This window comes from Thermobia domestica, chromosome 16 (assembly GCF_964235325.1).
Source record: "Thermobia domestica chromosome 16, izTheDome1.hap1.1, whole genome shotgun sequence".
Classification (NCBI taxonomy): Eukaryota; Metazoa; Arthropoda; class Insecta; order Zygentoma; family Lepismatidae; genus Thermobia; species Thermobia domestica.
The window spans coordinates 177076858-177148946 of NC_137469.1; the positions used below are offsets into that span (position 1 = coordinate 177076858).

At 36.1% G+C, this 72089-nt stretch overlaps 1 protein-coding gene across 2 annotated transcripts; it reads left to right on the forward strand.

Moving 5' to 3' along the window:
* Window positions 1–23367: 23367 nt before the first annotated feature.
* LOC145672842 (uncharacterized) lies at window positions 23368–56167 on the forward strand. Of its 2 annotated transcripts, none has more exons than XM_081741994.1 (3): window positions 23368–24212; window positions 51419–52327; window positions 55988–56167. In XM_081741994.1, the coding sequence occupies exons 1-2, from the start codon at window positions 23690–23692 to the stop codon at window positions 52306–52308; spliced, it is 1413 nt and encodes a 470-aa protein (XP_081598120.1). In that variant the 5' UTR covers window positions 23368–23689; the 3' UTR covers window positions 52309–52327; window positions 55988–56167. The 2 variants fall into 2 exon arrangements, with proteins under 2 accessions (XP_081598120.1, XP_081598119.1); XM_081741993.1 differs by having other exon boundaries at window positions 23369–24212; window positions 51419–52313.
* Window positions 56168–72089: the final 15922 nt, after the last annotated feature.

Genomic DNA, 72089 nt, shown 5'->3' on the forward strand with positions numbered 1-72089 from the left:
CTATTTTGATATCGTCCATTAATTGTAGTCTCCTTCGCCCGATGGAATGATCATCATCATAGGTATTCTGCCCTTATTAGAAGGTCATTTGCTGCAACTGAGAAGCTTCCATGCTCCACAGTCTTCCGCTAACCTCTTCGTCTTCACATACGATTTCTCTATTTTGATATCGTCCATTAATTGTAGTCTCCTTCGCCCGATGGAATGATCATCATCATAGGTATTCTGCCCTTATTAGAAGGTCACTTGCTGCAACTGAGAAGCTTCCATGCTCCACAGTCTTCCGCTAACCTCTTCGTCTTCACATACGATTTCTCTATTTTGATATCGTCCATTAACTGTAGTCTCCATCGCCCCTCCCACTCTTTCCTCCTACCATACCCTCTAGCACGTCACTCATGATACAATATTTCTTCTTAGCCAATATCCCAACCAGTTTCTCTCCTCTTCCTCTTCTTAATAATATCTAATATTCTTCTTTTCTCCCCCTACCATTTCCAACACCCTCTCATTCGTTTTCCGCTCGATCCAGCTAACTCACTCCATTCTTCTGCATACTCACATTTGGAAAGCCTCCAGTCGTTTTTCATTATTTCTGCGTAATGTCCATGTTTCTGACACGTACAGAACAATACTCCGCACAAAGTATTTTATGAGTCTTTTTCTCAACTCTTTATTCAAGGTCCCACAAAATAGTATTTTCTTTCAGTTAAAGGATTCTTTCGCCATTTCTATCCTTGCTTTTGTTCCACTTTCACAAATCATATCATCACTAATAATACTACCCAGGTATCGAAAACTAGTCACCTGTTCTATTATCTCCTATCTTACTTCTATATTTAACACCGACGCTTTATTCCAATAACCATAGCTTTTGTCTTTCTAGCATTTATTTTCATCTCATATTCTTCACAGCCCTTCCTCATGTTTTCTAACTTGTCATTGATTTTCTCTTCAGATTCTGTAATAAGTGCTATATCATCTGCAAACCGTATACACCTAATCATTCTACCTTCTACTGAAATGCTGTCTTCATTTTGTAGGCTCCTTTTTACTGTCTTTTCTAGATAGATATTAAATAATGTAGGCCAGAGACAGCATCCCTGTCGAATTCCCATTCTAATGTGTCATTTCCTCCCCTATTGTAACACTTACTTGTTGGTTCGTATATAAATTTCTTCTGAGTGTTCGATCTTTCCTTTCCAACCCAACTTTTCTTTTTCTTTTTCTTCTTCTTTTTCTAGAACTTCCAACATCAATTCCCAATTCACGCTGTCAAAAGCCTTTTCTAGATCAGTTTGACAATTAAAATAAATTGAAAAACCAAAAATTCTATCTGTCTGTTCGTGCATTAGAATCCTACAATTTCCGCAATGATTTTAATGAATGCAATGTATGGTAATGTGTTCAAATTACTAACTCTCGTTAAGCTTTATGTTAATAAATTTTCTCGTTGAAGATAAATAATACAGAAGAGTTTCGTCGTACAAACATTTCCTCAGTTATCTTCAGCTCAATGATAAAGAGGTAACTTAATAATAAATGCGACATTGGTTTCAAAGTTCGTCCCTAATGAGATTTAAAGCGACAAAGTTCTTCTACGTGTGTGGGGAAGTGACATTTTCCTCACAAAAGCAGACTATAACACCACTAATAAGAAAAGCCTATCAATATTACTTTGGTTGTAAAATTGGAGACTAAGATAAATCTTGGGCACCCCACATTGTGTGTAACACTTGTGCCAGCAATCTAAGAAATTGCATTAATGGGAAGGGGCGCTCAATGCCTTTTGCAGTGCCCATGATTTGGAGGGAGCCAAGCGACCACATCAGAGACTGTTATTTTTGTATGGTTCCTTCCGTCAAGAAGGGAATTTCCACGAAGAAGAAGCGGGCCTTGATCTATCCTAACATTCCTTCTGCAATGCGCCCTGTTCCACATGGAGAAGGACTACCTGTTCCTGACCCACCTAAAGAATACGATCTTTTTTCTGATGATGATCAAGAAGTTGAAGCTCCTGAATCAAGTACTTCGAAGGACCCTATGTTTGTTGTGGAAGAATCTCCATGTGAACCACATAGACTTACTCAAGAGGAACTAAGTGATCTAATCAGAGATTTGGGCCTCTCGAAAAGCAAAGCCGAAATTTTAGCGTCACGCTTAAAGCAATTGAATTTATTGCAGGAAAAAGTAAATATTTCAGTGTATTGGAATAGGGAGAAGATGTTCACTTCATTCTTTACTATGGAAGACACACTTGTGGCATATACAGATGTAAATGGTCTCATGAGGGCACTTAAAGTTAATTGAAGAAGCCTTGAAAAAGTGACAACTTTAAAACCAGCATTGATAATTTCGTAGGGAGGCTTTCCTCAACTTATATTATACAAAATCCCGAAACCATTTTAGGAATTTAAATACATTGAAACTATATATATATATATATATATATATATATATATATATATATATATATATATATATATATATATATATATATATATATATATATATATACAGTGGCGGATCCAAGGGGGGACTATAATGGCTATAGCCCCCCCTTGACGCTGAGGTATACACTGGATAAAATTAGGTTCAATCCTGTTTTACACTGGATAAAACGGCAAAATATGGTTTAGCCCCTCCCTTGATCATATCCTGGATCCGCCCCTATATATATATATATATATATATATATATATATATATATATATATATATATATATATATATATATATATATATATATATATAAACTACCTGTTTGGGTTCTCATTTACGCTTTTACGATCTGTACATTGCTTTAGCAAATGAAATCAATAATAATGTGTTTAAATAGCTTGATGAACCTCTACGTTAGCAAAATTACCCGTTCATTATTAGGTGAGGATAAGTAATAAAACACAATGGAGTATGGCTAAACAAAGCTTTCTTTCAGTTATCTTCAGTCGAATAATTTTGATGAGTTAACAGCAAATGCGAAATTGATTTTAAAGTTTGTTGCTAAGGTGAGAATAGGTGAGGTTGGGAATAGTGGTGGGCACAAAAAAACGGTTTTTCGGTTTTTAGAAAAGCCGAAACCGGGTTTTGAAAATGTTCAAAAATCGGTTCGGTTTTCATCGAAACCGGTTTCGGTTTTCTTTAAAACCGGTTCCAGTTTTTTTTCAAAATTTGTTATATTTCTGACCATAATAGTGTTTTGTTGTTCCTCGATTCCATTTCCATTTCGGTGGAAACCGAATCGGTTTTGGAGAAAACTGAAATGTCGATATTTCGGAATTTGGTTTTTCTAGAAACCTGTTTTCGATTTTTATAACAACGGGTTTTGCCCATCCCTAGTTGAGAGAATATGGAGGAGCTTGGAGAAATGGAGGACTTTAAAACCTATATAGATCATCCTATAGCGAAAAATGTTTATACTTAAATTATAGAAGCTTGCAAACCTATTTAAAACAATTAAAATACATTAAAAAACGGAAAATATTTTGTGTTGGTTCTAATTTAAACTTCTAAATTATGTGCACTGATTTTAACAAATGAAATGTAAATGATGTTTAAATTTAACTAGTTGAACCTCCGCTAGTTACACAGGCGTAGTTCTAATATGAGCGTGAATCTCCATCTCACTTCTCACTATATCTGTGCAAGTCCCTTTACGGACACAAGTAAAGGACTGGAAGACTCTCAAAGGAAGTTAATTGCTATAGACAAACATATAAATGTAGTATTTTAATATATTTCTATAGAAAGAGAGGGGTGGGTATTTGTGGGAAACTTGGATAAGTGACAGATGGTACCAAATGCAAATATTTTTTTTCTTTTAATTCCATATCCCAGTACATCTCATTCTGGGTCCACAAGCCAGCTTACAATAGGTTTTCTCGTTCAGATTAAAGCAAAGTGCCAGAAACATCCATCAACCCGCTACACGTAGCTGCTCTACTAGTTGTCTTTCCCAAGGGTATCAACCTAGTTGCAATATTAAACTAACAGAGCCGAAATGACGGCTAAAGTGTGGAATAAGGGTTTCGAAATTTGGATTCTGTGCAACAAAATGCACCTAATCCATACCCTGGGGTACACTGAACAGAACCTTTATTGTGTGTGTGTGTGTGTGTGTGTGTGTGTATGTATGTATGTATGTATGTGTGTGTGTGTGTGTGTGTGTGTGTGTGTGTGTGTGTGTGTGTGTGTGTGTGTGTGTGTGTGTGTGTGTGTGTGTGTGTGTGTGTGTGTGTGTGTGTGTGTGTGTGTGTGTGTGTGTGTGTGTGTGTGTGTGTGTGTGTGGATGTCTTGCAAATCTTACAAACTTATATGTATATGTCTTGAAGGAGTGAGGAAAGCGTAACTGGAAGAAAGTGCTGGAGTTTCACTTATTGTTTATCAACGTTACGATATAGAAAAGTTGATAACACATTGTACTGTTTTGTGTTCTGAGCAGATAATCTTCTTGTCATAAATGAAGTATGATCAAAGTAAGGGAAAACTCCTATCCAAAAGCAATCTCTGTTAGTCTTTTCTAATTTAACTGTCCATTTTTAAAAGCTGACAGTTTTTCATTAGTTTAATTGAAGTTCTCCACTTAGTAACGGAAATGAGAAATTATTTAAGGCATGTCATAATAAGTGTTATCTTGGGAGCAGTAATTTGAACATCGGGAGAACTATTTCTCTCACATTCTTGATGTTAAGATAAGCTACGTTTAACTGCAATTTTCTCACAGCCAAAGTGAGAAAAGTAAATGTGTTAGATTAAAATTATCGTTATTATTTTACCTTGAATTGTTCATTTATGTTATTATTTTTATTATGACCCTGATAGTATCATTACAGTTTAAATAAACTGCTCATATTATTACATTATAAGCTGTTCTTCTACACATATGTACACTACATTGTACAGGGTTGTCGTAATAATTTAGCTTACTGCTTTTATTCCAACATTGTCCTTTTTAAATCCTAAAGCTAATGAAGTGTATTGAAGTGCTTTATCAAATGCATGAGTTTATTAATTAAACCAGTTAAGAATGCTCCAAGAGCATTGGCAGAACGCACATAAAAAGAATTAATTTTCTTATTAACTTCTTTAGGCTTTATATCAATTGCTATACATACTTTATTATTATACTGATTACACAATTCTTGTAATATATCTATCCATTTATAATTTCCTTGAGTACTATTTTCCCCCCACATGTTTTGTTTAAGAGTTTTGTTAAAACGTTCTACGGTATCTTGTTTTACAACGACACATGCTCAAAATGAAGGGCTCAAAATTGAAAAATTCGCAAAATATCATCTCTCTGTGACTTACGGTTCCAAAGATACGGCTTCTTAAGGTTGGTGTAAAGGGACAAGTTTCGCCGATAGATGTCACTACAGTCTCAAGACGTCAAATAGATGTCAAATTTGTATCTCTCTCGTGTATTTTTTTTTAACCGTCGAAAATTTACAATTTCTCTTACAAATCTCAACCTAGAGACTTCCAATTTTTAAAGAAGGAACTTCATAACCTTTCGAAGGCAATAATCCGGGCCGCATTTTTATTTAGAATTTTCTTCATTGTTGAAACAGTTAAAGGTTTGGATATCCATTTCAACAATCAAGCCATTTCAACAATGAAGAAAATTATAAATAAAAATCGGCACGGATTGTTGCCTTCCATAGGTTATGAAGTTCCTTCTCTAAAACTTTGAAGTCTGTAGGTTGAAATTTGTAAGAGTGATCGTGAATTGTCGTGAAAGGTGAAAAATACATGAGAAAGGTACGCAGACTGTAGTGACATCTATCGGCAAAACTTGACCCTTTCAACCAACCTTAAATCTCCCGAAATTGGAACTTTTTTGGCCAGTATGTCGGGAACGGTGAGAGTGACGCAAAAAAAATCCCATCACTTTCTCAGATAGTGTTTGGTGCTCTATCGAATGGACGGCTCGAAATTGAAAAATTCGCAAATAACAGACAGACAGGCATACAGACATAGAGAATTCAGCAACTAAATTTTTAAGTTCGTTGAATATCATTCAAATATTTGCTGGTTATTAATTTTGAAGATGTGAAGAGTTGATGCTCGTAGTTCACCTGTGTAGTTGCCAACAATTCACGATATGCTAACAAGGTACGGACATGAACGTGACATCCAAATCAAACCTTGTCCATTCAATAAACATAACAAAGATGTTCATGCACAAAAAATTAGGTGCCATGGACAACGGAGTAAATCCCTGGGACCCATTGACCCTGTTAGTATAAAGAAAATCATAGACTCGCGGTGAAATAGCCATTGAATCAACACTATTTATTGGAAAGTCATGGTTTGTAGTTCATTCTCTCCAACATGAAACAAGCTTTCTAGAGGTGCTATGTATTGGGGCCAATAATTTACTTGAACAGGGATAATTGGGAGAATGTCGGGAAAATTCCCTCTAGAAATCCCTACCACCAACTTTGATCCCCTCTGGAGCGGACCTGGGTAGAAGTACACAATCCAGATGTATCTCGAAAAATACTATAGGGGACAAGAAATGAGTGTGCCAAGTTTTGTTTGATAGACAGAATAGGTATGAGGTGTAAGGTTGTATAACAATACGCTCTGTACATACAAAACCGAACCTATGACCTGGCCTATGAAAAGACAATAATATAAAAAAAATATGAACGCAGTACTATTCAAGAATACTCATTTCAACGCAGTACTATTCCTCATTTCAAGAATTGTATCACATTCTCTACAAGTTTTAGACGTTATCATTGCTTATACGGTTAATGAATAATGAATAGTACTTTTAACCTTGTGTTCTTCGAACTCAACCTGTAAGTAGATTGAGTTCACAATGGAAAACTGATAGTCTGTTACCTACAGATCGCTGGATGCTGAGAAGGTGTACCCGAAGTCACTTAATTTTGGGGAATCAATCACTTTGGAAAATAAACCTTATTTCCCTCTAACAGTTGATCTTTCTCTGCTTAAGAACTTTTTTTTTGTTCTGAAAGCAATATTTTCATATTGATTACTATAATCTTTACCATTTGCTATCAATAAAAGCAGAGCCACCCGAAGAAAATTTTCTAGGGATCCCATCTCCATGTTTTCTATATTATGTGTGGTATTACTGGTATCCATGGTTTGCTCTATTACGTATACATTTTTGTGAGACAGGGGGGGCGGGTACCCCTTCCGGCACCCATGAATGAAAGAGATAAGAAGGAATAAACTGATATGTAGTTTTTTTTTTTTTAAATCCATGTTTGGAATTATCAGACGATAACTTGTCCAGGTCCAACCGAATTAGTTTTCGTTTTCAACTGGCAAGCAATGTCTATATTCTTGGTTGAAACATATAATTTACTGACAATGTCTCCGACGCAGTTTAAATAAAATCCACTGAAAACGAGAAAAAAATATATGGATTCAGAATAGCTGACCGCCAGATTAAAATCAAAGACCTCTGGATAAAGGCGAGAGAATTGAACAATTTACAAACCATATTATTAATGAGTCAGTTAATACGGAATTATTTTTTAAAACTATTTGCCTTAATATCATTGTACATTCATTTTGATTTGTGAAAGTGTATGCGTCTATTTTCTTTAATATTATCTTTTATATGATTACCAGTAGCGTAGCGTGGTATTCCGAAGTGGGGATGCCAAAGTTAGTCACTTGTGCGATACAATACTGCTGCAATCAGCAATACGAGGGGAAATATAGGATTCCGAGGAAATATAGGATTATAAAAAATTAGGGGGGCCAGGCCACCCTAATTGGTGGCCCAGTGCGGCATACAGAAACAAATGCGGGGATTACGTTAGAAGCTAATAAGCAATTGTCTCAGCTCATTTTTGCCACTACCGTTGTGACGAGAAAACTTGTCCCACTGTTGAATGAACATTGTTTTCAGTATAGTTAGTTCCCTTTATTCTTTTTCGTGGGAAGCTTCTTTCTCTTTCTCCGCATACCATACTTCAATCTCGTTATATATATGTATGTTACCCCTAGAAATTTGTCATCTTGGGTCCGGAGTTCAGACGCCCGTTCGTGAATATGGCCTGAGTGTATACGTATATCATTTGAAGATGTAGAAAGCACTTAAAACAACTCAGGAGGCCTGTTTCTGTGTGCCTATTTTGCTGTCAGACATCCAGACACTGAAGGGCCCAAGCAATCTTTGCGAGGAGCAGGGAGTGCTGGCTCTCTTGGCCTACCAGATCGGTGACCGTGATTCTACATAATGCTTTACATTTATGCTTGTGTGTATGAGCTCCCTCAAAGAGTTTCTTGCTACGCCACTGGCCATACTATGTATTGTGATGAAGATTAAAAGTTTGCCTTTAATTACGATTACAATTACGATGCATTTAATTAGATTAAAGCATAACTCTTTTTATACTATTATTTACATAACCGACGTGCTTCAAAAAGGCATTGAACTAGCCATTTCTGTTTTGTTCTATTTCATTGCAGTTAGCACTCGTACGTTCCGTACTGACACTATAGCTTAGTTCAAAATAGATAGAATTGGAAATACTTGAGAATATGCCAGCTTATATCTAAAGCAAAATGTAGATTTGCGAGGGGGAAGAGGAGCGAGAAAGCAAATAGTTGGGCATGCGCATTCGACAGAAAGCAGACGAAAACCCCGATGCTTGTAGTAGGCCTGGATGCCCAAGCATACAAGAGGAAATAATGAATGTGCATCTGAGTGACGCGCATGCGTAGGTTCCGCTTGTCAAAGTAAGGCGAGAGAACGCACTGAGAAGATTGCAGTGGAAATATTTGTGATGATTGGAAGCAAACAATTTATATATAATGAAATACGTACTTTTTCTTATTAACAGGGGATGCCGGGCATACTGGCGTTCCCTTATGCTACGCCGCTGATGATTACAGCTTCATTAGTACCATTGAAATGTAATTCAAATCTCATACTCCATAAGCTTTTTCCTATTAATTTTGTTTCATATACCTTAGTAATTTTTGCAAAATTAGAATAATAGAAAAATACATTATAAACTTGCAGCTTTACTCTAGAACTATAATACATAAACCACAAGTACGAGGGTCATTATGAAAGTTTTGAGATACGCAATGTTGTGGCAACAATTGCGTTCGGTAGTGGTACCCAGAGCGAAGAAGCGAAGCAAGTTTCAACTCGCCTCGCTTATCGGCGTGGCAGTATTGCCTTCACTTGTTTGTTGATGTGAGCAGTATTCAGCTGTCTAGAATGATCCTTGAAAGGGAAAATTTTCGGGCAATGATCCTTTACGATTTCAAAAGTGGTTTGAACGAGACACAAAGACTTGACCGTTTGCACGGGGCATTTGAGGACCTTGCTCCTTCCCGTGCTACAATCTTTCGATGATTAGGTGAATTCAGAAGAGGCCGGATATCGCTTAAAGATGAAGAGAGAGCTGGACGTCCGGCAACAGCTGTGTCAGATGAAAACATTGCCGCTATGGAACAAATGATTCGAGAAAATCCTCGAACAACTTTCAAGGACATTGAATCAACAGTGAACATTGAATCGCCAACAGTAACAAAAATTCTTCATGATCATCTTCGGCTCAGGAAGGTTTCATCTTGTTGGGTGCCTCACACTTTGACTGAACAGCAGAAGCGCGTGCGTGTGGAATGGTGTGAAGTAATGCTTGCAAGATTTGATGGAGGCAATTCTTGACGCGTCTCTGACATTGTTACTGGGGATGAGACTTGGATCTATCAATTTGACCCTGAAAATAAACGCCAGTCTACAGTTTGGATCTTTCCAGACGAAAATCCACCCACGAAAGTAAAGTGACCGCGAAGTGTGGGGAAGAAGATGGTCGCAACTTTCTTCTCCAAATCTGGCCATGTTGTAACTGTTCCACTTGAAGAACAAAGGACTGTTACTGCTCAGTGGTACACCACTGTTTGCGTAACAAAAGTGTTCCAGAAGCTTCGGGAATGGCGTCCAAGAACTGGATTGCGTGGGATCCTGCTTCATCATGACAACGCGTCCGCACACACGGCCAACATCACAATTCAGTTTTATAATCTACGGAGGTCAAACTTATGACTCATCTGCCGTATAGCTCTGACCTGGCCCCGTGTGATTTTTTTTTTCTGTTCCCCAGGATCAAAGATCGCATGCGTGGAAAGAGATTTTGCAGCCTTGAAGAAGCTGTAGTGGCTTACGAGAATGAACTTTCAACACTTGAAAAAAAAAGACTGGCAACACTGCTTCCAAAAGTGGTTTTTCGAGTATGCAAAAGTGTGTACAGTGTAACGGTGAATACTTTGAGAAAATGTAAGTGTTAAATTGATTTTAAGTATGTAAGTTATTTCACATCTCGAAACCACTTTCTTTTCAAATTGTGTAACGGAAATATCCATCAGAACAAGGGGGTAAAATCAACCCCATATTGCAAGTTTTCACATGCTTATTATAAAGCGAGAACATCTCCAAAAGTTAGAATATTAGAATTATACATCCTGAACTTAATGCTAATTTGCAAAGTGCAAAACATTTAAGAGTTACGGAATTAATTAGACCAGTGGTTCTCAACCGTTTTGGAGTGACGGCACACTTGAATGAACGTTTAGGACGTTTTATATTTTATTATAAACAATATCTATTGTAATTAGATAACCTACAGGGTGAGTAATAAGTCTCCATACCAATGATGATAATACTACACTACAGTTATAAAATATGTTCCACATGTTTCCCTTGCATGTCGAGTCAAAATGTCGAATTTTCTTCTGGTAGACAATCGACTTCAGGTGGCCCCACAAATAAAAATCCATGGGAGTGAGGTCTGGTGACCTTGGTGGCCACTCCACCGGACCACGTCGACCGATCCAATGCCCAGGGAACCGATGATCCAGTCATCGGCGTACTTCAATGCCGTAGTGAGGTGGTGCTCCATCCTGCTGAAAAAATGCAGGGAAGTCACCACTGTCATCCAAGATTGACATGAAGATGTCATTTTTCAACATGTCAACATAACCTTTGGTGTTAAGGTTGACTTCAATGAAAAAAGGACCAACAATCCTGTTACATCGAGGTTCGTCGGCCACAGAACCTGTCCTCTTGAATTTCTGAATGAGTTTGGCCACTGTGTCATGGGTTATCTGCGTTGTGTGTGTTTCATTGAACGCACGTACTATATGACGCGTGGTACCACTACCAGCCAACAGAATGATGTCAGTACGTTCTTCCTTCGTAAGTGGCATTCTTTCGCTTCTTTCATTTTGGTTCAACTACCTGGAAAATAAAAAATAAACATTGGTCATCTTGTATGGAAACTTACTACCTCGAATATGAAAAATAAACATTAGTCATCTTGTATAGAGACTTACTATCTGGAAAATCAAAAATAAACATTAGTCATCTTGTATAGAGACTTATGACTCACTCTGTATTATTTTATATAATGACTCTATATAACACTGGGCATTATTGCTACTGCTTGAAGTGTTGACTGGTACAGTCTGTCTCGATTTTAACTAATTATTATTAAATTCTACATGATTTTTAAAGTCTAATATTTCACGACAGACCTTAGGGAACTGTGTGACACACCAGTGTGTTGCGACACATCGGTTGAGATCCACTTATCTAAACTATTATACTGTATAAAAGAGCAAATTAAGTGATTCCTCATTCCCCAGTCGATCTTACTATAGATCGTAAGTGAAATTCAGCCAGAATAGTCCTTATGTGACCAAAGCAAGTTATAAGCAAGAAGTTTTGGAAATATGTATCCTAAGAAGGGGAACACAGAAATTCAATTTGTTTCGGTAAGAATAGTGTTTACGAATTCCTAAAATTAAGAAGATAACACTCGCCATATAAGCATACCTTGGTTTAACTGACCTTGGTTTAAAACATTTCTGAAAATTGCGTTCCTACAGAAAGAGAGGGACAATTTCAAGAATATTGTGTTTTTTATGATTTTTTTAATGTTAGTCTATTTATTTATTTATGTTATCGTATTCAGAAAATGGCAAATGAAAGGATTCGCTTAAGGGTCTTCACTAGAGTGAAATTAAACTACTGCTAATTTTTTTTAGTTTTTCTGTAATATCTTCAAAACAAATAAAAATATTCGAAAAGAAGAAACGTAGTGAACTAGACAATACAATTTTGCATGTGATACCTTCACCACAATTCACCTATCTGCTTTTCGTATGCCGCTATTTACAGAATCCCCCCAAAATGCTAAATCTATCTACAGTTGCAAATCGAAAGCAGATAGATGAGTTGTGATAACGGTATCACATGCAAAATTGTGTTGTCTAGTTCACTACGTTTCTACTTTTCGAATATTTTTACTTGTTTTGAAGACATTACAGAAAAACTCTAAAATTAGCGGTAGTTTAATTTCGCTATAGTGAAGACCGTTAAGTTTGAGATTTGAAATTCGTTATATAATAGTAGGGTAAAATTAGAAGTTGACCCGGAACTAAATACTATTGAAATAATCTTTGGGATATGAGATCAGATAGCTATGAGTGAATTAACCAGTGAATGCTAAAATCTGGAAGTTTGCGAAATTCGAGAAATTCCAGGTTGAAGTTGTAACTCAAAATTGCGTTTTGAAACAAATGCTGCTATTGAAGTAATATCAGTTAGTACACACAAAAGTTGTTGTATGCATGCAGTGCAATATATATTTCGTTCGTAATAAAACAGTGGCAATTTATACTAAAAATGTATTGAAATTTCAATACTGGTACAGATGGTTATACACAGGGTGTCTCAAAAACCCGGCACGATAAGACAAATGGGTAAAATATGCATCTGAGGCGCGAGGTAAACATGGATGAGAATAAAAGTTCAATATTTTCAAACGTGGTTTGCAATTTTGTGAAAAGAAAGTTTTCCCAACGCTTTCAACGTATTGCCCCTGACTCAACTTTAAAAATTCGAATTGTTATTTTCTGACTCCTTACTATAAAAATAATTAAAATATATCTGTATGAATTTCCATTTTAGTGTAATGTATATTAAGTAGCCATTTTCTACGCTGCATGAATTCTTTATTATTTTATTTAAACACAAAATACTTCTTTGAATTCTCTTATAACTTTATGTTTCCTTAAATTCAATGTTTAATTTCTTGTTTCTGAGCCTTGTATGCAAATAACTGCAACCCAATGATCAGTTATAATTTATTTTGTTTGTGAAGTTATTTTCTATATGCTGTCTTGATTGCATTCCTTGCCAGTATTTATTTCTCCTTCACCTCTGTACATGCAAGTCGCAATGACGCGTTCTGTGTTCGGTTCACTAATAAAACAAATTTTGATCACTTTTCTTCCTAGAGGCTTCTAAGTTTGTGTATTTACTTTAATATAAGCACTGCTTTTTATGAATTCTTGTTGTTACACCACATACTTCTTTGCATTATATACGCATTCACACACGACCCCTGCGATCCTTGCGGATTCGTTAACGAATTCAGAGTTTACGGTACTCACACTTCAGTGCTCCGGTATACCGACGCACATTAGCACAATGTTTGATTGTGAATTTAAGAGCATTTTTTTATTTTTTTTTCTAATTAGAAGCTTTCTTCGCAATATGAATCGTCTACGGAAATTTTTATTCTTTCACGACCATTATTGCAGCCATCGCCGTAGCAGTATAGACATGCAGACATATACTTTAATCTGTTTTCCGCAGGAGCAGCTCGTGCTACTACATAATTTTCTTCCTAGTGTTTTTGACAGACAACGTACAATTTTTAAGATGGAACCAGGTGCTGAAGGTTCATCAGTAGTTTCCGTATAAAGCTGCTGACCTTTGAGTACCGTACCCCATTCAAGAGGATCTATTTCTGTCGTTGATAAAGTTTTTCATTGCTGTACTTGCATGTAAGTTCTTAACGAATGAAAATGCACGGCTCGGGGTGGGAGTTACTCGGAAATTGTCCCGATGCTATTGCTGTCATTCGCGTGTAGGTTGAGTAACGAACTAGAGGGATATCGTCAGTTTGTGTACCGCCATACAAAATGACGAGAAATTGCTTGCCTGCTTTTGAGACTGAATCCAGTGACGAATTATCTGAAAGAACATTCTTGAGAGGTTACGTTCTTTTGAATTGTCTTCAGAACTTTTGCCTTTCTTTGGTTGTGGAGTGCTGACATTGTTAGGCCCGCTAACTGCATGAATGAACAGGAAATGCCTGCAAACTAATGGTCCAATGTGACGCTGCATACTTCTGACATCATAGAGTGATTTCTGCTCATGTCTCTTTTTCTTTGGAAGTGATTTCATGAAAATTTATCACTGAATCATCAGCGTGAAACAGCACCATCGCCAGTACATCTGTGTCATAAGCCACACCTGTAACCTGTTCTTTCTACGAGCCATGCAAATTGCACTCTAAATAATTAACATGACATCATCATTCTGTGCTCTGTAGATGATGGGGCCATTTAATCTCAACTCTGTAGACAACAAACCTATTAGATGATTAATGTTCTTTTCATTTGAGAGGAACGAATGTTTGTTATCGTATGCTGGTGCGCTCAATAAAATTTTCCCATCGGGTGCTGCAGGATGAATCCTTCGGCGTTGATGCTCATGGTCTTTGATGGAGAGTAACAGTCAAATACTACTATGCATGAAACATGAAAATGCTGACAGAAAAATTTTGCAGTATGACTGAAGCACATCCATCCATAAATGGAGTTTAGATCATACTACGTGTCGAAGCAACATCCACCATCAATAACGAATGACTCTGAATAGCTCAGGTTCCTCAGATGCCTGTGGTATAAGGCTTTCAAATCCTTTCATAAGTGAATGAATTAGTGCAGTGTTTGATGGTGTGGGAGTGAGTTCATGTGCGAAATAATGGGATGGTGTATGCTTGAGCTCAACGAGCCCAGCAAGTCGCCAGAAGAGAGTTGACTTATCGAAATAGTGAATACTATTACCAATGTGAACTCCTTTTCCTACATGCGGTGATGCTTTTGCTTGGTCAGTCTTCAATCTAACGGCAATCCAAGGTTTGTCATCCAACGTCAGTTGTATTTCATTACCAACAACTTCTACCTCGTCACAGTTCACTTTGTCACCAACTCCTGCTATAACGCCAGTGGCTACATTACACAACGATGAGTCGTACGCTGAAAAAGGTTTATGTTTATTCAGCCCTTGTATTATAAGTCTTCGATTACTCCGGTCCCTCTTCATACGTGATGACAATAGCTCATAATGTTGTGGACTCTGTTGGCCGTCAGTTCCAGTTAAAGATCTCCAAATATATGTACACATTGAATCCATGTGTTCCACGATTTTGTGTCATTCCACGACCTTGGGTTAAACTTCCTTTATTCTTGATAACAGATATCGTACTCTGTTCAATTGCAAGTTCCGAGGAATTCCTTTCCAATTTTCTGATGTTCGACGGATGACCTGATTTCCATGGTTTTGAAACTGATCGTATAGACACGGATGTGTAAATTGTAACTGCTGCATCATTCGTTTACACTTAGCGTACATATTGTCCTGTCGCGGCAAACATAGGTAGCATGCATGCCACAGCAGGAAATATTTTATACAGAAGTAAAATAAATATATAAAATAAACATACAAAATAATTTTAACTATGTACGAATGTTCTATATATATATTACCTATTTGTCCTAGGGTGTCAGACATTTGAATCGCCCTGTATAAGGAAAATACAACAATGTAATTACTATTTTCAATTTAATCATTTAAAACATTATTAGAGACACAAAATAAATATATAAAATATATACATAAACAATAATTATAGTTGTATCGAATGTGTTATATAAATCCAAACAGCAAAATTTGTTGAAAACTGTGGTCCAAAATTCAAGCACTCATAGAACAATTTTCGCAAAGTGTCATGCTTTAGCATTTCGCCTATGAAGAGTACCAATACCCATCAAGGTTAGAGCAAAAAATCGTTTCAATAGTATTTAGTTCTGGGTTGTGAGAAATTTTCGGCTATTTTTACCCTACTATAAACTCTGAACGAAAAATAAAGGATAAGCTGACCATATAATGTTCAGCTGAAAATGGGGCAGATTTCGGCTTTTTAAAAATCACGAGAAATGAAGAAATAGGTCAGTGTTTGTAAATTAGTTCCTGTTTACCTTACCAATATCTAATACATTAATATTCTAATATAACATAATATATATAAGTTATAAAATATAAACAGAATTTAACTTACAATATGGTAGAACATGATGTTGCCTGCATTTACTCCTTTTTTGCCTTAGCTCGAATACTTCATATTACATTGGTATTATAACTATTATTGAATCGATATTATCCTTGATATTATAATTATTAATAGGGCCTACCCTTAATAGGGAAAACGATGCTGGGTTTATTATTTATTTATTTCACTTCCATAAAACGGGATAAATACTACCTTTTCTGCATCTACTGACGGGATGGGCGGGACACGCCGCTAAAACGAAACTGTCCGGTCAAAACAGGGCTTATGGTGGCCCTAATAATGAAATACCTGTTACAAAGTTTACCTTTTAAGAGTAGGAAGAGGAGATTTATTTATTTTTTCTCTATATTCAAATTGACTTTATCTGACACACCATCAATTGAACAGCTCAACCATTTGAAATCAATTATTGGATTTAGTTAGTACTTTTCTAAAAGAGTCGGATTTTTATCGTCACTTAATTAGAATGCGTATTCCGAGAAGGAGGTAGGTGGGCGTTTAAAGCATATGCCAAAAATACATTATGTCACTAGTCTCTAATATTAGGGAGATTAAACCTGATCAGGCCAGTATCCATGATGGGGGGCACGGGGAAGGGCGGGTGCCCCTAAATTTTTAATGCCCCCTAAAATTTTCACGGTAGACTTGCAAATGAACTATAATATGGTTGGATCAGCCCTCTTACTTTCTGCGCTGGCTACGGGCCTGAACCTGATATGTATTCTCCTTACTAAAAGCAAGTGGGCACATGTCCCAACCATTTCAAAAAATCCACTTCTAAGAAGGAAAGGTGGCAATTTATTATTATTGACATATGAAAGTTCATTTATGAAGTATGAATAAATTCGTCTCAGTTGTGTTTTCGATAAAAATCAACCAAAATATATCACCTCCAAGCGTAATCCAACTCGTGTGAGTTTTTCCAGAGAAATAATTTATTCCATAGTGTAGGGTTGTAAATTAAATAACTTTAATTAAATCGAGACGAGACAAAATTCTTCGAGAATCGAGACGACAAGAGACGTCTTCAAAATTACGAGAGCGAGAAGAGAAAATGTTATAATTTTTCCAGCATTTACCGCTCATAATAATCCAGACAGATTAAGAATATTTGTACTTTAAACGTTGAAGTTGACAACAATATTGGTCAGTTGGCAGCCCTAGTAGTAGAACAACTTAAAACGTTATAAAATCCCGTCTCGAAAAGCAGAAATTCCCATTTTGCTCTCGAATTTCCTACGCTATACTAATAACAAAATTTTCTAAACTTGAAAAACACGAACAGTGAAATTAGTGTATACCAGTCATTTTCTTCGATATATGAGTGAATTATTTAAAAATTCCGATCGTTTATGTTTATCAAATAGTTTATGAACAAGTACAGTGATACCTCTGAATAACGGACACCAATGGGACATGAATTTTTGTCCGTTACTGAGAGGTGTCCGTTACAGAGAGGTTACAGGAATTTAATTTCTCACAACGATAATTGTATGTAGTAATATACAGTAAATACATTATGTACGATCGTCAATACGTAAAATTCAATATGGAAATACTCTATTTAGTACGTATTTAAATTACTGGGAGGGATGAAGGAGAAATTCATTTCTGTTAAATAATACTACTGTTGAGGGATGTGATAATATATTCGTATATTGCAAAAGGTAATACGTGTACAGTAATTTTCTTAAGTACATATAATTACCCTGTAAAAAATATCCATTTATTCACTTGTTATCTATGAAATTGTCGAAAAGATGCAAGACCCAGAGGACAAAGGACTAAATTTGTTAGGGCAGAGAAGATCTTTCGCATACAAGTCTTGGCCATAAGACTGACCCTGCATGAGTGTTATTGCTTATTGAAGGTTTTCTAGGATTTCCACCAGAAAGCAGTCTATTGCGGGCAGAAAAAAGAGGAATTTGAAGTTCAGCTTGAAACTATTCTGTTTGATGGTTCACCAGGTCTAGACTTATGATAGATACACTTGCGGCGAAAACACTTTTTGCCTATTGTAATATATATCACAGAAGCGAGAATAATTCCTGTCCGTTATGAAGAGGTTATTGAAACGTTTGGTGGGAAAATAGACTGTCCGCGTCCGTATCTGAGAGTGTCCGTAAAAGGGAGGGTTTTGTTCCGTAAGAAAACATTTACTTTTGCGGGGACAAAAAAATCTGTCCGTATTATGGAGGTGTTCGTTATTGAGAGGTGTCCGTTAAGGGAGGTTTCACTGTATTTTCTTTAATTGAAAGACACACTTGAAAATGTTGATGTAAATGAGTATGTTTTGTTGTGAGTTGACTATTTCCATCACACTTTTGTATAATCTTCTACTGAACTATAACTAGATAAACTGCATTCTTCAGTCATTCCGTATGGAACAATTTGGAAGTTGGACCCTTTTTGTTTGATTTTCTTCCGTTAATTCTGTTCTTTTTTTTTTTTTTTTAAATATACCACAGTACAATTAAATGTTTCTTGGCACTTTTTTTTTTTTAAGATTTGCAAAGACACTACACAAATCACTCGCACACTAACGTGGATTTTATAGCAACACAATTTTACATTTAGCGTTGATTTCAAGTTTACACATTTATCTACTCTTTGTCCATAAACATTTTTTTTTGGGGGGGGGGCGTCAATGGAATATATATATATATGAATCTGGCCAATTTTTAGAAATATTCCCTTTATTCCATTCCGAGAAATCGTCAAAAAAATCCCACAATATGGGCTTTCCCAGAAGTTAGCATCACTGAGCCCCACGGCTTTCTGAGAAAGTTTCGAGAGAATTCACAGAAAAGTTGTCAGGGCCTACAAAATCTATCAGGGGCCCTGATTTCTCTGTAACTTTGGGTGGGTGGGGGGTATTTATAAAAGTCCATATAACAATAAAAAAATACATATTCATAAAAATACATGGGGCCCACTTGAGCATTGGGGGCATGGTCGTTGCGTGGGTTGTAAGCAACCCGGGGCGAGATTTCCCAAACGCCCCACTCCCCCCAGTATGTTATGAAAAGCAACCGGAGTTTATTCTGTGCTTCTTGATTTAAATTTGGAATGCAAGATCATAATGTAAGATAAAAGAAATTAGTATTATGTCAATTTTTTAAAGTGAATGTCTTCTGTAGTTAAAACATAAAAGTTAATAAAACATAGTTTTGAATTATTGATATTGAATGCTATTCTTGTTTATTTTGAACTTGATACACATCAACATAGTAATAGCATAGAATATACAAGTAACGATGCAAATACTAAATTCCAAGTTTAACAAAATCTTCTCACAGAGTGCTGGAGAGAGTTCCAGTTCAATAATCCTAGACGATATTTTACATTACCGGTAATTTTCAAGTTCGATACTCTATCGGGAGTCCCTCAAGGATCTAATCTAGGTCCCCTGTTGTTTCTTCTTGTTATTAATGATATTTCTCTTGTGTATTAAACCTTCCCAAGTTGTTCTTTCTGCCGATAGTCTCAAATTATACTCCAAAGTAAGTTCAATTGATGACTGCGTGAAACTTCAACAGGATCTACAGAGTTCAAATATGGTGTGATAAGAATAAATTAGTCCTGAATATGTCCAAATTTAAATCTATATTTTTCACGAGGAAAGAAAATCCAATTAACTTTACCTATACAATAAGTGGTACTTCCTTGCCTACCTCAAATACTATCAAAAGATCTAGGAGTTATATTTGAGAGCAAATTAACCTCTGCTCAACACGTTGACGCAATAACGAGTAGTGCATATAGAAACCTAGGTTTAATTTATAGGATAGGACAGGATTTCTACAAAAAATCAACATTTAAAACTTATATATTTTTCACATCTGAGGTCAAAATTACAATACTGTTGTACTGTTTGGACACCAAATAAAACTAAATACTCTGATGCAATACAAAATATACAGTTTAAGTTTTTAAAATTGCTTGCATACAAGAAAACGTTTTCCACCCGAAGGGTAACTTAACTATTAAGTAACATAGTAGTAACTTAAAGTATACACTTCCGAAGTGTAACACTCCGATTTTGATCAAATTTGGCAGGTAGATACTACACACAAAATAAACGAATACTTTTTTTTATTATTTTCTGCGGAAAAACTGTTTTAGAGGGCAAAAGCCCGCACCCAAAATTTTGAAAGTTGACGCCAGAAAGGCAAAAAGAAGTGAACCGAAGTGAATGAAATTGTACAAAAATATTGTAGACGTAAAATGAGGGAATATGGGTTTCGTATTTTCCTCGTATGTTTCTCCGCATAAACAAAAACACGTGTCGATTAATTTCCTGTTTGCTGTTCATGTGCCAAATTTGAAGCAAAACGGATAGGGACACTTGAGAAACACGAAAGGTCTTATTTTACATAGGGTCTATATAATATCTACACACAATTTTATTTCATTCGTTGCACTCCTTTCTGCGCTATTATGGTAGTATTTACTTTTTTTCGAAAGGTTCCTGGACCCCAACACTGTTTTTCCATACAAAATAAAACATGCTTTATTTATTGTTTTCCAAATTGTCATACGACGTTTCGTTGCAATTCTCCATACTCTTTAGGAACTTCTGACGTATACTTACTTGCACTTTTGATATTTCGTAATCAACAGTTTAAGACGTCCGTGCTCCATTCAACCGCTTTTTTTCCAGGAAAATACGAAACCCAATTACCTCAATTTACGTCTACAACATTTGTGCACAATTTCATTCAATTCGATGCACTTCTTCTTGCCTTTTGGGCCTCAAATTTTAAAATTTTGGGTGGGGGCTTTTGCCCCTAAAACAGTTTTTCCCCAGAAAATAAAAAAAAACCGTACTCGTTTATTTTTTCCGTACTGTCCCTACACAATGTCTCGTTCCAATTCTTCATGTCCTTTAAAGCACTTCTGACATACTGTTATTAGCACTTTTGATATTTCGTGATTAAAGGTTTGGAGTTGTCCGTGCCCCACCTAACCGTTTCTTCCAGGAAAATACGAAACACATATTCTCTCATATTGCGTCTACAATATGTGTGCACAATTTCGTTCAGTTCGTTTTTTTTTTTTTTTTCCTTTCTTGCGTCAACTTTCAAAATTTTGGGTGGGACTTTTATTCTTAAAACCTTTTTTCCGCAGAAAATAAAAAAAAATGTATTTGTTTATTTTTTGCATATTGTCCCAACACAAAGTTTATTTGCTATTCGTCATGTTCTTTACACACATCTGACATACTGTTACAAGTACTTTTGATATTTCATGATCAAAGGTTTGAAGGGGTCTGTGTCCCATCTAACCATTTTTTCCAGGAAAATACGAAACATGTATTTCCTCATTTTACGTCTGCAATATCTGTGCACAATTTCTTTCACTTCAGTCCACTTGTTTTTGCCTTTCTGGCGTCAACTTTCAAAATTTTGGGTAGGGGCGTTTGCCCCTAAAACCGTTTTTCCGCAGAAAAAAACACGTATCGTTTATTTTCTGTGTAGTATCAATCTGCCAAATTTTATCAAATTCGGAGTGTTACACTTGGGAAGTGTTACTTGTTAGTAACCAATTTGAAAACTAGAAATTTTAGTTTTCAAACACTAGGAAAAAGGATATGAGTTTTTGATTTGTTGTTCTTACATAAATTATTAAATGGTAAAATTGATTGTCAAGAATTAGTTTCAGAAATTATATATTTAAATTGTTGGTTGATATATTTATAATATTAGTTACTAACAATTAACTAGAATAAACAAATAAGTAACATAGAAAGAATTACAAAAAAAATTCGAAATTACATCTGAGATATTGAGTTTCGTCCTACATTGACTTATAAAATTAATTATTCAGAATTTAAAAGTACTACTGAAAAATATTATAGAGATGTTTCAGAAATATTATGTTTCCCAACAGGTAAGACTAGAACGGCAAGCACTGGGACGTTGTATTGTAGAAAAGCAAGAACTAATATATTATTTAAGACTCCTCTCTGGAGCTTGTATGCTTTATATAACAAAATGATTAATTTCATGTAGTAGTTATATTTAGTATGTCCAGAAACAAGTTCAAAACAATTCTCAGTTAATAACTTCTGAATAATTAAACGACGTATATTTGTGTATATATAATAATGTATGTATAATGGTGTTATGTTAGATAATTATGTATATACACGACACTATAACTGGGCATTAAGTCTGTTGTGTTGTTCTTATGAAACAAATAAATAAATAAATAAATAAATTTTACTTAGGCGTAGCCTGATCAGTATTAAAATATCTGAATTAACATTATTTAAAAAAAAAAATCCTTTACCATCATAATTTGAATTCCTTGAATTTCGTTGATTTGTCGTTCCGGCGCCCCCTAGTCGCGGCGCCCGGGTCGATCGGCCCGGTCGCCCCACCCACGCGACAGACCTGATTGGGAGACTCGGGATCCCTGGCCCCGCAAGATCAGCGCCCTTGTCGGCAGCAGTGATGCAAAATAAGTTCCAGCTCAGCAAAGGCTATTGAAGTCGAAGCCACGCGCACAGCAAGCACGTGTCTTGGCAACAAAGCGACAGAACATTTGTAACCTTTAATTTCTCCGTTATAGAAGTGGAGATTACTTCCATGGATCTCTCAAACTTGCCTGCGTACAATAATGTTAAGTATGAAAACTGAAGAATGGATTGAGCGAAAAGCGTGGAAGTAAAACTGCGTTGCTGAGCAGAAGAAATAGCATGATTAAAAATTAATAAATGGAAACGCAACGTTTCTCACTTCCTCTGTGGTTCGTTTGCGAAACTAAGTGACGTTCAGTATTGAAATCGATATAATTAAACGACAGTAATTTTGTCAATCGCTCATTGTATAGTTCATCAGAACAGAAAATATGTCAAGGAAACGCAAATGAAAAGCAACAAACAGGAATTTTAAAAAAAGTTAATTCCCCTAAAAAAAAAAAAAAAAAAAAAAAAAAAAAAAAAAAAGATATTTGCACGCAATCGCTTTCATAACGTGGACATGAAACGAAAAGAATAGTAAACGTCGAAGACACATGTAATGTACGTTCCATACTGCTGACATCTCCTTTGAAACGTGAAAGAATTTGACCGAGATAGAGTGACTTTTCATTAATAACAAGGTTACACATCGAAAAAGAGGGAAAAAACATTCTGGGAAAGCAAGCGGTGTGTCTGCTGCGTCTGAGTTCTTTTGTTCAAAAAAGAAAGAACTAATTAAAGTAGGGATAAAACTGAAAATATTTTTGGAAAGCTGCAATTCCTTCAGTAGGGGAAGGGAGGTGTTGCTCTGTCGCCTACTTGACCATACAACCAAACAATTGCGGAATAAAAAGATGTCTCTCATTACATGCTTATGGCATATGGCGATAGAGCTCTGTGAGTAAAGGACAGCTCAAGAGAATAAAGGAATAAAAGTGTGGAGCAGCGTAGTGTGGTGGCGGGTGTTCAGTGTCAGAACAATCAACCAAAGAAAAAACTTTTTTTGCAACATGAGGTGTGCAGTGGATGTTTTAGTGTTGTTTCTTATTATTTGCTCTTCTGTAGTGAGTGCGATACAAAGAACAGAGGTTGATGTTTCCAATGGACAACATAGTGGAAGTGATTTACAAGAACGAGAACCTTTGGATGTTACGGAATGCTCTTCCTTCCTTGATTTCGCTTGCCTTAAAACAAATTTTGTAAACAGTGTGTTGAGCATAAACTCTGGGAAAAGCTTGACATTTCTCGATGGTTTGGTAGAAATCGAAAAGTTACCTGAAAAGCAACTAGAATCCAAAAAGGATAAGAAAGCCAAGTTGTACAAGAAAGAAGATGGGAAATTGTCAAAGCTTCTAGCCACAGAATCCTCTGGAAGGTCTATGAATGAAGATGACGGGTCTAGCTCTGGTATTTTAAGCTTTCTCAAAAGTTACGCCTTGAACTTGAATGTGTTTCCTGGATACAAGCTTCACCTAACGCAAGGACGTAAAGCGAATTCCATTTTCAACATGGAAATCAAAGAAGATAGTAACGGTAAGTTCTTCCGTTTATATTACAGCACCTACAATTTATCCTTATATTATGTTCACAGCAGTGACGTATTTATGATTTTGTTTCGGGGAGAGCTTTGCTAACTTTCGGGGGGGGGGGGGGCTTTGCCTGAAAATGTGAAAATTCTGCAAGATATTTCATATACTTTACTATAGTAAGTAAGATTTCGGGGGGGCTTAAGCCCGGAAGCCCCCCCTAAATACGCCACTGGTTCACAGGATATGAAGTTGTTATATAGCGTTAATAAATCAGTAAATAAAATCACAATAGATATAAATTGAAATTTCTACCTTTACGTTCAGTGGTGGATCTAGACGGTAAAAAACGGGGCAGCCAGATCCCAGGTTATAATAGGTGTATCATAAGTTTACTATAAACTTTCAAAATAAATAAATAAATAAATAGCTTAAATTATTTTTGTCAGTCAAAAAACTGAGGGACCTACGCCACCTGGCCCCAGGCTAAATCAACCACTGTTTACGTCTGACGTTTATGATCTTTCGGCTAAAGGAAACTGATGACAAATACGAATGAATCATTATAGCAGAATTAGTAGAATGAAAATGTGGAAAAAACGAGAGAATCCCAAGAAAATCTACGGACTCAATGTGTCACTAATTCATATGGCCCGGATCGAAGCATGGACCCCTTGCACTAGATGTGAGCACTGTACAGCTGAGCCAGCACTCCCATTAAATTACTTTATCAGATATATATTCTGCCATTATCGGCAGGTCATTTGCTGCAATTGAGAAGCTTCCATTCTGCACGGTCTTCACTAACCTCTTCGTCTTCACTTACGATTTTTCTGTTTTGAATTCGTCCATTAATTAAAGACTCGCTGTAGAAAACAATGTAAGTGACAAAAACAATAGTTACTGTAACAGTAGAGACAAAATATAGTAAATTGTGGCCAAGCGTCACAAAATAGAAAATGCTATTGCTTAGAAATACAACCTAGCATATAACGGAGTGAAGCTATGTATGAAAATCTAACTAAGGCATAAACGTATTTAAAAAAATATGTATATAAGTGAAACAATTTCAAAATGGTACTTACATTGTTCTCTGCAGCAAGTCTTGAACTGTAGTATTCTTCGACCCCTCCCTCTCTTCCTGTCACCACACCCTCTTTCACGTCCCTCAAGATACTATTCCTTCTTATAAAATGTCCGAACCAGTCTGTCTTTCTCTTCTTAATAAAATCTAAAATTATTCTTTTCTCCCCCGCCATTTCTAACACTGTCATTCGTTTTCCGCTCGACCCAGCTGATTCTCTCCTTTTTTCTCCACACCCACATTTCAGAAAGCTTCGAGTCGTTTCTCATCATTTCTGCGTAATGTCCATGTTTCTGCCCCATACAGTACGATGCTCCACATAAAGCATGAGTCTTTTCCTCAACTCTTTATTTCAGATCCCACAAAACAATATTCTTTTCTTCCTAAAGACTTCTTTCGCCATTCCTATCCTTGCTTTTATTTCACGTTCACATTTCATATCATTACTAATAATATGCATTTAAATTACAATAATGAGCTCCTTCGTGGCTAAGCGGATAGCATACGCGCCTTTAGCGCGGGAGACCCGGTTTCGATTTCCGGCGAGAGCTGATGTGGTTCGGATTCCACGTTAATCAGTATATCTACGTCTCATATAGCCTTGCTGCTGAACGGGATGTTAAACTCAACTCATCATCATTAAATTACAATAAGGATTTAAAGTAATTGTTAAACTTATTATTTTTTTTAAAACAATTGCATCTGTATTAGCTTCATAGTGGCTCCGCGTAACGTAGTCGCTAACGCTCCCGCATTCGGTGCGAGCGGTCCCAGGTTCGATTCCCGGTGGGACCACTCGGTCGAAAAAGTGTAACACGCTTTTTCAGGCCAGCCAACCTGAATGAGGTTTTCCTGGGTTTTCCTCACTCACACCAGACAAATGCCGAGGTGGTACCCAACTTATAGGTCCCAGGCCGCTTCCTTCCTTCCCCAATCCTCTCTTCCTTCCCTTTCCTCGGATAGTGTGCTCGCCGAGGGACGTCTTCCCTCATACGTGAGGGGCTAAATGACCATAGATGCCGAAAGCCCAGACATCTAAATCCTAATTTTAATCTATTAGCTTCATAAATGAGTATCTATTTCGTAATTTAATCTTTAGTTATTGCTAACGAATAAAAATACCTTATATTTAACAAAACCTAGTTTTTAAAACACACTTCTAGCATTATTTTAATTTGAGTTTTGAAGTTTCATAATTTAAAGATATCCTTGCTTCTTCCTGTTATAAGAGTACTTTAGGAAATCATTTTATTACTTGCATTCGATAGTAACAATGTTCAGTTAAGTATGAAATGTTTTCCATATTTTGAACTTCACTCTTATACGAACATGACCTTGGTTACGCTGGTCTTTCAAACCAGATTCTTCCGAGACCTAATTTCATCGAAGTGTGTTAAAAATCCAGCAACGTTACTATTTACAAATATTGTTTCCATTGATGTTTGGACAGAAGCAAGCAAACAATACACAAAAATAAGTTTCGCTCTGTTGAGCATGAAATACATGAAACTATAACGGGAATGCCTCAAATACAAACATTGTAGGCAATAATTATATTAAATTTCATGCTGCTTTAAGATTCAATCATGTAATTGTGCAATTTAGCATAATTATTAATCACGCACAGAGGTAAACACTTTATTATTACATACAGTAGCTTCGTGTTCAGTTATGAATATCGTAATAATTTGATGGGAAATGTACGGGAAGAATGCTAGCTTGCCCCCTGTTGGTCTAGTAGCCAGCGCGTGCACCTTTGGTGCACATGGTCCTAGTTACGATTCCCGATGGGGAAGCACATAAAAGTAATTTCACAATATTTCACTTTAATCACTCATGGGACCGCGGTGGCTCCTTGGTAGAGCATTCACCTCTGGTGCATGGGGTCCTTCAAGTTCCAAGGGAGCTTTGTGGTGGACAAACACCGTGTGCGTGGGTTTTCCTCGAGGTTCTCCCATTTCCTCCCACTTTCTTCATTCCACCATTTTATTCATTTCTCATCACCCCGTCTCCTTTAGCCTAGCCACCATAACGCGGGACGTAAAACTTAAAGGTTGCATTTCATTTCATCACTCATCCGTATCCTTTAGCGTAAAGAGTATAACTGTGTTACGTTAAGCAAAAAAATAAATAAATAAATAAATAAATAAAAAAATGCTTCCAATGTTTTAGTAAAAACAAAATAGGTACATTCATGTCCAAAATGATTGTCGCATATCTATAACTGTCTTTTTGTGAGAATATAATTTGATAATGATTTTGTATTGTACTTTTAATACTGATACTATGTGCATAACGGGAAATGTATTTTTGTCGTAAATTTCATAGGAAAAGAATTATAAATACGAAAATTAGAATGAGTAAAACAAAGTGTTGTTAAACGGACAAGACAGTTTTATTTTCGTTTTATTATTCGTAATTTTATTGTTCTTATTTACTGCTCTTTTGACATGAAATTTGCCATATACATGTCTTTACCGATTATACACATACTAACATTATATGAAATACCGGACGAATTCGGTATCAAATTGTATTCCTGCAAAAATCTATTTATAGACATGCGACAATAATTTTGGACATGAGTGTACAACCTACTATATCTACATTATTCATTGAATGTACCCAAGTATTAATCTTGTTTCCTAATTAATAATTGTACAACCAAAAAATAAACAGACTTGAGATGTTAAAATAATATTCCTTTAATTCTAAAACTTATTAAAGATTTTAATTTATTAATCTTTATATTTGAAATATTCCCAAGTTATTCATGCTTCAAGAAGTTGGTCACGCTTAGAATACATCATTATTATCATAGGTATTCTGCCGTTATTGGCAGGTCACTTGCAACAACTGAGAAACTTCCGTTCTCCATGGTCCTCCGATAACCTCTTCGTCTTCACGTACGATCTTTCTCTTTTGATATCGTTTATTAATTGTAGTCTCCTCCGCTCTCCCCTTCTCTTTCCTGTCACCACACCCCTTTAGCACGTCCCTCATGATACCATTCCTTCTTCCAGTGTCCCAAACAGTTTCTCTTCCTCTTCCTAATAACATCTAAAATTGTTCTTTTCTCCCCTACCATTTTGAACAGAACCTGATTCGTTTTCTGCTCGACTCGTCTAATTCTCTCCACTCTTCTCCACACCCACATTTCGAAAGCTTACAGCCTTTTCTCATCATTTTTGCGTAATGTCCATGTTTCTGACAATACAATACTTCACACGTGCTGCGGTGGCTCAGTGGTAGAGAGTTCACCTCTGGTGCATGGAATCCCTGATTCGATCCGAGATCGCTCAAAGCGAATTTTGTGGTTGACAAACACCTGTGTGTGTGTTTTCTCGGGGTTCTCCCGTTTCCTCCCATTTTCTTCCTAAAACCATTTCTTTCGTTTCTCATCATCATCGTCTCCTTTATCCTAGCCGGTATATCTGTGGGATGGAAAACTGAAAAATTTCGTTGTTTTCAATATTCCATACGAAGCATTTTATAAGCGTAAAATACAACTAAGTTTATTTATTTATTTATTTATTTATTCACATTTTGGAAAGATGAAACTGAGTTGATCACTATTGATTTTTCAATCGACAATATAATAGGTACTCCAAATTCACTATAATGTAGTCATTTTTGTTATAAAATATAAAGGGATAAAGATAAGAATCCTAAATCTGAAAAGAAAATCATTATATTTTATGCGTATTTGATATTACGTGCGGTGGACAAGGGCCCCCAAGCTCATGTGAGCTCCCGCATTGTATTTATGAATATACAATATCTGACATAATTTGAATGCAATTTGTCTTAAAAATCCTCATATATGCCTTCTGCATTTGAATGGACCCCCCCCCTAAATTTCCAGAGAAATCGTCGCCTTTGGCGCTGGGTGTTGTAATTACTATTCGTAAAGCTTGAACATGCATTATTGGCAAGCCGGGGGAGGAATTATGATTAAAATAATCCCTCGGTGGGTAAACATTAACATGGTGTTCCTCGGATTGTTTGCTTATGTGCATCTTAACTCGTTGGAAAGTCATTCTTCAGGCCCGTTATTGTTACAATTGAAGCGACAAAAGTACGAACAAAATTGTAATCAAAATTATGCACTTTGTGTGTATTATATATTATGCATTATATAATAAACCAGAAACTATATTCTGAACAAATATCACAAAAATATAGAGTAGTTGGTAGTTTGCTTCATGGTGAAACGCGGCGAAAAAATCTAACTGAATTTAAGATTTTCTACAAAAAATTTAATTTTGGTTGGAGATGTATTGTTTTGAAAGGGAAAAAAAATATTTGTTCTAAAAAATAGCCTAAATACTGCACTGGCGTCTCTGGCATGTAAAATTTGGAGGGGACATCACAGAAAGTTATTTAAACGGTATTACCCAGCCCAACCTGCTTATTATCTTCCGTTCCATTTGTTACCTTTCTACTTACCTTCACCGACCTCCTAAGGTATATCAAGAACTCTGTTATAAACTTTTTCACAGGTTGAATATTATATTCCAAATAAATATAATTATTATTATTTATATTTATTGTCGTTAGTAAATAAATTAAATTAGAATAAAATATTGAATATTTTGTACTTCAAAATATTGGGGAGACGCGCCCCCCCGCCAGAGACGCCCATGAAATACTGCATAACACACAATATCCAAAAGAGTATAAACTACATTTATAAAGGAAGGTAGTTAAATAATACAAAAATGTTTCGAACTACTGAAGTAGAAAAAAGAATGAAATGAAATGAAAACTTTAAGTTTTACGTCCCACGTTTATGGCAGCTAAGCTAAAAGAGACGGTGATGAGAAATGAATGAAGTGGTGGAATAAAGAAAGTGGGAGGAAACAGGAGAACCCCGAGGAAACTCACGTACACAGTGTTTGTCCATCACAAAGCTCACCTGGTACGAGTTGAGATCGAACCAAAGACCTCATGCACTGAAGTTGAACACTCACGTGGATTTGTACAGAGACTGCTTTAGTTAAGTAGTAAAGTTCTTACCTTTTTAGACTAGAACTTCAATCTTCTTACGTTTTCTCAAAGAGTTTCAATTTTTTTTATTATTTCAACTGTATTATCAGGCTATTTCCATTATCTAGTCACTTGCTTACTGTTTGTAATTTCTTATCTAGTTGGAAATGCAAGAAAATCCAGTAGTAATTACTGAATAATGAATGAATGTTACTCTCCATTCCCCTGCCCCCCTCCACTTCTTAGCTTCTGGTTCGTTTCCCTCATAAAAATAAGAATTTAACACACTTTTGGGTAGAGATGCAGTACATAATACTATAAGTTACACATATGATTACTCTTAAGTACGTTACATATAGGTCTACGTTGAGTCTGTTTTTGTGATTTTCTTGGTTCATTGTATTATAAAATTCCATTCATTCATAAACTGATTAAACAAACCAAGAAGCTATTGGCTTTTCTCACAATAGGGAAATCTTGAGCTCACATTCTGCAGCTGACATGTTGATCTAGGTTCAACCATTATTTTCTTTCAGTCCTCAAGGTTAACGCTGAGCTGGTGATTTTAATTATAAGCTCTAACTGAATTTCTCCCCCCCCCCCATTTCAGAATTTCTTTCTAATTATTAATGTTTCTAATGAAAAATGTGTTCAGTATTTATAGTGAACTCATTAATAAATTGTGACATTCCTCTGTAACTATCTTGATCTCAAACTTAATGTCCTCTTTTCGAGTTGAGTTGAGTTGATTTTGAGTTTAACGTCCCGTTCAGCAGCGAGGCTATATGAGATGGACCTACTGATTAATGTGGAATCCGAACCACTTGAACTCCCGCCGGGAATCGAACCCGGGTCTCCCACGCCAAAGGCGCCTACGCTAACCGCTTAGCCACGGAGGAGCTCTGTCCTCTTTTCGAGTTCTCCTAAGTCCTGTATTTTTAAGTTTATAACGAAAACATTTATAAATATGCATATATTGATATGGACAACAGTCCGTAACGTATGATACCATTTTCCTCTCTGGCCAGACCTGAACATTTAACTTGTTAAGTTTTGTGGCCAGACATGTATAAACATGTTTTTCTACCCAGTTCTGATATAATACGTAAAGGAACCATTAATAGAGGATGTATTCTCAATTAAAAAGAAGTAGTTTTGTGAAAAATAGCAAGATAAATGCAGAAAATCTTTGGAAAATACATTAGTTTAAATATACTGTATTTTATCTCGAGTGCTATACATTAAAACATTTAGTAAGTAAACTACGTTTTATTAGTTCCAGAAATTCTGATATAACAAACTTAGGGCCTAGTAGATGTCAATTTTGATTTTGAATTTAACAGAGATGCAGTGGGGTACGAAGGTTAGTTAAACCTCCCTTGAGCAAGGTATCACTCCCCCTTGACAAACTCATGCGGTGCTACTACAAAGGTGCACCTCAAAGTTTTCGTTTGATCAGCTATGACATACGGTCATCTAGCTTGGCTTTCCGTGACTCCTCACTTTTATGGTCGCCTAACAACTCCTCGAGCGTCAGGCCTTACGCATTGCGTACTCTCTATCTTATCGAACCCCCAATGCCGAGCTCTATCAACGCACTACAATGCCTCCTATCCTGGACCATCTATATCGCCTACGCACGCGCTACATTACTCATCATATAGCAAAATTACATGAAATGCTCACAGCCCTCTTAGATGAAACTCCTGCTCTCCCCCGTACTGGATATCCTCCAATCGACCATCTACTGGCAATATATGAACGAGAAACCAATTCACTTGACCACAACCCTAAACGTCGAATATACCGAAACCATCCTCATATATATCGATAATGGTTTAGTGGCGATACATGCTTTCCCATAACACAACTGCCGAATCTCTCTACCTCACCTCAAACCAACCCATCCCATGACACGTGGCACTTCCGATAACTGGACACAACACCAGTAATACTGAGAATCATTCTGATTGCACCTACAATATACTAGCAACCTGTATCCACTCACAATAATACTCTTCCCATAGTAACGATATCACTCTGGCCAAAGAGAAGGCTTCACCTTCTACGGCACGCCCATCGCATGATGGGAATGAAAGACAGAGAAAAAACCGAATAATAATAATAATAATAATAATAATAATAATAATAATAATAATAATAATAATAATAATAATAATAATAATAATAATAATAATAAAAACACGCAGATTCATCTACACCAGCAAGCTACATCAATCCCAGAGATATTCCTACGTCATTAAGTATAAACTGAATGAATGAATTGTGACTGTGTGATTTCTAGCTTACTTCGTTTGTAGAATGTTGATTTCCCTCTATGTCAGAAATATATACTAAAATTGGTTTATTCGTTTCCGAAGCTATTGACCAGAAAAATATAACGAACCACATTTTTTTGCTGACCTCTGTATCAATCTGTATCCAATTTTACTCTGGATTAAGTAGAGCATGAATGGAAATTATACGTATTATTAAGCACGTGATGGTTATATCTCGATATTTTTTCCACATATTATATGGAATATCAATTTATTTGGATTTACAATATCTGATAACAAACAACAGAAAGAAATATGACAGAAAAGGGAAAAATATTAACAGCTATTCGCTAAAAAGGAATAATGAGTAATATATTGTTCGGGTACGCTGTCTGGATTTTTGGCAATCTCTACTTTGAAACAAGTATCGTTAGAAGCCTGTCTTACTAAAAATAATACAAAATTTATCATTTTTCTTTTGTTTGTTTTTCATAAGTGAAAGGAGATAATGAAATGCAATTTAGCACAATCATAGATAACGTTATTTTACAACAAAAAATATGAGATTTAAGGATTTTCAGTGTTGCCATTCATCGAAATTACAGTGTTGCCAGAATAACATTTTCCCCAAATTCTAAGGTAAGGCAGCGACTAGAGGAACGAACTCAACTGCATTTGATTACGTATCATATTATTTTGGTATCCTGTGAACTACTTTTTAAAGAATACTTGTATTTAGTTTGTAATAAACAAAATAGTTTTAACATACAGTTATTAAAATTAAATAATAATGTTATTTAAAAAGTAATTCTCAGAATACCAAAACAACATGATACGTAATCAAATGCAGTTGAGTTCGTTCTGTAGTCGGTGCCTTAACTTAGAGTTTGAGGAAAATGTTATTCTGGTAACACTGTAATTTCGATGAATGGCTGGGGGTGCGGTGGCTCAGTGCTAGAGCGTTCACCTCCGGTGCTTGGTGTCCCTGGTTCGATCCCAGCTCGCGCAGTGTGGACTTTGTGGTGGACAAACACCGTGCTCGTGGGTTTTATCGGGATTCTCCCGTTTCCTCCCACTTTCTTCATTCCACCATTTCATTCATTTCTCATCATCATCGTCTCCTTTAGTCTAGCCGGCATAATCGTGGGACGTAAACTTAAAGATTTCATTTCATTTTTTTCGATGAATGCCAACACTGAAAATCCTTAAAGTTCATATATTTTTGTTGTAAAATAACATTATCTAAGTTGCATTTGTGATTGTGCTAAGTTGCATTTCATTATCTCGTTTCACTTATGAAAAACAAACAAAAGAAAAAAACGATAAATTTTCTATTATTTTTAGTACGGCAGGCTCTTAAGTGTGAAAGTAATTCCAAAATGTTCTTGTAGGGTCTAGAAATACACAAGGCAAAATCTCACTGTGGTGTGTTTTCAATGTTGTCTTAATGCTAATAAGCAAGTAGATAATTAGCATTAGTAAAATAACTTCGTTGTTTTCTTATCGGTTAAATTTTATTAGTTTGTGAGATGAAGAATATAAATAAGAGGGCAGAGGAAGAATATAAATAAGAGGGCAGAGGAAGAATATAAACAAGAGGGCAGAGGAAGAATATAAACAAGAGGGCAGAGGAAGAATGTAAATAAGAGGGCAGAGGAAGAATATAAATAAGAGGGCAGAGCAAGAATATAAATAAGAGGGCAGAGGAAGAATGTAAATAAGAGGGCAGAGCTCCTAACGCCTGAAATCAATATTTCAATGAGATTTGAGTGTCAAGTTATCTTCACTGTTACATGATTTAACTTTCCAATATTCACTGTACTTCAGCTGTTGTCACTTAATTTCCCTGGGAAATAATACTTTTGTATTGATGCTAGTTCTTATTACTCTACCACAATTATGCTTTTGAATATATCTGTGATCTGTCAAATGTTTATTTTAGTGTATGGATAACAGTAGTCTCTCAAGGAGAGTAACTCCAGTTATAAAAACCACCTCCTGAACAGCCTGAATTTTGGGAGTTGTGAGGTGATGCATTATCATGCAGTTGCAACGTCTCATTTTGAAACTCCCCCACAAATCACTGTTGATGCTACAATAAAGCTTCTAATTATATAAGCATAAGCTTTTAATCTGTTGATTATTGTTCTGTGCTTCATTGCTGCATGAAGTACATCAACAAAATACCCAATGTTGCCAGTTTGGAGTAAAGGTCTCTAAATCTAGGGGATTCCACTTCAGAATAGCGATAAAAATAATATTTCCGATTAGCGACTTTCTTGGTGATTCTTAAACGATGATTTGGTAACTTATTTACAAACCTAGCGACTTTTGTATCGTGAAAAATCGAACACTATTAGTTGGAAGCAGTTTCTATATGTTTATTCTGCTTTTACTTATTTAAATCAGGCCAAGCGTCAATGAGTTCGGCAAATATACAGCCTATACTGCGTGTGAAAACTCCAGAATCCCGCTTTGTTTTCTAATAGGTTATGTCTTACCTTCCAAATGAGAACAATTTTAACCTTCAATGCCATTTAGTTTGAAGAGCTTCCGTTGAGATATACAAGTAATACAGCATTGCCGATTATCTTTAAAAGCTCAAGTAAACGGTGAAGTGGTTGTAAGTTTTTTCTTTGTGTACTTTTAAGTTTAATGTGTTTTTCAAACATTTTGGTTTTCTTTGAAGTGACATTGACCATAAAGTAAAATATATATGTTGTACAAAAAGGAGTTTATTGGCAAGGTACTGTGATATATATAGTGATATACTTTACAGAAAATAGATTCTAGAAGCCTTTATCCGTTATCTTGATATATATATATATATATATATATATATATATATATATATATATATATATATATATATATATATATATATATATATATATATAAGGTAACTGCAGGTATATACGTCAGTGCAGCTAAATTACGCCAAGTGTTCAGAGTTGGGACGTTTCCGACGAAATCCGCTAAAATGCGTCTTCAATATGTACCACGGTCTTCGACAAGTCCGATTTGACGAATACTCCGGGAGACAGCGCTGAGACCGCCTCGCCGTGCAGTGTTACTTGTTTCGGGAAGGTTCCGTGGAAGGGCGTTATTATTTCAAGAGAGGCAAGAATCCGTTATTAGTATCGTGCTAACTCAAAACATTATCAATTGTTTACAGGAATGTACGCCTTATTTTGTGTCCGTCTAGGAACACTGTTTTGTGAGTGTAATTTCAGTATTTGTGATTCCATGGCTAATAATTAATACCGAGCATAGTGCATCGAAATACGCCAGGGCTTGTGCGGGACTGACTGCAGAAGACAAAGATGTTTTCATTTATCACACATGTTCTATGTAATATCGATGTTTTTTTTTTCCCTTAAGTCACAGTACACTGACACTGTTTATTTTCTTATGGACTAAAACTTTTCAGTTTAGAACTTCATTTGCACTTCGGAGATTATCGTTTTTACAATTTACCTTTTTTATCTTCATCTTGCACTTTGGATATTCTATTTTTCACTTCAGTCATGTTCTATAGTAATATTTGAGTTCGTATAATACAAACAATGTAAGCAGTTGCAAGATTTATTACATGTTTCTAGTAATATCCTAGACTTTGCGTAATTACCTGCACGTCTTGGTAAATACGCCACTTTGTAACACTTTTTTTCTTTTACCTTGGGTAATAAATAGAAGTGAGTCGCATCATTGCCACATTCTTTTCTACACGCGGAAAAGGCTACTCTGCAACGCATATGTCTTGTTCTTTGTGTTTCATGAAAATTAAGGCTATAAAAAATTCAACACTCTTAACATGGTGTATTTACCTGCATTTGACTTATGTAAGGAGAGAAAGAGACGAAATATCACTAATAATTTTTTAGCGACTTTTCACTCAGATTGGAGTCATTTCACCTCACATTTAGTGGCTTTTTGTGTCAACTTTCTTGGCAACACTGAAATTACCTTTCCCATCTTAGAAAGGTGTTGCTGTATCAGCCGAATGTCGGCCAGAAAATTTCTTACTTTCGAGAGCAAAAATAACTTCTGCTTAAGGGTAATAAGAGCCCCTGAAACCGGAAAATCACAGTATAATTTAATATTTACTTAATCTAGCGAGAAGTAATTTATTAACAAAGAATCATGTAAAAAGTTCATTGTATTATGTTTCTTAAATTAAGTATTAAAATAAGACGATAAGGAATAACAAAATGGCGGCACAATAGCCGTTTTAAACAAGATTGTTTTCTCATGCAAATAAAAAAAAATTAAAAAAAGAGTAGAACACAATTTATATTCTATTATATCTGTAGTTATACACTAGCTAAACCTGCTCCTTACCACATATCTACATGAAACTTTATACAGACAAATGAAAGACGTCGATAAAAGTCGGCAACGGGCACCATAAAGGGGACATGTTTTCGATTACTTTTTCCGGTTGGAGTTTCTAATTCATGTATGATTAGTGTTTTTTTTTTCTTCTTCCATGCAGTATGTATACACACACAATTATTTATAATGTCAGTGATAATTATATTGTATTCATTGGGCAAAACATTCCAAACAATAAAGATTCATCTTAGACTGGAGAAATGGTTATCCTTCGTGTCTTTGACCATTAAACGCCGAAGAGATTAACAAATGTGTGGTGTTGGAATGTATAACTCGTAGGATATGATGCTTTTTTTGAAATTCCAACACTTCCAACGTACCCCTAAAAATGTAATAAAGAAATAACGGCCATTTAAAAAAATATCAATTAGAATCTACACAAAATTTGCAATCGATCAGTGAAAACAGCATCTGAGCCTATATTTCCCGAGAACGCACTGTCCAAAGGATTGCTTACAAGCATATAAACTTTTCCTGACCACAAACATATAATCCTAGTATTTTAATATATATATTGCTATGTATTTAAGAGTACATTCAGAAGTATCACTGTTGCCAGCTATATTTAAATGAAAAACTATGTTTCTATTGAAATTTTAAACTTCATATAACTACTGAGTGTAAGCACCTGAACGGCTTTATGCTTATACGCGGTAAGAAGTGTAAGTTCAGAAAATTATATGATTACTTTTATGTAATTATAGTCGGGAAATATCAATTTAGGAAACAAATACTTTTTTGAACTTCAGGAGTCAGAAACACTTTACCTAAATATTGATGAGGGATAATACATATTACGTGTATTATTACAATTCCTTACAGCAATAAGATTACTTTTTTTTTTATTCGTAGGCCTCTGTTAGGGATGATTTTTCTTGTGCTTAGCTTATTTAATAAGTTTGTTTCGTAATTAGGAACAGTCGATGAGGAGACTACTATTGCGATTTCTTTTTTGACCTGAATTCTTCAAATCAAATTCGTGTCGATATGGTTAATAATTCGGTTTCAGTGTCTGAATAAATATACATAAAGGACAACTTTTGCACAGTCACGAAACTTTTAATTATTATAGCAAGCACACTACTGTACATTTTTGACAAACAAGGAAAGACCGTAGTTTTAACAATGGAATCTTCCAAGTTATTACTTCAATTGCCGATTCTATTTTGAATGAAAATATACAGTACAAAATGGTTGTGTTAATTCAACTCAAATTTAACACAGGGCAGTGGTTCCAGCGTGACTACCACTATGCGGTGTTAATTTCAATACAGACCCGCGGTGTTAGCGTTTAACACTGGCGGTGTGTTACGTTTTTAACACACAATCGGTGTTGACCGGTGTTAAATTCGGATCTGTATTATTATTTTCGGTGTTGATTCGACACCATGTCAGGGTCGGTAGTCTGGGGAAAAGTGTTGAGTGTTACTTATGGCGGTGTTCCACCAATACGAAGAAAGTAACACAATGTGTGGCGTGTTAATTATTTTGTGTTAATATTACACCATGTCAAGTATTAATATAACACAGTCCTTGTGTTATTTTAACATCATTTTCGTATGATTTCAACACACAATCTGTGTCATAATTCAAGGTCAAAGCCGTACAAGTAACACCGTTTTGGTGTTAAGTCAACACTCCCTGTGTTAAAATTCTAGGTCAGACCACCAGAATAACACCATTTTTGGTGTTTGTTGTACTCCAGTTCTGTGTTACTACGACACCTATTTCCGTGTTGAAATATCTCCGTGTGCGGTGTTAATGGAACGATTTTTCTGTGTTAGAAAAACTTTTGATGTGCATGCTTACGATGACCGGAGATTCTATTTTTAAAATAAGAATAGTAAACTACAGAACACTCCATTTAGGAATCTTCATGAACGTTTTTGTCCTCCTTTCCAACAATTATTGTGAAGTATTTCTTGATGGTTTGAAACACAACCTTCACCAACAACTTGTTCAAAAATGATAGGAAACTCTTACCTATATGCTTATAGTATGTTTGCCTCTTAATCGTGTTTCTATTAGTTTTCCGCCATTTTTGAAAACACAGTTCTCGATGTTGACTGGTGACCTCTAGTGCAGTGTAAAAGTGACACAGTAATACGGTGTTGTTTTCGCTGTTGACATATTTCTTCAGAAACATTATGTAAAACAATTGAGAACACATCGTGCGGTTTGCACGTTGAAAATTTGCGAATACCTGTATTTGTTTAAGTATTTCTTTCTACTGTGTTTGACTGTAGCTTCAGTACATGAGCCTTTATAATTAGATGGCGAGCAAATTTGGCAATCACGCAGAAAACAACACCGAAAATTCTACACTTGTGTTAAATTAACACACAAACTGTGTGTCATTTCAACTACTGGCATTTGACACATGACTCCAAATGAAGAGTGAATTGTTCTAACCACCTGTTTGTGTTATATTTTAACACAATCGTGTTAACACATAGGCATGTCGTTGAAATAACACAACGATTTTTTTACAGCGTACCGTAACAACTATATAAGTGACTCAAATCTTAGCATTATAGATCAAATATGCATCGTCATTGCAAACAGCACCTAATCTATGAAATTGTGTTTGCTTCATCTCTTCCATCATGAGAAATGTGACTGACCCCTTTGTAAGTTCACTAATTTTTTAGTGGAGTCACATATAGATATGTTATCTGTTGTCGCACTCTTCCTGAATGTTTTATATAGTTTTCTTATTCAAAAATGCCAAAATGCCAACATACTTTCACATGATTCTGAAATACTAAAATCATATAGTAAGCACAATAATATGAAATTGAGCCGAGCCATGGTGTGTCTAGATTCAACCATTTAAAAATTTATGAGGATAAAACAATGTGAAAATATGTATGGAAAAATGTGAGTGAGCGGAGATTTTTAGTATCAAAATATTCACATGTAAGCATATAAATGTTGACATATGGTAAACCTAGCTTTATGTACACTTGCTTCAAATTAGATTTGCGGTGTATTAAATCATACAGCAACCATTTCACAACATAATTACGATAGATAAATAATTAAGCATCCCTCATTATTAAAACCTAAAGTACGAATCCCGGTGGGAACTCATATAGTCAGATCCTATTTAACTTGGAGATCAACGTTTCACAGATATATATAGACGCCTTCAATGCTGAAAGCGTTAAACACTAGATTAACAGTTTTATCCTGATTTTAATTGTTTATAAGTAGCAAGTTAGAAAGTTAGACACTAGTCTATACCTTACGAACTTTGGCTAATAAGGTGACACTACGACCTTCTAGTGATGTTATATTATGATGCGATAGACGCAAACTTTTTTTTTTTAATAGGATTCTCCAGATTAAATCATATCTTTGTAGATGAATATAGTATTTTCCTCTTCCTATTTTATAAATCTGAGGAAGAGCGTACTGTAGTTGTTAGAGCGTTCTACTCATGTCCGGTGCTTCCCAATTTTTGGCGCCCACCCAGTGTCGTGGGGCAAACTGGGGAGTCACGTGAAAACAACACGTGACAGCCAGTAGGTCAAGAAAGCTCGTGATGCGCTTGTTAAGGACACAACACACACTCGCCGCTAGACTAGACACAGTTCAGGCCGTCGCTAGCGGATAGCGCTGGAGCAGGCTTGCGCTCACAAATGGACCATTACGGCAAGTTTTTTTTGTTTGTTTATTTATAAATCCGCCATAATACTATGAATATGATTAATAAGATTAGATAATGCTGATGTTATCTTCTAAATTGTATTACGGGCTGGTGAGTGCTATGAGGATTTGTTTCCACCGAAAAACGTATCTAATGCTATTTCATTCACCAATAGAAAAATTTCTTTAAGTTTTACGTCCCACGGTTCTGCCGATTAGGCTAAAGGAGACGGTGATGATGAGTAATGAATGAAATGGTGGAATGAAGAAAGTGGGAGGAAACGGGAGAACCCCGAGAAAACCCACGCGCACGGTGTTTGTCCACCACAAAGTTCACTTGGCGGGGGCTGGGATCGAACCGGGGACCCCAAGCACCAGAGGTGAACGCTTTGCCACTGAGCCACCGCGGCCCTTCAACAATAGAATTCAGATTGTCAGTTAATAGACATATAACCAGTAACACGGGGTTATTTAAAGAAAATCAAGTGTTGTCATTGCAGGTCTCTAATACAGATTTTCTTTGTGTGCTCTTATTCTCAATACGATAACGTCAGCTTTTGCTTTCGATTCACAAACAACTTTTGACAGTTTGTCACCAGTCACCTCCTCAGATATTTATGCCTAACAAGATTTTTTTTCTTAATCCCCAGAATACAAATCACTAATTCTTCTATAGTATTAGCTTCCAGTTTTTTTATTTTTATTTTTTTATTTATTTATTTATTTATTTATTTATTTATTTTTTTTTGGTTTAGGTAATATCCTCACTAACAGAGTTTCAAAAATAACAGGTCTCCCTTTGCCACTGAATTATGTCTATGTAGTTTGTCTCTTTAAAACTAAGAAGTATTCTAAGGGGATAGTACGGCGAAAGGACCCCGCACTTTTCTTATGGAAAGTGGCTTTCGGCTAATGTTGTTGAAACTTCGCTGGTTGATAGTTCTTAACATGTGGATCAAAAGTCTCAATGGGCACAAAGACCGAAATCCACTCCTTCCCCCCAAAAAACCGCCTCCAAGTAGCTGGGGGGATTGAACTGATTTCAGCATGTAAAACAATTTGTTGTTTTAATCAACTCAACAAGGACCCCAAACAACCACATGTTAGACTATCAAACTACCCCACTTGACACCGCCCTCTTCCCCCCACATATCCCCCCCGCGAATTACCTTACGGATGTTCCATATTACTGTAGTTTATAGTTGCGCGTATCTGTTGAAATACCTACAGTTTTGGTCTCACCGACGATATAATGGGTTTCACGTATCGCTGATTACGAATCTGAGGTGAGAGTTCTAGAATTCAAGATGGAGGATCAATATGGCGGATCAAAAACACGAAACTCCTGAATGTAGCCACAAATAGCTTTTTACTAGGGTATTTTGGGTCGTTGGTTACGAATCTGAGGTCAAAATTCTTGAATTCAAGATTGCAGATCCAATATGGTGGATAAAAACGTCGAAGCCACAAATCGTAGTAGACTAGAGTGTTTTTAGATCGCTGTTTAAGTACGCAACATTCCTTGATACTTCAGCCACCATGTAGAATTATTCTGCACCCTTGCCCTTTGCCAAAACCCACCACAGATATCTTAATGCTGAACGGTGTTAAAATAATTCATCAATTATCTGTTCATTATTTTCATCATTTCGGTTTGCAGCATCTAATGGGGTACTTAGCAATGAGTCATCGGGATATCTAATATTCTGTAAATGTCGTGCATGGCCTAAATACCACAAGACACTTGCAACGTGGGCACATGTACCTAATGTACGAGCACCGCTTTGACATATACAGTACTAACCTTGAATAACATTTTGATCATAATCCTAGTCATCTTCATCATTGGCTACATATGCTATGAAAACTTGATGCTTAGTTGCATTGCGAAACCTTGAGTAGACACGTATGCGCAGGAATCCCGGTTCAGTTACGTTTTCGTCAAGCTGGAATTGCTCATCCTTATTTCATATTAGTTTATCTTGGACGTAAGAGGATGAGAGATCTACTTGATATGTGCTTACAGTCAAATCTCGTAAGTAGTTTAAGTTAAGTACAGAGAAATCAATTAGGCTTTGATCATTCAGCGGTACCCATTGACCGTTACTTCTAATAAGATTATCTACCTCCACTCTTGCTTTAACAACGTTCGGCATGATTGACCTATTTCCCATTTCTCTATCTAATTCAATGGTTGCATCTTGCATGAAAATAACGGGATGGTATCTGTTCAAAACAGCTCCAGCTATGCGGTAGAAACTATTCAGTTTTTTTGCATGTTGCGGATTCAATGTTTGTGCTAGAAACTTAAAAACAGATCTTAGATGCCCGTTTCTTGCCTCGACTATCCATCGACTTTTAGTAACCAGTCGAGAAGTATTCGCATCTTCTGTTGATAGTTGTCTTTCACGTGGTAGTAGGAGTGCGGGCATTCTATGATCAATTCCTAAATATTCCAGTAAAGGAATTGCATCGCGGTATCCTCTGTCTACTAACACAATGACCAGGATTATGATCAAAATGTTATTCAAGGTTACTACTGTACATGTCAAAGCGGTGCTCGTACATTAGGTACATGTGCGCACGTTGCAAGTGTCTTGTGGTATTTAGGCCATGCACGACATTTACAGAATATTAGATATCCCGATGACTCATTGCTAAGTACCACATTAGATGCTGCAAACCGAAATGATGAAAATAATGAACAGATAATTGATGAATTATTTTAACACCGTTCAGCATTAAGATATCTGTGGTGGGTTTGGTAAAGGGCAAGGGTGCAGAATAATTCTACATGGTGGCTGAAGTATCAAGGAATGTTGCGTACTTAAACAGCGATCTAAAAACACTCTAGTCTACTACGATTTGTGGCTTCGACGTTTTTATCCACCATATTGGATCTGCAATCTTGAATTCAAAAATTTTGACCTCAGATTCGTAACCAACGACCCAAAATACCCTAGTAAACAGCTATTTGTGGCTACATTCAGAAGTTTCGTGTTTTTGATCCGCCATATTGATCCTCCATCTTGAATTCTAGAACTCTCACCTCAGATTCGTAATCAGCGATACGTGAAACCCATTATATCGTCGGTGAGACCAAAACTGTAGGTATTTCAACAGATACGCGCAACTATAAACTACAGTAATATGGAACATCCGTAAGGTAATTCGCGGGGGGGGGATATGTGGGGGGAAGAGGGCGGTGTCAAGTGGGGTAGTTTGGTAGTCTAACATGTGGTTGTTTGGGGTCCTTGTTGAGTTGATTAAAACAACAAATTGTTTTACATGCTGAAATCAGTTCAATCCCCCCAGCTACTTGGAGGCGGTTTTTTGGGGGGAAGGAGTGGATTTCGGTCTTTGTGCCCATTGAGACTTTTGATCCACATGTTAAGAACTATCAACCAGCGAAGTTTCAACAACATTAGCCGAAAGCCACTTTCCATAAGAAAAGTGCGGGGTCCTTTCCGATCGGACACATAAATTACTCACTGCAACTAACTCCCGATTACTTCTTTGTAAAATCGTGGTTAATTAAAACTTCTAATTTTTACATTTAATTTCGTTTCCTTTTCTTGATTTGCCCAGCTAACTTCCGGTTATGTAAATTTTAATGCACAAATCCAAATTTGATTCCAGCTTGTTAATGGTAGTGTGCTTCACGTGGGTTGCTAATAAAAGTTGAGAAATATTGCGCTGTTGTAAAAGTAAACGATAGCAAGTGTCTGCAATTTACATAGAAAGTTCGCATTACTTAGTTATAAAACTATATTGTGCTTTATATGGAGTAATTAGCTTTACATTTAAGAGCCTGATACTTTAAAGAAATACAAAATTTGTCATTTTTCATTTGCTTGTTTTTCATAAATGAAAGGAGATAATGAAATGCAACTTACCACAATCATAGATAATGTTATTCTATAACAGCAAATATGAACCTGAAGAATTTTCAGCGTTGCCATCCGTAGAAATTTCTGTGCTTCACACTAACATTTCGCGCAAAATCTAAGTTAAGGCAAAGACTAGAGGAACGAACTCAACTGCACTTGATTACGTATCATGTTATTTTGTTATCCTGTGAACTACTACTTAAATAATAGTTGTATTTAGTTTGTAATAAACAAAATAGTTTCAACATACAGTTATTAAAATTAAATAATAATGTTACCGTGCAGACATGGGAAACCTGGAAGATCATGTGGTTTGGATCATGAAGATCATGTGATAATTGGTAGGACTACTCTCACAAACCTGGGGTGCTGAAAAAGGTTGCTAAAGCTTCAATCTAACGAAGCAACTGATGAATAGCGGGTTCTCACCAGTAAATTGTCACTTGGAAAAAACTCTTTTTAGGTAAAGAATCAATTTTACTTGCAGAAAGAAATAAAGTATTTGTAAAGTGTATATCGATACATAAAAAATGCCCTTCCTGTTCGTCTAGTGCAGGGTTTCTCAACCTGGGGATCGCAAAGATAAGTGGAAGAGATAAATATAATTGGAATCTAATCGGAAAATATTTTTAAATACTATTTTGAATTTTGTTCTGATAAGTATAGTTTTATTTTTATACATATTGTTAAGAAGAACAAAAAATACGTCTATTAAACATTTTGAACAGGTGCAGAATTGTTTAAAAATCAATTTAAATGAAAGAGGTACGATATTAAACTAATGAGAACTGCATATTGAAATACAATTAAAATTGAAAGCTAATGGGATACCTGAGCATGGTGTGATTTCACTAGTGCGGCAATGTCAAGTGTTTTTAACCAAAATTAGAAATCACTTTATTTTTATCATATGACCCAAAATTAAGAGAGCCATGAAGATTGAAAATTTTCAAATGACCTCCATCTTGAAACAATATGACGGACCAGACTTGATATTTGTAATATGAATGAATTTACCAAATTTGGTTTTAATTCATTCGTTTTTAGGAAAGTTACTGTATCGACTATATACAAGAAATAGATTTTACTATTATAGAAATAGATGGATATTGTGAGATCTCCGCAGAAGGTATGTTAAAAATCACACACAAGCTGATTACAAAACCAGAAATTTATAAAGGGATCACTGACAAGAGGATGTGATAAAATGGGGATCGTGATAAGAATTAGGTTAAGAAACAGTGGTCTACTGTCTAGAGCACTTGCCTTTGATATACGGAATCTGGGATTCAATTCTCAGTGGGAGATTGAAACTTGAACGTACTATAGGGTTCGGATTCAACGTTAAAACTGTAGGTCCACATCTCACATCGTCTCGGTGCTGAGAAGAGGCTTTTAACTTCAATGAACAAGTAGTCCAAAAGAATTTCAATGAAAAATCATTTAAGAGTTGCAAACAAAGAGTGATTAATTAACATGTTATGCGTTCGCCGTCCCGATACTTCTTCCATTGAGCATGGTGCTAGTCCACAGAAACAAATCTTCAAATTTGTAACATCTCCCAAAATATGTCTGTCTTTTAGAGTAATTGGAAGGATTGTTTGAGAGCGTTTTTCATCTCTGTTCAGACGTCGTGAAGTGCGTCGTCGTGGTCACGCTGACTAACCAGAACACCTACAAAGTTTCATCAAACGTGCGTAGTTAATTGGTGCGGAAATACATTTGTCGCTAGAATATAGTTGTCACAACCGACAGCATTTCTCACTTCTTTGTAAGCACTTTCAGCAGAGAAATGGGAACAAACATAAGCACGCATTCACATATTCTTATGACTTCTTTCGTATTACTATAATTAGAAATTATGTGTACATATTTTCCTCTATGTATAACAATACACACGATATCCATTTAATATTGCTTGGCATACTAACCTAATGGTTTTTATTACAACGTGACTTTTTAAAGGAACACATAGTGTCAATATGTTGTAAATGTGAAATTTAAACATGTTTGCTTTACGACAAGAAAATGAAGCCATATCGTTTTTCAGGTTATCAGTTTTGTAAAGTTAAAAGTATTAATTATTCCTCAGGTGTCTTACACAAGTACTACTTTCCAAACACTGTTGTACAAACAAAGGTCAGCTCTCCTCTTTAGAACCACTGGATATTTTGGGCGGTATTCAGAGATAATTCGTTAATCAAGCATTAGTCACGCGATTAGTTAGTGTCGTATTAGTTCTGTACTAAGAAGGGTGTACTTTTTGGTATTCAGAGTCTGCTTGAATTTCAACTGATAAGTTGATTTGGGTATGATTAATTAATATAACCCTAATATATTGGGTGAGAAAAATAAATGTCAACTACGGAAATTAAGACAGGCGCATGCGTAATCCGAAAAAAATGAAAATTATGAAGTACGAAATTCGAAATGTTTTCTTCGTAACTTGACATCGCAGGAACTTATAGATAGTTACGAAAGTGGATTATAATTAACTAATTCATTTCTGAGGGATGCATTTATGAAGGAATAAATAGAAGTAACTTAATATTAGTGACAATAGAATGGTTATGTTGTAATTATAATCAGGGGTAAAAGTGGACCTTAAAAGGTACGGGGACGCATGACGTCACGCCGTACCCCTGCATATCTCTACCCACTGTAATTTTTTTAGGAAATGGGGGACGCCAAGAATATTTTCTGGAAGTGGGGAACGGAGCCTCCCCGCATTCTCCCTCACTTTTACCTACTGGACATAAAGAAAGATAATTTATCGATCAGTTGTATGTAACCCTAAAAAAAACTGGAAATTTTCTACCCATCTCTCACTGTTCATTTTAAGAAACAGTTCTGTTATTGTAGATGATTGAGCTTAATAGCTGCCTCATAGTTAATTCACCCGATGAGGTGAAAGCAAATAAAGAAAGAAAGACAAGTAATTAATTACCTTTATATTATCGTAATATAATAACTATTATATTTTAAGTTTATTGTGGTTAAACCGTGGCTACACCAGGATACCCTCTCCTCTAAATTAATTAGTCACATGTTATTATCTTCTTCAACTACTACGTGCTAATGTGCTAATCAGAGATTCCGAATACACTTCTGATAACCATGCTTCAGTCAAACCCTTAGTATGGTGTTAATCATAGGTCAAAATGACTCTGCATAAGGCTCACTAACGTAAGACTAGAAATACATTACTGATATAGTTAACTACTCTGAGTGTTGAATTCGTTATCTAGGGAATACATTTGATCTTGTTCAAGATCTCCTAGCTACTCTTAACGAACCATTCAATATACAGTAGTATAATTACTATCTGAATACAATAGTATTCTTGCAACTTTCGATAGATCATTTCTTGAATCTATCAATCCACAGAAACACTACACAGTCACTCTTTTGGTATGACAGTATATAAGCAATTTTTCTTCTAGTCATACTGTCGAGGGTCTTCGTCCCCAAAAGTAAAGAGAAATACAAATTACTATTACGAATGTACTAAAATAATTTCCCAGTGCAGGTTCCTCACATTTTAATTCCTGCCCCCGCCCTTACCCGGACAAAATCTCCTAGAAGAAAGCTTGTATGTAATTTCCTACAAAAGACTTCCCTCATAACACAATATCATTTCTGTATAACAGTCATCATTAGAGGCGGCTTGTGGCTAAATAAATAGGTGAGGCACAGAAAACCGAGTCGTAATGTTCAGTGGCGGTAAATCTGGCTCCCCTCCTCTGGCCCCCGTTACATAATTTTCCTTCTAACTTTCGGGCTACTAGTAATCTTATAAGTAATATGAAACCAATTACTTGAAAGGAGATCCCAAAAGTCGAGGTTTCCTGTGTTGTAGAGGCGTTATTGACGCCACTGGCAATGTTAGATCTGTGAAAGACGAAGTGGCTTTCGTTAATCTTATCTCCTTATATTTTGTTACAAAATAACGTTACTTTCAAGATAACGATCATCGGGTTAGAATCTTTATTGTTCCTTCAACGTTGAATCACTGTTACTCCCTGCGTGCGGAGTGTCAGTTCGCAGCGACTACCTATGTAATAACTCAGGGCGATTGCTGATTTTTTTTTTTTTTTGCGGCACTCGCAGATAATCGGGGCTTTTTACTGCACTTACAAAAAAAAAAAAAAAAAAAAAAAAGAGAGAGCTTCATCTTGCAACATTTATAGCATGGAAAAAGTTGTAGAGCCAATAATGGTAACAACCAAACAATTCTATAGACCATAAAAAAATATTAGTGTCGTACTGATTTTAATCTTATGAATTATTATCAGATGAATGGAATGTAATATTTCATCCATTTCATCATATCATCCAATTAATCTGTTTAGGAAAAAAATGATATTAAGGTTTGCTATCACCGTCATTATCATCATTATTCTTGTTCTTCCTCATTACCAAGTCTCTTGCCACAAATATAGAAGTTTCATGGTATGCAAATCTCCTCTAATTTCTTCGTTTCAAAGTAGAAATCTCATTTTTTAATGCATTCCACTAATTGCACTATTTCTCTTACCTTCTGTCATATCTCTAGAAGGAAATTTTCTTTTGAAACAATGCCCCAATCAATTCCTTTACTTCTTTTAAAATCTCTTTTATGCTTCTGCCTCAACTACCGATAATACTTCCTCGTCAACCATCTACTATAATCGGAGAAGAATAGAAAGTACTTAATATTTATTCCGAAACAAATGTTTTATATTTTCATCATCATCATCATCATAGGTATTCTGCCATTATTGCCAGGTCACTTGCTGCAACTGAGAAGCTTCCATACTCCACGGTCCTTCGCTAACCTCTTAGTCTTCACGTACGATTTTTCTGTTTCGATATCCTCCATTAATTGTAGTCTACTTTGCTCACTCCCTCTCTTTCCTACCACCACACTCTCTAGCACATCCCTCATCATATACTTCCTTCTTACTCAATGTCCCAAACAATTTCTTTTCCTCTTCTTAACCCTAGGAACACCAAGTGGGCGCCTCGGAGACCCACAAATTATTTTTGTTATATCTTCTAACATTTCTAATTGCAGAAAAAATCTAAAAAAAATTGATATTGTCAAGCTTGACCCCATTAATCAAAAAACGTACTTGCTTAGTTTTTAGTGTTTTGTTTTTTTCTATTTATAAATAAAGTGTTGTGGTAGTAGTAAGGGGCTATTCACCGCATACACTAACTGTTATATTCCAGTGTTTTGGCTACTTATTTTACTTTCCTTTGAAACAATTTTGGTATTACAACATGCAGTGTCAGTCTGAGCTATTGTTCTGGTGCAGTGTTGCCAACTGCACGGTATAAAATATAGTAGATATATATTTTTCTGATTATTTTTCGGCACCTAAATTTTTATTTTCTATTTGTTTATTCCTTCAAAACCTGCTACACACACACACACACACATACAAACATATATATATATATATATATATATAAGAAAGACAGATAATCAAGTTACAATAGTAATGGAAAGGAACTATGCCTTGCAGTGACTCTCTTGTAATACTCATGATGCTGTAGTTGTGTTAGTTTACAAAACTGACAGACAAGTCGTATCTTGTTTGCTTACGTTTTACATGTTCATTCCATAGGTGCAAAAACCTGACGCTGTACTGCTAGAAAAATTGTAAGTTTTGTTGGGTTGGCAACAATGCTTCTCTGGTGACATCCCCTATAGTGTCTAATGAATGTCTCTCACACTGTCTATCTTTTCTTGGAAACAAAATTTGAAAGGATTTCGCCATTCCAAGGATAACCGGGATGGAATTAAACAAGATTAATCCTGAATTCATTAGAATACTGAAGTATACCTCACTCGTCCCCATTCTATCCCAGTTCACTGTACCGCCAAAATACTTTTAGAAGCCTCCTTTGTACACATACTACACTGTACTAAGTTGCTATTGATCTTTTTGATAGTTTTTCTACACAAACAAATAAAATAAATGGGTCATAGCTACTGACGTAAATTTAGAAAATGGTAACTTAAACAATTACACACATTTAGTTGGTAATACTGTACTTAGAAACCTAGTAATAATAGAGAATAAACACATATGATGTCCTAGACATCCCAAGTTCATATCAGACAAGATGAATTATTTTTCGTGAGGAATAATGACCTTTAAGCTGTGGGCCTCAGTGCCCCCCCCCCCATTCGTTGGTGTTCCATGTAACCCAAAAATACCTTGGTGTGCCTAGGGTTAATAATATCGAATATTGTTATTTTCTCTTCTGCCGTATCTAAGACCATTTCATTTGTTTTCCGCTCGATCCAGCTAATTAGCTTCATTCTTCTCCACACCCACATTTCGAAGGCTTCCAGTCGTTTCTCATTATTTTTGCGTAATGTCCATGTTTCTGACCCATATTGTACAATACTCCACACGAAGCATTTTATGAAGTCTTTTTCTCAACTCTATTCAACATCCCACAAAATAATATTTTCTTCTTCTTAAAGGCTTTTTTCGCCATTCCTATTCTTGCTTTTATGCCACGTTTACATTTGATATTACTACTAATAATACAGTCACCTGCTCTATTTTCTCTCCACTTACTTCTATATTTGACACCGACCACTTTGTTCCAACCACCATGGCTTTGTTTTTCTTACATTTATTTTTATTCGGTATTATTCACAGTTCTACGTCAAGTTTTCTAACATCTTATTGATTTTCTCTTCAGATTCTACAACTAGCTCCATATCATCTGCAAACCGTATACACCTAATCATTCAAATGCCATTTTTATTTTACTCTCTTCTAGACAGATATTAAATTATTTTACATTAGCAATCTTTAATAATATGTCAAATAAGTAAGTAAAATATTAATTCTTTGAATTTCATTTTAAAGTAAAGTAAAAAGGTATTTACGTACTAATTTCAGTGTATACCCCATTTCAGGTGAAGGAAGAGGAAAGATGAGAAGGATGTACCCAATGATGATGCTCCTGCTGTTTAAGGCTGCTCTCGTTCCAATTGGAATGTTACTTATCAAAGCATTGGCCTTCAAGGCACTTGTCGTCAACAAGATTGCTTTTGTCATTGCTGCTCTAAGTAGCCTGAAAACGTTACTTAAATTGGGAGGTCAAAGCCAAGGATATGGCTATTCTGGTGACTTAAGTGGTTATTACTACGGCGGCGGTGGAGGTGACTACGGACATGACTCCTACGTAGGATCCGAGAGTCATCAAGGTTCTAGCTCCGCCACTGATTACTCATCACTTGGATCAGCAATCCATCAACACATTTCTGGCGGTCAACAATCAGTTGGTTCGAGTTCAACGTACTCAGGAGCTTCCAGTCAGTTGGCATCAGCATATCTCTCTCAAAACCCTGCATCACTCACTTCATCAGCAGTTCCTCAGTCTGTAGGCTACACGAGTGGAATCACTGACCACACGGTCCCCGCTGCTCAAACAGTAGTCCAGCAAGCTGTACCTTATTCACAATCACTCGTTGGGCAACTAAGCTCGCCTTACGTTAAGTCTCTGCAGAGTAGTCCATACGCTACACAATCCGTTGCTCAACAGCAAACAAGTGCAACACAGACTGCAGGAGTCACAGCTGCAGGAGTACAACCAGTTTCAGCCTACGCTCAAGCTGCCAGTAACTCACAAGCAGTTTACGCACCGGCCACCACTCAACAGCTTTCCGGTTATACCCAACAGGCTCTTCAACAACAGGCTCTGCAACAACAGGTTCAACCATATGCGTTGAACACACTCTCTGTAGCTCAGAAGAAAAGTTCTGTTTACACGTCCCCAACTTTGAAGAGGATAAAAACTACGTAAATGTGGTAAGGATTTACTGGTAAGCTGTAGTGTTTAGATTTTTCAGAATAAACCGCACTCGATAATATTTTATTCATCCATTTAAGCGAGCTTTTACCATTCGATTCAATTGGCATTTGTATGGTTGTCCGCTTGTCTGTCTACTTCACAATAACACTGGTAAAATTTATCCGATGTTCATGAAACTTGAGATCTTTCATCAACCTTCGCAAATATAGCAAATATATCAACTTTAGCAAAATTGATAAGTGTATGATAATTGTATTTAAGGTTGAAATCTGTTAACAACTTGAGGTTAAAGGGGATAAAATTCTCCCCATGCTACTAGTATGCACAAATACCTAATGCGATAAGAAAACGGCAATAGTTACGTGATGTGTTAAGATAATGTGACGCAATTGCTTATCGCTTACTACATCAGTCATAGATCTAATGTCCTCCATTTATTTTACCGGCTACCTAATTCATGAATGATAGTAATTTCCAATTTAGGTCGCGATAATGCGCACAATACTATATCCTGGGCAAAATATGAGCGGCTCGGGGAAGAAAATGTTGTCACATTGTCTAAGGTAGTCTTCACACTAGGATCCTACGAGCCGTTCACGTAAGCTGCTGCTGCAAGGTTTACATTGTCTTAAATGTACGCCTTCACAATGCGCTTTACTGCAAGTGAGCAGCGGCTCTGAGCTGCTATGAAGACCATCCCGGCAGTAGCTAGCTCGAGCGGGGTGCTCGCGGAGAAGAAAATAACACACAGTCTTATGAGAGTCCTTCACACGTGGGCATGAATTCAGTTGGAATGGAGAAAAGTACACATGCATTTGAAAATTTTCTCATTTTGATGTTACTGTGATAAAATGCACACTTTATGCTATTATCTCTCAATTTAGGAAACACACTATAAAATGAACATTCTTCCAGTCCTGATCAATTAATAGGATGAATTCACTTTGTTCTCTATCTTCTTTTCTTTTTTTCTTGCGATTTATCGCCAATATTAAAGCTGCAGCTTCTTCTGGCTCTAGCACAACTGCCATTTTGATATCACGATCTTTTGAGCGGCTCAGAAGTATTTAATGCCTTCACACTACAAGTTCACATGAGCGTATCACAAGATCCTAATGTGAATTCAGCCTAATTTTCGAGTAAACTGGAAAAGGAAGTTTAACATTCCCATACAATGCAATGTAAGCTCTCTACGAAACAAACTTCTCCGCCATCTGCAGCTATATTGCCGAAATTAATTATCTACATTAAGTTCTGTGGTCCAGCCCCTACCTATTACACCTGATAACTGAATTTTACAGGAAGTTATGCTTACCAATATATTTCCCCGAGGAGATTATATTATGCGGTGATTTAATGCTACAAGTTTTAGTTAGTATAGGCCTACTCTTGATCATTTTCAAAAATCTAGTGTATAGTTTGCAACCTATACGCTCGTTCTTTAGTAAACTTAAGATGAATATACATTTGGCTATAAAAATATTAGGTAGTTATACGCCGCATAAGCTCTATTAAAACCCTAGTATTATGGTTACAAGTGCAGGATATGTAATAAATACCCCAATGGTTTCAAAGCTCATATTCTGTATAATTGTATTTATAGTTTACACATCCTTTGTTGTTCACTTTGACAATAAGTCAGCATACATATTATCACGAAAATATAAAATACTATTCGTTAAAATTAGTTCCAAATATAGCAGTTAATGAGAATGCTCTTAATGCCTTCAAACGTTATATTCTTTCAGCATTTTTATAGATTCCATACCCTTTTCGTATATATTAATAATTAAAAGGCATATGCATTACTACAAATGCGAATTGCATGATTTTACTACATTTGTCTCGCACTAACTTAGAAGTTTGAACTCTATTCGCAAAACTTCACATTTTAAAGAAGAATTCTACAAAAAAAAAAAAAAAAAAAAAAAAAAAAAAAAAAACTAGTTTCTTTCAGCATCCAGCAGGGAGTGTTACAGCCAAAATGAGAACAGTAGGTGATTAGCATAGAGTTAAAGCACCGAAGTGACATGGGCTGACGCCATTTACATCCAATATTTGCTAAGATTACAAAATATACAGTTGTTTGATTATATAACAAATCCCCTTACATCATGCAGTAATTTTGTATTAACGCTTACAGTTCATAATTTTGTGTTCAACGTGAAAGTTTTATTATAAATTAAATTCTTACAGATAGCTATCTTTCTTCTGGAGTGTTGTATCTTTACTTTCAAGTGACATAACAGTGAAGAGAGTAATATTATTATAAAACAAATCAAATTCAAGATTTCAACGGATACTGCGTACATGTTTTATAATTCAATATACCTGGTCCTTCTAAATGCTTCTTTCACCATTCCTAACCTTGCTTTTATTTCACGTTCACACTTCATATCATCACTAACAATACTACCTAGGTATCGAAAATTAAGTCACCTGTTCTATTTTATTCTCTTTTACTTCTATATTTGACACTGACAGCTTGGTTCCAATCACCATGGCTTTATCTTTCTAACATTTATTTTCATCCCATATTCTTCTCAGAAATTCCTCTAGTTTTCTAACATTTCATTGGTCGTTTTTTCAGATTGCGCCATCTGCAAACCGTACACACTTAATCATTCTACCTCCTACTAAAATATTGTCTTCATTGTGTAGGTCAGTTTTCACTACCTCTTCTAGATAGAAATTAGATAATGTTGACGATAGACAATATCCACATCAAAATTCCTCCCTTTACAAATACTATCTCTATTTATAAGGACATATTAATAATATACACACAAGCTGTAGGCGGAACGCAATGAATGAAGTCTCTAAAAATAACGTAGAGTAATAAATCTTTGAAAAAACATATGACCATTTGCTTTCCTTCCAAAAGGTCTAATCTGCAATCAAGGGCGCCCATGTTGTGGTTTCTAAGGGGGGGGGGCAAGTATAAGCGACGTTTCAAAAATAGTTCCAAATTTTGCTGTAACTAATGTAAAAATTCTATTGGATTTTCGATATTCTGAAGTATAATTTCCTCTACGGGGGGAGAAGCGAGCGCCCCACCTTGCCCCCCTTGACGGGCGCCCTTGTCTGCAATTAAGTCATAGGCAGATATGTAGATCAAGGGAAATAGAAACAGTTCCTGACCGTGTATACTGAAAAAAAGGGAACTTTTCTTACTCATTTTCCGTTAAATTACATACGATAAAAAATCTTAAAATTTAATAATAATTATTTTTTTCAATTAACTTTATTTTTTAAAAGAGATTACACAAAAGATAACGCTAGTAAAATATCAGGATCATAGCTATCTAGTACTCAAAAAACGCTGTCAAATAAAGTTCTAAATGATTATCATACAATCATCAATTAACATGTCAAAATGTGACTGATTTCAATTATTACACCATGCATTTCTTTCGCGCATTCATTTTTTATGCACTAAGGGCATATTTGATTTATTAGGTCCAATTTCTACAAAATTTTCGAAAATATCTTAAAACGTTTCTTTTCAAATTTTCTGAAAAAGGCACATTTGATGTAAGAATATATAACAATACTGTGATTTATTACGCGATTTGATAATTATAGAACAACAATATGTGAGATACTAATTTATAATTCATTATAAGTACTGTATTAACATTATCTGAAACTGATATTTTCCATTTTCCAGGTAAACAGAGCTTGTCTGCAGGTCCTATGGTGTTAGGGTATGGAGCACTGTTCAGCGCTGTGTAGCTATGTCCCAAAGAAAATTAATAACTTCGATCTGAAACAGAATTTATTTATTTATAATAACTTATTTGAATTCTGTAAATAAGTTTCTAAAGAATTTGTTAATGAACTGTAAATAAACGTCTTTTACAAAATTTGTTCTGTTTTATTTTACATTGCATATACTTAAGTGAAGCAAAATAGAAAAAAAAATGATAAATATTAAAAAGAAATCTTTACCGTACATAAAATTATGGTTTTGGTCCCCAACATGAAAGAAATATGGATTGTGCATGAAATATTGAACTTCAACTTTCACTCTTGGAAAATTTAAATTTTGAGTTAAACCACTTGGCATCAAAGCAGTTCACTGTGAGAAAAATACACTTCTCACTTTACTCTTCTAGTTGCAACACTATTACCTTTTTTTTTTCTTTTCATGACAATTCCAGATAGTTTTTTTTTTTTTTTTTTGTGCTGGGAGTATATTTTATATTCACCTAATAAAATTACGGATTCATTTTGTAATCAGTTTTAAATTTACAGAAACTATTAATGTAAGTTCACAATCAAATCGTGCTAATTGTTTAATGCATTTCGAAGGCTTCATAATCGTAACATTTATGTACTACGAAACTATGAACGTAAAGTGGATTCGACCTAGCCCCGGGTCCGCTGTGACTCAGTTGCACAGCTTTCACCTTTGATGTGTGAGGACCCTGATTCGATCCCAGCTGGTGCCAAGTGGTCTTTGTGGCACAGAAACGTCGTGTATGTGGACTTTCTCGTGGTTCTCTAGTTTCCTCCCACTTACTTCATTCCACCATTTTATTCATTCTCAAGATCACCGTTTTCTATAGTTTACAGATCAAAATCGTGCGACGTGAAGTAATACTGAAAGATTTCATTTCGAGTTAGCCGTCCAAAATTATCTTGCCCTCTCCTGTTTTAAGTTATGGTTGGAGGCCTGAGTTGGAGGTGTGAAATCCAGGATGCAAACACTTTGCTCATGAAGTAAGAAACAGCAATACCTATACTGCTCTAACTCCAGATCTTATAAGCACATAATGTTGAATGTGAGGATTCATTTAAGTCACAGATATGAACTATTGATTATAAGTTCCTCAATAAGAATGAGCAAACACGTATTCCAGCTTTCCCGTTTTAAAAGGAAAAAAGAAGTTATTTCGTATAACACTGAAATTCCTGGGATTTTATTCATTAAACTTTATTCTTCCTCAAGTAACTCGGACAGTTCTGCTAGTATATGTAGGGGGCGCGGTGGCTCAGTGGTAGAACGTTCACCTCTGGTGCCTGGGTTCGATCCGAGCCCCCTCCAAATGAACTTTGTGGTGGACAAACATCGTGCTTGTGGGTTTTCTCGGGGTTCTCCCGTTTCCTCCCACTTTCTTCATTCCACCATTTCACTCATCTCTCATCATCACCGTCTCCTTTAGCCTAACCAGCATAACCGTGGGACGTAAAACTCAAAGATTTCATTTTTTTTTTTTTTTGCTAGTATATGTATCTAGGTATACCCTGTTGTGCAACTCTTAGGACAAAAGTAAATTCCGCGTGCTATGTCACTTGCGAAAGTAAGTTTCATATGCCCGAAGTGGCATAGATTCGTGGAACTTGAACCATAAATTGAAAGTATGATACAGGTAGCAATACAAACACATGATTAAAAAAAAAAAACTACACTTTTTTTCAAAGTCAACGCTGAAACCACTGAGATTCATGATATCTCTTCAGATATTACATAAGGTACTAAGTGGTCCTTACAAGGTTCTGTGATTACCACAGACAGTGATGCATGCTCTGCACTGTGCTTCCATGCTACTTACAAGGTTGGTAGTGAGTAGACATCGGATTTTTATCCAAATGCATATTTTATTTGCTTATATGCACGGTCATTCTCTTGTAGAAGGCGAAGGAAAGTTTAGAGCAGCGTTTCCCAACCAGTGTGCCGCGAGGAATCGAAACAAAATTAATAATTTTATAGTAATCAAATTGCAAAACTTAAGGAAAAATGTATATTTGTATTTCACATTACTATACTGTGTTACTGTTCTGTACTTTTTAATGTTGAAAAACGTATTTGTTATCATTGTTATGACCATTTTTGCATCTTTATTGTTGCAGACTCTTTCGTAACTTGAAAATTTAAAATATCATTCAATCCTTTCGACAAATTACCTACATTTGTGTTTTAAAAGTAAAAGAGATTTGTTTGTTCGTTCGTTATTTAGTGATCTTCCTTCTTAGGAAAAGGTTGGATAGTTTTTTTTTTTTAAAAAAAAAAGAATGCGTATTTTTAAAAACCTGACTTCAATATTTCATTGGAATTGTTTTCTATTTTTAAAGTAGAATGAAAAATAAGCATAATGATTTATCACGGGGAAAACCTAGTGATCGAGCCTTCTTCTCTGTGAGAAAATCAATAATCACAGAAAAATATCACTCTGTTTTATATTTACAAATAATAATATTTATAAGTGTGCCGCGAGAATCCAAGTAACACCCGTAGTGTGCCGCAAGTTGAAAAAGGTTGGGAAACGCTGGTTTAGAGGAAGGAATAATTGGTACACTCCCTCTTTCCTGCTCTCTCTCTGCCTAGTATATTTATTTTATTGTCTCCGAAGCACCATTTCAGACAAATGCTTTTCGGTAGAAAACTTAGGAACAAACCATCCCACTCTTGGACAAAGTGAGCAAGATGCGATACTCAGGTCAATGAACCTGTTTTGGAAATTTTTGTGCAATTTAGGTTACTGAGAGGTATAGTTTCTTCAACTATGCCGCCTTCTACAATGGCTCGTGCCATAAATAAGTCATCGTCTGATCATATGGGAAACACCGCTAGTTGTCTTTGCTTGACATCTGTTTCATATTCATATTAGCCAGTGGCGGCGATAAAGAGCCCGCAGACCACGCGGTGCGGGGGAGCATACTTGAGGGGGCCCCCACAAGGTACGCTCAGCAAGACACCGTTTATTTGTCATTTATAATTTTAATGCATTTTGAAAGCGTTTCTACACAGCCTATAATTAATTTTAACAGTTTCACAAAATTAAATAATGAAGTAATCATTAAAATTAAATAATGAAGTATGACTGAACAGGAATGTCAGGTTGCTCTTTGCGATTTTCCAAAGATTTTATTTTCCAGTGTAACATTTGCATATTATTATGTTAATCTATAATGCCATATTTTCGTTATCGTGTATCTTAGACTACAATTACCGTGTATTACAATAAATTATCGTGTTTACCAGAAAAATCTACCAAGAAAACAATTCGAGATATTTCAACTTGTTAATTGAAGAAGACAGTTGCTTACGGACAAGGGAGTGGCTCCACTGAGATCCGAATTAGACAACTGTGTTTGTTATGACTATATATGTTATAACTAGACGAATCTCGAAGTTATATGTGCCACGGCCGGGATATCCTGAACGAACTTTAAAAAAAAGTTCGTTACTGAATCATCTATGTCTGTCTGTCTGTTATTTGCGATTTTTTCAATTTTGAACATTGCATTTGATAGAACATCAAAAACTATCAGAGAAAGTGATTAATTTTTCGCGTCACTCTTAGCGTTCCCGAGATATTGGCCAAAAAGTGGTCGATTTCCAAAAATTTAAGGACCCATATCTCTGGGACCGTAAGTCATAAAGAGATCATATTGGTGTTGAGCAATATCTAAAAGGATGGTAAACATTTGGTACCAAATAGTAACCGGTGGCCGCTGTCCAACTGGCCAGTGGTTTGGCAAATGGCCAGTTGGCCAGTGGCCACCAATTAATATCGGTACGAAATTGTTTAACATTCTATTAGGGATTGATTATCACCAATATCATCTCTCTATGACTTACCATTCCCGTGATATTGGCGAAAAATGGCAAATTTCTACATAAGTAACGAGCCATAGCTTAGGAACCATAAGTTGTAGAGAGATATTGATGTTGATCAATACCTAATACGATGATAAATATTTTGGTATCAAATAGTAACCGGTGACCATTGATTAACTGTCTAGTGCCTACTGGCCACTGTTCCCCAGATATTGGCCAAAAATTTCGAATTTCTAGATATTTAAGCAGCCATATCTCGAGAACTGTGAGTCATAGAGAGATGATACTTTGCTAATTTTTGCGAGAAAGAGAAGAAGGTGCGGATAAAAAGATTTACTTTTAATCCAGGAACAATAATAGTTATCCTTCCCGCTCCATATCTCTATTCTTTTAAAATTCGTTCTGGCAATGCTCTTGGAGCATTCTCAACTGGTTGGCTTGAGTTGGATTGAATGAAAACGTGAACATGTATTTGAACTGCGCAATGCATTGTTAATTATCATGAACTGGAAAATTAGAAAAAAATGGAAGCGCGACTGATGAGCACCAAACACCAAAATTTCACAAGGCATGGTCAAAGCTCACACCTCAAAAACCAGAAAAAAAGATTGCCTCATCAACTAACTGTTGTCTTGTCCAGGTCAGTTGCTTCTTGTCATAACTTGTGAAATTTCCTGCAAGTTAATCAGAATGTTGGAATGGACGGAGTCGAGCTGGCGGCGCCTTAATAATGCTCCGGGGAACATTCACGTGAGCATCCATGTGTCTAGTGGGGCTCGAGCAAAGCACTATGACGGACGAGACATATCGCACTCTGCTTGCAGACTACGTATACCCCTTCATGACGACCATGTTTCCCAACGGTAGTTGCATTTTTCGAAAAGATAATGCACCATATCACAAGGCCAGGATTGTGATGGAGTGGTTCGAGGAACACAGGGGCAAGTTCCAGGTGATGTGCTGACCGCCCAACGCAACAGACCTGAACCCAATTGAAGAGATGGGATGTGATTGAATGTGACGCTAGAGCGCATCGCCCCCCTCTCCAGAATACGGGAATTAGGTGACCTGTGTGTACGCATGTGGTGCCAACTCCCCCCAGCAACCTACCAAGGATCATTGCGTCCATGTCAAGACGCGTCGCCATTGTTATCCGTGCCAAAAGTGGACACACTGACAATTAGGTAGGTAGTCATAATGTTCTGGCTGATGTGTGCTTATATTTTAAGTCGTATATTTTGTCTCGACTCGAATTTCGAGACGTCTCGCCTCGAATTCGTGTCGAGTCGAGACATGAGTCGCGACAGAAACATATTTTCGAGTCGAGACAGGCTTAAATCTCGACTCGACTCGACTCGTGCGCATCCCTACTTTTAACGATAAACTCATGTTGCTCCAAAGAGTACATTATTCTCACTGTGTCCTGATCATACTCACACAGTAACACAGAATTGTACAGCGCAATTCCCAATACAACGGCCCAGTTTCCTATTTCTTATTCTTATTTACCTCGGTGAGGTTTCCATGTACGAAGAAAACTCAAATCTTCACACCGCACCGCACTTGACTCCAATTGTAAGGCGAATATTTGCGGTTTTTCTTGTAGGCGTGGCCGATATTACCCTCGATGAATTTAAACCAGTAAAGATAATCCCATAAATCTCCCATTCTTCCTTGATCATTTGCCATAACCCGCATGAAAATCGGACTTCTGTTAGAAATTCTAGACAAATGTGAAATATGTGAGTTAAAAAAAAAATCACCCTGTATTATAGAAGATGTCATGCAGCCACACTTCATGTACAATAAATATCAGGTTTATTTCCCCTAACATTTCATGTATACTCCATAGGTTACCTACGATGCATATAATAACAAAGTCTGTAACACTGTTCTAATTTTCAAAAATAAAAACCCAAAGACAACTAAATACCTATAGCCGCTAATATGAGAATAAAGAACGTGTACCACTGGTGGCGCACGTCGGGAATTAAGGAAGAATGGTGTGCATCACCGGCGGCTTATGTTGGGATTTTCGAAAAGCATAGCTTCTTCACTACTGCCAGATGTCGGGCTGAACGTGTTAATGTTCGGCCTATAATTTACATAACTATTGTTATTTTGATCATAGTACTATCAACTAAATATGAAATAATATATAACTCCATGCTGCAATACATGGTAAAAATCAAGCAGTTGCATGAGACAATGAGTACTAATTTTTGACTACGTAATTTGATTCTCACGTTCACAAAAGCAGTAACTCTATCTGTTCAATTCTACGAAAATTATCTCATTTTCAAAATACTCAAAACAAGAAGAAACTATCAAATTTCCACAATGTTTCTTTTTATATTTCCAAAGTACTATAACTCTAGCTTGTAATTTTAGGTTTGTAATAAGTGTGCTATCAAATCCTAAGTGGCCACATACAAGGGCGCCCATGTTGTGGTTTCCAAGATAGGCAAAATATAAGCATAAGCGACGTTTCAAATGTAGTTTCAAATTTTGCTGTAACTAATGTAAAAATTCTATTGGGTTTTCGATATTCCCAAGTACAATTTCCTCTTGGGGGGAGCGCCCCCCTTGCACTCCTAATGGGCGCCCTTGGCCACATAATTTCTAGGGATAGTGCTCTATTGTTCGAAAGACCCTCAGAATGTTATTTTTTCAATAAACTATTTTGTAACATAAAAGAATTAAGTTGTGGAAGATTAATATAGTAAATCTCACCGTATATTAAGGTATAGGCCTATGTGTTTATAATAGTTCAAATTATTACACTAAATATATCTCAATCGTTTACAGGTTCATTATTTTCATCAACGAACTTAAAAAGTTCGTTACTGAATTCTCTATGTCCGTCTGTCTGTCTGTTATTTGCGATTTTTTTTTTCAATTTTGAACCCTGCATTCGATAGAGTATCAAAAACTATCAGAGAAAATAATTAAATTTTTCGCGTCACTCTTACCGTTCCCAAGATATTGGCCAAAAAATGGCCTATTTCCAGAGATTTAAGGAGCCATATCTCGGGAAGTGTACGTCATAGAGAGATCATATTGGTGTTGATCAGTATCTAAAAGGATGGTAAATATTTTGGTACCAAATAGTAACCGGTGGCCGCTGTCCAACTGGCTACTTGGTTAAATGTTATTTTTTTATAAAACAACATGATTTTATTTAAATACAGGGCGAGTCAAAAGTCCTTGGAAACCTACATAAGTTTGAAAATCGACGGGAAAAGTAAAAAGTGATGATGGGAACAGAGGTTTGATGAGGAGCTGCAACTTTTGGAGTGTATTTCATTCATGGCCGCCATCTTGAAATCCACCATTTTGGATTCAAGTCATTTTTTTAAATGGAAAGGGGGTGTATGACACATCAAAAACACTACCTTGATCTCAAGAATTTAGTTTTTTTTTATATTGTACAGTTTAGAAGTTATAAATGTTCAAAGGTGGGAAATTACTTTGATACTAACCCAGTTCTCTCTTTGTTTCAGGTGATCTAAAATGGGTCTGACATGTGAACAGAAGATCGAAATCATCCTTATATCAGGGGAACGCAGCTACCGAACAATAGCAGCTGACTACAACAGACGGTACCCAGACAGAGAACAGGTATCACACAGCACGGTGGCTCACGTGATCACCAAATTCCGGGAGACGGGTTCTGTTTAAGATAGGGCACGTAGTGGGCGACCAAAGACTGCCACCAAATAGGAAACTGCAACGGCGGTTGTTGCGTCGTTTGTGAAAAGTCCTAAACGAAGTACCCGTCGTGTGTTCCTAGCATGTGCAATAAACCAATCAATCCTCCTTGTCCGGATATTGCACGCCAATTAATGACATCCTTACAAGCTGCACATGCAACATAAACTGAACGAGAATGACCCTGATCGCCGTTGGAGTTCTGCATGTGGGCTACTGAACAACACGAACTGGATCCTGCGTTTGCCAAGAGCATACTGTTCAGCGACGAGGCGTATTTCACTTTGAACGAGGAGGTTAATCGACGTAATTGTCGATACTGGTGTGACGCAAATCCGTACTGGGTTGACCCGAGTCGAGAACATAGTCCAGCGAAGGTGATGGTGTGGTGTGGCATATGGGACACCCGTATCGTTGGACCATTTTTCATTTACAACACCTTAACTGCATCAAGTATTTGATGCTGCTGCAGGACCTTGTGTTCCCTGCCACGCTGACGGCATTTTCCCATCTTATTTTCAGCACGGTGAAGCCCCTTCATACTATGGACTTGGTGTCCGTGACTGGTTGGATGAACAACTGCCAGGGAAGTGGAATGGTCGCCGTGGTCCCGTGAAGTGGCCGCCCAGATCCCCTGACTTAACGCAACTTGATTTTTATCTATGGGGACATCTTAAGCAGATAGTGTATGCTGAGACAATCCGTGATTTGAGACACCTGGAGGAACGCATCCAACAAGCCTGTGACCAAATTTCAGGAGACATTCTCCTCCGTGTGCAGTCAGAGTGGTTGCGGCGACTACAGTTGTGCATTGCACGGGATGGACAACACGTAGAACATGTGTTGTAGCATTCAATATCAAGGTAATTTCCCACCTTTGAACATTAATAACTTCTAAACTGTACAATATAAAAAAAAAAAACAAATTACACCACTAAGTTCCTGAGCTCAAGCTAGTGTTATTTGATGTCTTATACATCCCCCTTCCCATTTAAAAAAAGTGACTTGGATCCAAAATGGCGGATTTTAAGATGGCAGCCATGAATGATATACACTCCAAAAGTTGCGGACCCTCATCAAACCTCTGTTCCCATCATCACTTTTTACTTTTCCCGTCGATTTTCAAACTTATGCAGGTGTCCAAGGACTTTTGGCTCACCCTGCATATTATTTATTTGTAAGTTTCATATAATATATTTTAAGACAAAAATATAACTTCATAAAACAACTACAGCTAAAGATTTAACAGAAAATAAAGCCGTAAAAATATGTTCCCCATCTCGTTTTGATTTGGTGTGTCATTCGACAGTTAACAATTTAATTTACAGCATCTTGCTATATCTTCGCTTGTTACAACTTAAAGCAATCATGCATCGAAAGTTGTGAAATTCGTTGATTCCTAACATATGAAGACCTTTAATATGGAGTCTGAGAAGGTTATAGTCTTGTGTAATTATTCTTTATTACCAATATAACAACTTAGGAATTCCTAACCTTATACAAGCAAAAAAGAAAGGTTACTAGTAAACAAGAAAAAGGTGGACAGTAACCAAGTTAGTTTGTCAATATAGGGACGACGAAATTGTGTGTCCCAGCAACCAAGCCTAAATGGTTAACGAGAGATGGTGATTGCAACCTTGTGTTAAAGGTTAATATTGCTAGGTTACAGTGTAGTAACTCACAGGGTACGTTAACCGATCATGTAGTTACCACTATCGATCATAGCCTGTAACCAGTAACCTAGTTTGCATTTAGATGAACCGACTGCTCGGTTAACGATACAAGGTGTGTCAACTGTTTAACCGAGCATTTTGGTTAATATACCATACCCAATTAATTAAAATAATTGGTATTATTCTTTCAATCACACCTTTGATGGTGTGAGAACACCAGAAAATGCAAGACAAAAATAGGCAATAACTACCTAAGATTATCATCCATTTGTACTTTTGTAATATACTTGTAGTCTACCCATGTCAGGAACAACTACACTGAGAAAAAAAAATGAATGTGGCGTACTTAAAATCGTATGTTAACATTTGTAAGTCTTGTAGTTTTTGGACTTAACGTACAAAAACGTATAACTGAAAACGCATGTTTTATAATACTTTCTGTATAAGTGTAACATATAGCTCACGAAGGTAACATACATATATGTATGTAATATAAGGAAGACTGTTAGATATCAGACATCCTGCAACGGCATGATGTAATATCTAAGGGCAGTGTCTATGTAGCACACGTTTAACGTATACTCCGTACTGATTTCTGTAGTAAGCAAGAGGATTCCGTATATTTGTATATACAATATACTGCTGTCCGGAGAACGGATTTTTCTCAGTGTAACAATGAGAATTTGTGTGGGTCTTACTCGTTCCTATAAGCAAAGATGTACACGTTTTTTTGTATTTGTACCATAAAGCAACGTACAATGTATTATGTTTCCTGTAAACATGACGAAATTATTGTTATTAGTGTATGAATTTTCTGACGGCAGTTACATGATTAGCAGCGCTATCATCTCGTGTGATTATTTGTACTAGAAACAGGATTCATAAGATTATATTCATTTAAATGTCAGAAAATGCATAAACTTCCGTAAATAAACTTTCCTTCACATTTCTCTATTAATTCATGTAGAATCCACATTTTAATAACTATTTTCCTATTCCTTTGGACGTAGTCACAATTGTTACGACTTTTCGTTCTTAAAATTGCAAATGGCGACGTTGCTGTTTGTGCTTTTGGTAATGCAGTGTTACCAGTTAACAAGTTCTGGAGGGTTAAATTTACTTTGTGTGAAAATCGGTTGAAAACAACTGTGTTTTCAATTAAATTAACCTTCCTGGATTGGTTACCTTCTTCTAACCTACTTTAGAGGTTAATAGAAAGCAAACACTATTGTTTCTATGCATTATTCGATTTATTACTGGTGACTTCGTAATCAGGATACGTCTCAGAAGGGTTGTTGCAAATTATTAACTGGTTCTAACAGCCCAATTGTCCATTAACCTCGATTAGTTTACCGCTTATTTTTCTCAGTGTACGAAATTTTCTTAACAACTAGTCTGGTAAGCATAAAACGATTTGTACGCTATATATAAATATAATACAAGCATATACTTCCTTTTTTACACAACACCAATTAAAGCCTCCAATATCTGTTATATATTTTATACGTCTCTTACTTCAACAACTAATAGATCTAAGTTTCTAAATCGATCAGTTACTTCGCTGTATACTGCAGTATCTATGGACTAAAATAAATTAGTAGGGGCCACGGTGGCTCAGTGGTAGAGCGATGACCTCTGGTGTTGGGATCCTTAGTTTGATCCCAGCTGGAGTCAAGTGGACTTTGTGGTGGACAAACACCGTATTCGTGGGTTTGTTTCGGAGTTCTCCAGTTTCCTCTCACTTTATTCATTCCACCATTACCTTCATTTCTCATAATCACTGTCTCCTTTAGCCTAGCCGGCATAACAGTGGGACGTAAAACTTAAGGATTTCATTTCATTAAAAAAATACTAGTAACAAGTCCTCAATGTTTTGTATGATACAACTGAAGTAAGTAGCGTTAGCAACTTGCTCTTGTTTGCTAACTCTACAACCTGGCATCAAAACTTTGCCTTTCACGCCCATCATACAGTGTAGTTAGATTCTTTCAGCATGAAGCAGATGATTTCTGGTAGATTACGTCTTCCAAACATACCATCAGCACTTAATATTATTTCCTTTACCTTAGGTTTTCTTGATATTTTTTTGCAGGTATTAGGGAGGATGCAAACAACCGAGTTTTTGTTTCATCATTTTCGTATTTTCCACGCAGCTTACCATTCGACTATTTATCAGTGAGCGTTTTTCCTTCCGTATTAGTTGATGCAGAAAGGTCTAAGTGAAGTGTGCAATTCGCTTTTTCCTAAAGCTATTTTTTAAAGATTTACTCCATTTATATGCAAAACAGTTTTATGGTGTTATTATTAGAGTATTGCAATATCGTGTTTCATGATAGAAAGAGAATGTTAAGGTATTCATGAAAGAATGTTACGTTCGGATGATCCCAGCATTGGAAATTGTATTTGGATTCATGTAGGAACATGCATTGCATTAAATTGTGCAATATAATGAAAATATAATGTAGATAAATCAATTTGAGACAATTAAACAAATAAAGGTTGATGTTAAGATAAACACGAATGCAATTGTGGACTTTAGCATTCAACGAGAAACAAAGTTGCATTTTTTAAAAAATTTATTCTTATCGAAGCGTGGAATCATTATTCAGTGAAAAGTGACGTAAATATACATACATGTAAGCTACTGAAATTCTAATAAGAAATACTGTTACAAGGATTATAACTTTCTCTTAGTGATCGGCTACTATTAATTTAAAATTCGTAAGGATTATTTTAATATAATGAAACATCAGCAGTATACTTGTACTTTAAATATCCTAATTTCTCTTCCTGGTAGAAGGTAAAATTACCATGAAATTTAGCTTAAAACAGCTTATTTGGGGCTTCTAAAAATGGATGAATATTCTTGATAAGTTTAATGTCCCACAATTATGTACCAACACTAAAGCAGACTGTGATAATGATGGATAATAATAGTAGAATGAAGAAAGTGGAAGAAAACAAAATAACTTGAGAACATCAACACACATGGTGTTTGTCTACCACAATATCCACGGATCTCACGCACCAGAGATAGAAATAACAAACTAATCATGATATATTTTTTATAAACATTCTTAATTTTAAAGACACTTTTCATTGTCTTTGTATGTTTAATTCGAATACTAATTACAGAGTTACTTGCTGAAGGACTTTACAGAAAATAGATTCTAGAAGCATTTATCCGTTATCCTGAAATATATATCGTTAAGCCTATATCGTTTTAAGAATCAACTTGAAAACAAGGAGAGAAAGAAAAGTGAAACTCGTCTAATGCGCAGCGAAATTTATTCAGGCATTTTCTTCCAATTTGTAATACTGAGATTACAAGAAATTGTTAGTTTACTTTGCTCCTTGAAATATCCGATACTTTTAGAAACAAGAACCAATTTTGTCTCCCTATGCAAAAGACAGGTGGAATGAATCACATGTTATATCATAAAATAGCAAAACATTTCCAAATACTTTTACTTTTATCTTTTCTAATTTGGGTGGGTTTTTCATAAATTTCTCCTTAGTTTTCGCTCCAAGGATGATAACCAGATGCTATGAGGCATATGATTAATCATTAATCATATCTAACCCACTTTCATAGCTTTTAAAATTTTCCAGGCTAAAAATATAAACAATGTGTCAACTTTTCGATTGAAAATTGTCGAAAGTTCTTGTAATAGAGCTATTTCGTTTATCTACAACAAAATTTTTATGCTGTAATATCATCGTTGAATACCCCCCCCCCCCCTGACTGTGGCAAAAATGCAGGGAAAATAGTCTTGTCCTAGAGAGAATTCGTAAGAATATAGGGCTGCTTTTTCGGATTTAATCTCTGGGAGACAATCTATGACCAGAAGTGTACACAATGTAGTAAAGAAAAATAAATTAAAAAAATAAAAATTGTGGAGAGCTCACCTCAGGTGAGTGGGATTTCTTGTTTATTCACTGTTCGCGTCAAATGGGCTCTGTGGTGGATAAACATCATATGCAGCGGTTTTGGGGGTTCTCCTGTATCTCCTGTATCATCCTACTTTCTTCATTCCAACATTATTATCTATCTCATCATTACTGTCTACCTTATCGTAGGATCATAAACATTCAACTTTAAAACACCGTCCCAGAATAAAATTGGTGATGCTTGTAATTATTATTATTATTATTATTATTATTATTATTATTATTATTATTATTATTATTATTATTATTATTATTATTATTATTATTATTGTGCTTCTCAGATGTTGGTCCTTTCTCCAAGGGATCATTCAGTGTGTTGGCACATTCATAAGAAAGTGTTGCTTATTATGACACAGAAATAACTAAATTACAAGATTGTATTTTAGTCATCTAATATAGTTATCTACTCTTATCTATTTCAGGAATTATTGAGAAAAAAAAGATCTACTAACTGCAATTTTGAGGAGATTCGGGAAACTCACTTTACATTTTTCAAGGTTTATTTTATTTTAAATGATGTCATAGAATTCGCTTCTTTACTTTATAAAATATATCGCGGAAGTTCTTTCCTCATTTCTAATTGATTCTAAATTCGAGCAACGATGACTATTACAAAACATTAAAAATAATATGCTAGGTCTGTAAATACACGGTGAGTCAAAAGTCTTTGGACACCTGCATAAGTTTGAAAATCGACGGGAAAAGTAAAAAGTGATGGTGGCAACAGAGGTTTGATGAGGGGCGGAGTGGGCATACTTTTGGAGTGTATGTCATTCATGGCCGCCATCTTGAAATTCGCCATTTTGCATTCAAGTCAATTTTTTAAATGGGAAGGGGGTGTATGACACATCAAATAACATTTGCTTGAGCTCAGGAATTTAGTGGTGTAATTTGTTGTTTTTTTCTATCTTGTACAGTTTAGAAGTTATTAATGTTCAAAGGTGGGAAATTACCTTGATACTGACCCAGTTTTCTCTTTGTTCCAGGTGATCTAAAATGGGTCTGACACGTGAACAGAGGATCGAAATCATCCTTATATCAGGGGAACGCAGGTACCGAACAATAGCAGCTGACTACAAAAGACGGCACCCAGACAGAGAACCGGTATCGCACAGCACTTCTAAACTGTACACAAGATAGAAAAAAATTACCCCAGTAAATTCCTGAGCTCAAGCTAGTGTTATTTGATGTGTTATACACCCCCTTCCCATTTAAAAAAAATGACTTGAATCCAAAATGGCGGATTTCAAGATGGCGGCCATGAATGACATACACTCCAAAAGTTGCGGCCCCTCATCAAACCTCTGTTCCCATCATCACTTTTTACTTTTCCCGTCGATTTTCAAACTTATGTAGGTGTCCAAGGACTTTTGACCTTCCCTGTATTAAATCGGAATTTGTTCTTAGACGGCGTTAGCTGTTACTCTTGTTATCGTAAAACTGTGTCCCTGGCGCCAGTTATTTGTTTTGACTGCTGATAACGATTTGCAACTCACAACCAGACAAGTTTCATGTCATGGTGTAGTGTTTAATAGCTTTGAACATGGCGCAATTTGTACTTACAAACTACGATTTGCGGACAGCTTTGATTTTTTGTTATCATTGGAAAAAAAACTGCTATGGATGGAAGACAATGTTATTGTTTGGTGAAATCAGAAGTAAGTGATCTATTATGAACTGATGAAACCTGGCTAAACCGTTAATACCTAACGTTACCAACAACAAATAATCGATTTGCATTAAGCTTTGCATGAGGAACGACCAGAATATGACCAAAGATAACATAAAGTTATTGTGCTTCATGGCAATGCATCCTCACACACAACAAAACCGGTCAAGGAAACGATTGCGACCTTTGGCTGGGAAGTACTTCCACATGCGGCTTACGATACTTGGCACTTTCCGATTTTCATTTATTTGCATCCATGGGACACATACTTGCTGACCAGCGCTTCACATCTTACGAAAATGTGCGAAAATGCCTTGATGATTGGTTTACAGAACAAGAGGAACTTTTTTTTCCCCTGTCATCCACAAATTACCAGAACAATGACTGAAATACAATACTCACGACGGCCAATACTTCGAATAAAATAGTCTTTACCATGGTCATGCAATCACTGTGTCTTTTCTGTACATAAATTCCGTATCATACTTACGCATCTTGTACAACACACATTATGTTGCACCATAAGCGAATAATTTTCAGGAAAGTTACCATAGAACATAGTTTTAAAAGTAAGGATGTATTTAACTCTGACTGAACTAAATTCTCCCCATTCTTGAGCAAACTATTTTTTTTTTTAAATATATACTTCACATTGCATAAAGTCGAATAACTTTCACAAAAGTTCTTACGGAATTAATTTCTAGAATATGTGGAAGGAAAGGTAATTTAGATATCACTTTTGAATTTAGCTACATGCAGTGGAAACGTTCTGGAACGTTAGTAACCACTGAACATTTTCGGGACCTTTAGCTCCAGGGGTCTCTCCGCAACGCAAAGTATGCGGTGGTGTAAATTACATCACTGGTCATACTTCATCGTAATTGAGTCATATTGGTGAACCTCTTCGAACAAATCATTTTCTTATAATTTTAAGTAGAATAAGAGACCTCAAAGTTTGGGGGTACTCACCCCCTTTTACTCGCTAACTCTCTATAAAATTTCAACAGTAACCAATAAGGATGCTCCAACCGGGATTCGGACAAAATCTCTTCTCCAAAAACCTCGCGGGCTAAAATCTCGCCGGACGAAAATCTCGTGTGCCCAAAACCTCGCATACCCAATACACCGTCACCCAAAACTTCGCGTGTCCAAAACCTCGTTGCCCTAAAATCTCGGGGCCAAAATCTCGCCTAGCCAGAGT

Excerpts from the sequence above, each read along its gene's own strand:
- LOC145672842 (XM_081741994.1), top strand. The coding sequence starts at position 23,690 with ATGAGGTGTGCAGTGGATGTTTTAGTGTTGTTTCTTATTATTTGCTCT. Across the intron at positions 24,213-51,418 it reads AATCAAAGAAGATAGTAACG|GTGAAGGAAGAGGAAAGATG; the intron begins GTAAGTTCTTCC and ends ACCCCATTTCAG.